Source organism: Ursus arctos, unplaced genomic scaffold (assembly GCF_023065955.2).
Source record: "Ursus arctos isolate Adak ecotype North America unplaced genomic scaffold, UrsArc2.0 scaffold_4, whole genome shotgun sequence".
NCBI lineage: Eukaryota > Metazoa > Chordata > Mammalia > Carnivora > Ursidae > Ursus > Ursus arctos.
In genome coordinates, this window is record NW_026623056.1 from 91940488 (window position 1) to 92009838 (window position 69351).

Genomic DNA, 69351 nt, shown 5'->3' on the forward strand with positions numbered 1-69351 from the left:
GGCTTCAAGTGCTTTGTTCGTAAAAGGAAGAAATTGGTTTATAAGGTTTATTCTAGCTCAAAAATAGTATTTATAACTCATCAAATTCTACCCGTCTATCTAGAGAGAGAAGTAAGTAGTGATCTAGCAAATCCTGAAAATAAGAGCCCTATTGGATTAATGTTTTGCATTTTGTTATGTCATGCAGAGGTCAGAAGTAACGCATGTTACGTTTGGCCCCTGTGCCACGCTTAGAGGCACTCCGTGACGGAATTCGCAGCACACATGAGTTTTGCCCTTTTACAGTGAGAGACTCATGTCTTCACTAAGACCTAAGATCTCCGTACGGTTTTTAAACTAAGATTTGCAAAGCTGCAGGGCTGTAGCTTCTAAGCCCACGTGACGACGAGATGAAGGCTGGTCTCGGAAGCGGGCCTGCGGCTAGCTTGCCAGCAGCCCACTGTCCCGGCACCCGGGCCCGGGCCCAGGTCCAGGCTCCTCCCAGTAGCGGCTCTCCCAGCTCTCCCACGGTCAGTCTGTAAAGGGCTACTTTGTGTGGCTTAATTGAATAATTTAGTATTTGACATACAAATAGTATTTAGAAGGCATTATCTCACACAGATGTTTCCATTTCTTATGTCATTATTTAAATGAACCCAAGACTTCAGCCTGCAAAAGCCCGTGATGGCTTTAATATAGGAATTTTTTAATGGCAGTGTTTGAAAAGGAACATTTTTAAGGATGTTGATGGCTTCAGTTGCTTAGGCGTTTTTTTTAGAAAATGTCTTGTGGAAAAAAACCACGTATATTTTAAAATATGTTGCTTTCTGTTAACCCTGTTTTCATTAGTATTAACACAGCAGTCCTGTCAGAAAGAGTGAAGCCCATAAGCATCTACACTGCGTGTTAGTGGAGACTGGAGATCTGAAGCCCAGAGTTCAGTTAGAGCAGAACGGTGGAGTTGAGCCAGAGAAGCTGAGAAAGGCGTGTTTCTAGGAGAGGAAGTGGCATGTGTGGAGGACGTTGGGTTGGGCCCCCAGAGGTCATCGGTGGTTTCTAGCAGAGTCAGAGAAGTGGCGTGAGGCAGACGCCCGGGGTCATGGGGAGGTGACGGCGGATCAGGAGATGATGCTCTGGGGGGGTTTCTTTGTTACCTTGTGGAAGACCTTTTAAGACCCCGAACACATAAACGACAGGCTAAAACACGAGTGGATTTGGCCAGAGCCAAAGGAAGCTTTTCTGCTCAGTGCAGGACGCTGTGGACTGGACGGCGAGAAGCTGAGAGGAGTGTTTTTCTGTCGTAACGTCCACCTCCGATGAGGAGTTACTAGTTAGGGTTAAGGGAAGAGTCCTCCGGATCAAAAAGAAAAAAGACTGGAAATCCAGAGACAAATGGCAGAGGATATGAACGGGCAGTCACTGATGGGTGAATCGGAACGGCCAGCAAGCCCATGGAGGCGAGCTTGGCCGCACCATAATCCCCGCGCCGGGCGTTAAAACCGCTTTGTCTCTTGGGCCGAAGTGGGGAAGGTGGTTCTGAGCTTGCGTGGGATCGGGAGCCTGTGTCCTGGGGCGGGAGCACCACTGGGACCCCCGCCGCGGGGGCCTCCTCACGGTGCTCCGGGTACTCCCGGAGATGGAAGCGGGCCGTGCTCTGGCCCTGCTGTCCCGGCCAGGGAAGCGTGGCCGCTCCCCGCGTGGACCTGTGCAGAGATGCCCCTGGCCGCATCGCGGGAGCCCGTGCGGCAGGATGCACCTGGGGAGGCGGGCGCCCCTAACTAGGTGACTGCGGCAAGCTGGTGTTCTTGGGTCTGGTTCCAAGGACTGCTTTGCCTCTTGACAAGGTGGGGTGCTTTTAACTTTGCTCTGTGCCTCGTAACTCGCGATGGAGTGCCGGATTTATCTGCTAGAACAGCAGAGACCAAGATAGATAGTCCTCGCGCCCAGGATGGGGACACCCCTTCCGACAGGCCGCTAGCGCGGGGGAGGGAGGCTTTTGAACCGACGTGCTGGGTTTAGGTTTCGCTGTTGCTTTTTCACCCTCGGATTCCTCCAGCCAGACCGTTGTCCCGTGTTTCTGCCCTGCCTTCAGCATTCGGCCGGCCCCGTACACCTGAGCCCCCGAGGTGGTCTCCCTGCTCCCCCCCCGCCCCCAGCAGAAGACCCAGTGAGGCTGGGAGGTGGAGGCAGGGGCTCTCCTGATTCGGTCTCAGTGGCGGGCAGGTCCTGGGGCTCCAGGGTCAGCCTTCTCAGCAGTCCTGCCTGCTCGTGCCTCTGCCGGCAAACTCTGCCTTACAGAGTGAGAGGAGGTGGGCCTGGGGTCAGGGCTGCATCCTGGGTCCAAACGATTCTCTGGGCCTCCCCAGAAGTAGTGGTCTTTATGGGGCAGCGTGAGGTGGTTCCTTCCCTCGTGGATTAAGGCTCTTACTTCATGTGAGGAAATGGTCATGATGTTAGGGTTCGAAGCCGACGGCCAAGAAAGAATTCTCGAGATGTCTTTGGTGCAGAAAGGTGGTTTTATTAAAGCATGGGGTCGGGACCCATGGGCAGAAAGAGCTGCATCCGGGTCATGAGGAGTGGCCCATTGTATATTTGCAAGTCGGGAAGGGGTTAGGGAGAGCGTAAGTCTCTAAGGAATTTTGGAAGCAAGGTTTCCAGGACCTCGAGGGGGCTGGCTGTTGTTGGGAAAAGGTCATTTATTCCCGTCTAATAGAACCTGAGTCATGAGACCCTCAGATGTATATCGGTGGGCCATACACTTGGAGGGTTTAGAGATAAAGGAAATTTCTAAAGGAACTTTTATACGTTAAAGTAGGCTTACAGGATCCTGGGTGGGGGGCGGGGAAGGGGGGACAGGCTAGGATTGCCTTTTTGCCCTTAGCGAAGTATTAATATTGAAGCAGTTGAGTTCCTAGAGGAAGGTCACTCTGCCTGTTTCAAGGACTTGTCAATGGGCTGTAGGTAGTGAGGAAATTTAATAATTTTTCTCCTGCCTTTGTTTCCCACATCAGGCAGGATGGTGGGTAGGGGTCATGCCTGCATATCCCTGAGGGGGTCTCTCCAGTCCCCTAGCTTGCTCCCCTCGCCTCCTCACCAGCCCCCGTGCAAGTGCACGCTGTCTCCCCGATGGCCGGCTGTCTTCTTTCCCCTTCCTGTGCTCTACTGAAGGGGAGCCGGTCTGCGTCTCCTCCTGCCTGGAAGGGTTTGTCCTGCTTTGGAGGTCAGTCATCTGGCGGCCTGGCCACTGCGGCTCCGAGCTGGAGAAGAGCTGGGGTGTGTCGGTCCTCCACTGTCCTTATCGTCGGGTCATGCTCTCGTGGCTTCTCCATCGGAAAGTGAAGCAGAGCTGCGAAATGATGAACAAGATTTCAGGACAGGTTGAAAGAGAGCACCATGTCTGCCCCCCTTCTGTTAGGTAAGAAGAGATACACACGAAGCACCTATCCGACTCGTATCTGGCCCAAAGCACGCGTCCCGGTGTGGGGGCCTGGGAGGGAAGGAGGGTGCTCGCAGAGGGTCGGGCGGTCGTCATGAGCTCTCTGCACCGGAGGTCCAGAAGTTAAAAATGGGAATCAGGAAGGAGAACTGGGACTTGGAAAGCTCTTTTACTTAGAATTTGAGAGGTGGTTTCATAGTCTTCGCTTCCCATTGAGCATTCTCAAGCCGCTGCGGTCCTGATTCTCTGTGTGGGAATGTTTGTGTTCTGGGCGTGGTGGGCTCTTGGGGTCACAGCAGCATTGCCAGCCCCGCCTGCTCTTCTAGGACTTTGTCCATCAAGTGAATCCCGTCTCTGGACCCTGGGTGAGGTTTCAGTACCGCCTGTCCGGCCGTCCTGGCACCTGCCAGAGAGGCCCTGACCCGGCCCACAGCGCTTCCTCTGTGCTCTCCCGCCCCCTCCCATCTGCTGTGTCCCCTGGTCCCCTCCTGTTTCCTCCATGGCCTTTGACAGTTTCTCAGGGTCCACGCACGGGTTTCATTGGTCCTCGCCTTTCTTTGATTTTGTGAACTTTTAGTGAAGCAAATACCTGCTCAAAACCACCGCAGCTTTTGATGGGAGTCGGTACGTTACAAGCAGTCGGCATGAGCGTGTTATTGTACGTTCCAGAGCTTCTGGGCAGCCGGCCTGCAGACGCCCTGCCCGCTGCACCCCGCCGGGGCTGCTCTTCATCAGGCCGCTGGCGAGCGTTCCCCTGGCAGAGCGCACGCGGTTCCCCTGCCCACCGAGCAGCCAGAGCCAGCCTCCCGTTAGCAGCCCGGCGTTCAGGGCCCCGCCGTGGGAACCAGGCCGGACAGAGCCACCCCTGCACAGAGCCTGCCCCGGGCCCGCGCACCGCCTCCCCTGCAGCCCGGCTGCCAGTCTGTGGGCCTCACCCCTGCCCAGGCCACGGGCCCTGCCTCCCACGCTCTCCGTGCTCCGCTCCTGGTTGCTCTGGGAAAGGATTAAGAGAAATGGGCAGTGCCACTCTGACGTCTCCTGCCGACCTGGGAAGCTCCTCCGTTCTCAGGACTTTGTGGCCTCTGCTGTAAGAGCAGCATCCCGAGAGGGTCGCCAAGCCCTTGGGAAGCTGTGGACTCACGCCGTCCAGAGCATTCGCACACACGTGTCCACGGGTGGGAATTGCTCCGCGTGGCTTCCAAGCTGACGAGCTGGCCCGAATGACCAGGGCCAGCCTCTGGGAGGACGCTGCTCCGGCTGGGCGGTCTGGAGCCAGGCAGGGTGCTCGTCTAGCGGGCGAGTGCCACGCAGGATTGCAGGGGCCTCGCAGAGGGGCAGCCCGCGCCAGCTCTGAGTGCTCCCCTGCTCCTTCCGGTCCCTCGGGCCTGCCGCGACGTCGCAGGCACACTCCTGCCCCGGGGCCTGGGCGCTGGCTGTGCTCTCAGCTTGGAGGACTCTTAGCTGCCGTCTGCCAGGCAGCCCCACACAACTCTCCAGCCTCAGATGTCACCTTTCGGTGGGCACCAGCCCTCCCAGGCTTGGGGAATGTGGCCGCTTTGCCTCCCCACTCTCCAACTCTCTCCCTGTTTTTCCTTTTTTTTTCATTGTAGTAAAATACACAGAATATAAAATACACCGTCTTTTTTTTTTTTTAAAGATTTTATTTATTTATTCGACAGAGATAGAGACAGCCAGCGAGAGAGGGAACACAAGCAGGGGGAGTGGGAGAGGAAGAAGCAGGCTCATAGCAGAAGAGCCTGATGTGGGGCTCGATCCCGTAACGCCGGGATCACGCCCTGAGCCGAAGGCAGACGCTTAACTGCTGTGCCACCCAGGCGCCCCTAAATACACCGTCTTAACTACATTTTAAGCGTGCAGTTCTGTGGCATTAAGTACCTTCGCACTGTTGTGCAGCCCATCCCCACCGTCCGCCTCCAGAACTTTCCGCCTTCTCAAACTGAAGTTCTGTCCTCATCAAACACAGTCCCCACACCCCTCCTTCGGCCCCTCCCCTGACCCCTCCCCGTTCTACATTTCGTGTGTTCGTGGGTCTGGCCCTTTGAGATGCCTCTGCAAGTGGAATCAGACGGAGTTTGTCCTTCTGTGGCTGGTTTATTTCATGGCACGTGATGTCCTTAAGGTCCATCCTTGTCGCGTGTGTCAGGCTGTCCTTCCTCTTCAAGGCTGCCGGGTGTACAGACCACACTTGTTTATTTCTTGTTGGGCTCCTCCCACTGGAAGGGAAGGCCTGCGGTCGGGGCATTTGTCATTCAGGGCCTGGACCGGTGTCTGATGTATAGGGACGCTGAGTCCATGTCTGCGCGATGCAAGAGCGGGTGGTTTGCGTCTCTGTGCCATCAGGCTGCACTCCCCAGAGGCTGTACGGATTTCCCCTCAGGAGCCGGCAGAGGCCCGTGCCCGGGTCGAGTGGGGGGGATGCCTGCCCGCCGGCACTCCCCACTGTGGGGATTTCTGCTCCTGACCCTCACTAATCTGGCCAATAAAGAAGAATCTTGCTTTTGGCCTGTGTCTTTGGGTACAGGAGGAGGCAGGTTGGCCAGCCAGCCTCCTGAGGGGTGAAGAGTGACTGATAGTACCTTAAGCCAAGGTGACAAAGCCCAGGAAGAGCTCTTTGGGGGCAGGAGTCTTTCCAGCACTTGTCAGACCCTCATGGAGGACAGCTGGTTCCTCGTCCCGCAGCTTGGGCTCCAGGAAGAGCGCGTTCCCTCTGGAACCCAGTGTGCACTCCGCTGTGACGGAGGATGGGGGAGGGACTGAGGATACAGCCGTCCTCGGTGGCCATGGAGGACACGGCCCCGCTCAGCGCTTCTTGCTGCAAGAGACACAGTCTGTGGCTCCTTCAGCAAAAAGGAAACTGCCAGGAAGGCCGGACTCGAGTGGTCCTGAAGCCGGAGGACTGGGCTCAGGCCAGCTGCCAAGCCACGGCTGGTCCCACCAGGAATGGGGCAGAAGCCTGCTGCGGCCCCCACCCATGCAGGTGGCAGGGTGTCCTTCACGCCATGGCCCAGATCCTGCAGGGGGCTCCACATCCTGCTTCCTGGTGGCGTGGGGTGGCGCGTCTGATCCGCCAAGCTTGTCTGGTGCCCACATCCTAGCTGCAAAGGATGTTGGGAGAGTGATCGGTGCTTCCCGGTCTGCAACTTGGAAGGTGGGCTTTGTCTCCCACCAGGACAACCCAGGAAGAGCGCTCACCTTCTGGGCATGGCCAGGAGTGATCCACGGTCCTCGGCCCGACTCGGTGGGAGGAGGGGGTCCGCCAGCCATGTGGGATGGTCACACGGACCCAAGGAGCTCCATCGGCTGGCCCTCTGGGACACTAGTGTCCTGAGCCAGCTCTGTCACTTGTGGGGTTCCCTTAAAAAGGGCACCCTCAGGAAAGGGCAGGGTGTGTCCCCAACCAGCTTTGATTTTTCTTTTTCCTTAGGACTGGCACCCCCACCATTGCCATTTTAAGCTGAGCCTATGGCCAACTGACTAAAGACCCCATACCCAGCTTCCCTTGCAGCCAGGTGTGGCCATGCCCCGGAGTTCAGGCCCGTGGACAGAGCAGCCCCCCGTGCTAGCCACTGCCGGCCGCGTCCAGAGCAAGCAAGGGGCTTCCTGCCACAGCCCAGGCCCGGGACACCAGGTAGGAGCCTCCCTCTTAGAGTCAAGGTGCTAATGACCAAGGAACTGCTGTTCACGAAGGCCGCGTCCGGCGGCACGGGGCTGCTCTGCGCAGAGCACACAGACATGGGAGGGAAGTGTGCCAGCCACAGGCGGCTTGTCGTGGAAGGCCTGCTGCTCCGGAGAAGCGGTGTCTGAGGGGGGCAGTGGGGGACAGCCAGTGACACGCTACAGGCCGCTCCCGAGCCCCATGCAGCCCTGCCCAGCCGGGAAGCTCAGAAGTTCCCCCAAGACAAACCCCACATAGCCACAGGCGCTGCCCACCAGGTCTCTGGCCCTCGCAGGGGCTGGGCTGGCTCAGAGCAATGAGGAGCAGGCCGCGGGGGGCTGCCGGCTCCTGACGAGGTTGAGGGCCCACCAGCCTTGTGGTGCAGACCCCCGAGGTCAGGCCCAGGCTGGGGTGCCCAGGGGAGGGGAGGCTCTGAGCTCCACACGGAGCATCACTGTCCTATGGTCTACTCTGTGGTACCCGGGGAGCAGGCTATGAAAGTGTTCAAGACGGTTCGGTACGAGCATTGTTGTGGGAAGGTAACCTGCTGACCCACTGGGAACCTTGTAATGACAGCATCAGATGGGGGCCATCAGACAGGACTGTCTTCTCCACCCGGTCGCTGGTACACAAAAGCCTAATACAGGGACTACTGAGTTTCGGATGTGTGCCCGAGATACTTTTTTTGTCCAGAAACTAGCTTTTACTGGCTTTGTGTAAAAAGATTTTTTTTTAACCACTGCTGTACACAGATCCAGGGCAGAGTTCTAAGCGGCTTACGATGAACACGGGTAGGTCCCAGGCCCACCCCGTGCACTCGAGAGACAGCGGCTTCAAGCCCCCCAGCTGCAGGCTGCGCCCCTTGCACGCGTGGTTCCAAACACCCACTCACCCTACTGTTACCTAGTAACGTCCTTCTGTAGGTCGGCGGGGACCCTCCTGTCCACGTGCCCCTTCCCGCCAGTGCAGACACTCCCTGTGGTTTACTAACGTTGGCTTAGATGAGCACTCAGTGTCTGCAGGGTCTAATGAAGCAGCCCTTCCTCCTGGCTTAGCTGTGTTAGGCACGGTGACTGCATTCCTCACAGAGCAGACCCTCGAACCCAGGTTTGGACGGCGTGGATCCACTCAGCTGTGCTTTTTTCTCCATAGTCTAGTCTGTACATGGACTTTCTCTTCCTGATGTTTTCTTATCTTTTCTCTAGCCTACTGTAAGAACACCGTACAAATGTAACATGCGAAGTATGTGTTAACTGTTATCAGCAAGGCTTCTGGTCAGCGCTAGGCTATTAGCAGTTTAGTTTCTTTTTAAAGATTGTATATGAGAGAGAGTAAGAGGGAGGAGGCTGAGGGAGAGAGGGAAGCAGACTCCCCACTGAGCAGGGAGCCCGATGCAGGGTTCGATCCCAGGACCCCACCTGAGCCGAAGGCAGACGCTTCACTGACTGAGCCACCCAGGCGCCCCAGCAGTTAAGTTTCTGAGGAACAAAGTTATAGATTTTTTTTACTGCAGGGGGAGAGGGGTTAGCACCCCTAACCCCTGCACTGTTCAAGGGTCAACAGTCTAGCCTTTATTCAGGTTGCCGTTTTGTGGTGTTTCCTAGGTACTGAAGCAACCCCTACTTTCTAGCAGGATTGGGACTCCGATGTTCGTAGGCCTCTGATGTTCCCTCCGCCTCAGAGCATGCCCTGGAGCCCTCTGTCCTGCTGCAGTCCGTGGCTGACCAGGCCTCCGGCAGGACACTTGCCTTCCCCAGCACTCTGGGCGCCCTTGAGGATCCTGTTGGGCCGAGCAGCTCTCCAGTGCTTTATGGGCCCAGGAGGCCGATCTGCCTGGGTGGAAACGTTGTATCCCCATCTTGCTGTTGAGGGCGGACCTGGCCTAGATTCCTTCCAATTCCAGATGTTGTTAGGCTCTGCTCCCTTGTCTCCTAGCTTCCACAAGCTAGAGATCAAGTTAGACACTTTTCTCATTCCCAAGACTTTCTAGGTGAACTGGGTTTCTCCACCCACCTCTGGAAGCTGCTTTTGGATCCTGTCTGTAGTGATCTAACATTTCACAATGATGTTCCCTGTGTGAGTCTTTCCCCATTCATTATGCAGGGTATTGGCTGGACCTTCTCAACCTGTAAAATCATGTCTTTTGGTCTAGGGAGGTTCCTGAATTACTTCACTGGTGATTTGTTTCCCGGCTTTTTCTTTTTTTTCTGGAAGTAGTTCAAGTCAAATATTGAAATCCAAGAAGCTCAAAGAATTCTGAGCACAAGAAACATGAAGAAAAATACATCAAGATACATCATGATTTCCAAAATACTACCAAAAATGGAGGGCTACTACTAAAAAAGCTGGAGGGCTCACAGTTCCTGATTTCAACACTTACTACAAAGCTATAATCATCAAAACAGTGTGGTACTGGCCTAAGAACAGATCTGTTGACCAAGGAGAATTCAGAGTCCAGAAATAAATACTTCCATGTATGGACAGTTGATTTCCACCAAGCGCGCCAAGACCATTCGATGGGGGACGAGCTCCCTTTAACAAATAGACATCCACATGCAAAAAAATGAGGCTGGATCCCTACCTCACACCATGTATCAAAATTAACTCAAAATGGGTTAATGAACCAAATATAACAGCTAAAACTATAGAAGTCTTAGAAGAAAGCAGGTGTAAAATTTCATGACCTTGGATTTGGTAATGGGTTCGTATATATAATACCAAATGTACAGCAAAAGAAAGAAATAACTTGAACCTCATCAAAGCTTAAAATGTGCACTAAAATCATTATCAAGAAAGGGAAAAGTTACCCCACAGAAGGGGAGAAAATATTTGCAAATCACATAACTGATAAGGGTCTGGTATCTAGAATATATAAAGAACTCCTACAACTGGACAGAAGACAACCCAATTTAAGAATGGACAAAGAACGTGGATAGGCATTTCTGCAAAGAAGATACACAGATGACCAAAAAGCACATGGAAAGATGCTCAGCATCACTAGTCATAAGGGAAACGCAAATCCAGACCACAGTGACACCACCTCACACCTTCGTGGTTATAAAGCAAACACACGGAAACCCCCAAAACTAGAGAATAACAAATGTGGACAAGGACGGGGAGAAACTGGAATCTGTGTGCGTGGCTGGTGGGGATGTCAGCCGGTGCGGCCGCTGTGGAGCAGTTTGGCAGTTCCTCAAAAAAAAAAAAAAATCACACGTGGAAGTACCACATGACCTAGTTTCAGCCCCGGGTATAGAACCAAAAGAATTCTCGGGGCGCCTGGGTGGCTCAGTTGTTAAGCGTCTGCCTTCGGCTCAGGACGTGATCCTGGGGTCCTGGGATCGAGCCCCACATCAGGCTCCTCTGCTGGGACCTGCTTCTTCCTCTCCCACTCCCCCTGCCTGTGTTCCCTCTCGCTGGCTGTCAAATAAATAAATAAATAAAATCTTTAAAAAAAAAAAGAACCAAAAGAATTCAAAACAGATCTTCAAACAAATACCTGTACATAAATAAAGGTTCAGGGTAGCACAGTTCCTCATGTCCGTCCGTCGTGGATGAAGAGGATTAACACAACGTCCATCTGCAGAATGGAACGTTCTTCAGCCATAAAGGAGCACCGACCCTTGCTACAGTGTGGATGAACTCCGGAACATCATGCCGAGTGAAATAAGCCAGACTCAGAAGGCCGGACTGTACGATTCCGTTTATACAATGGCTCTCAAACAGATCGTTCCCCCGAGACACAGAGCAGACTGGCGGCTGCCAGGAGGAAGGGGAGGGGACGACGTGCGCTGGGACCTGGCTACAGGATACCGAGAACATCACAGTTTGAAACTGTTGATTTCAGGTTATGGGAATTTCACCTCCATCAAAAAGCCCCGAACACCCCAGTCTCTCTGACCGACCCAGGCCCAAGCAGACGCAGCCACCGGGCGAGGGCATCACACGGACCCGCACTTCCCCTGCCGTCATTCTGCTGCTCCCCGCTCTGGACTCTTCCCCAGAAAAGGCACCTGCTGCTGCTTTTACCCCTGCTCCTGTCATCGCGTGGGTTCCTCCACCTGGCTGAGTTCTATTTAATAAGATCTTCGTGCTGAAACATTTTAGAAGAAAGTTAAAGAAAAACACATCTACTCTAGTAAACCATAAATAGACTCATTTAGGTAGCCAGGTGTTAATAAGGGTGAAATGAGCACTTCTGCCGGCCCCTGTCCTTGCTGCCCCTCATGTCAGAGCAGTGCCCGGCGTCGGGCAGCTGAAAATCACGTCTGTGCGCTCAGTGTTGACAAAAGCAAGAGGACGGACGCCAGCAGGTAGCGCGGGGGCCGTCAGAGCTGTACGGTGGCCGCGGCAGGTGCTGACTTTGTCTTCTGCTCCCGCTCGCGAGCAGCCACGAAGTTCAGCAAGTCGATGGCAGTGACGACCCCGAACACCATCTGCCTCTTACTGGACTTCCCGTTGCTGTGGTCTGCGGGGGAACAAGGCAGCGGGTTCAAGGGAGCTCCGCGCGGACTCGATCAGAGGAGCCCTGCCCGCACCCAGGCCCTGCCGGCGCTGAGCTCCCGGGCCCGCCGTGCGGCCGCCCAGAGTACCCAGCAGCACCCACGCCGACCCGCAACGAAGGCCGCCTCCTGACGAGCCGTCCGGGCGAGCAGCAGGGAGGCGGGTCCTGGCTTCTCCACGCCAGCCTGCTGGGCCGCGTGCCTCAGCCTCACTACTTCATCTGTGGGTCCCCCTCGGTGCCCAGCGCTCGAGTTTCGGCGTGAAGCTCCGACACCGCCCACACCCAGCAGCGACACCAGCTCCCAGCTCTGGCCGGTCCTCACGCCCGTGCCTCTCACGGCGGCCGCGCGGTGCCGCCCATGGGCAGGCAGGCTTTGGGGGTGGTTGATTTTACGTGTCTGCTTCACTAAGCCACGGGGTGCTCAGATATCTGGTCAAACACTCTGGCTGTCTGGGTGAGACCAGGTATTTGGCCGGGTCCACTGAGGAAAGCAGACGGCCCTCCCTGGCCGGGCGAGCCGCGCGTCATCAGCCAAAGGCCTGAGGAGAACAAAAAGGCTGACGCTCCCCGATAAGAGAACATCGTTCCTGCCCTTGGCCTCAATCTGAAACACCGGCTCCTCTTGGGGCTTGAGCCTGCCCGCTCACCCTGTGGCTCTTGGGACCTGCCGACCTAGTCACGCGAGCCAGTTCCTGAGACTGAGTCTCCTTCCCTACGTCCACACACGCCGTGGTTTCCCTGGAGAGCCGGGGCTGACGCACGGAGCGCCAGCAGAGCCGAGGAGCGGGTGGGGAAGGCCCAGGTCCCATCTCCTGCCCCAGCACCACTCCCGCGGCCGTGTCCCTCGTGCCTTTGAGGGCAGAGGTCACAGAGGGAGGGGACAGGGGTGGGGAAGGCACAGGGGGGCCGGGCACCCAGCCGGCCTCCTCGGAGCACCTCAGGAAAAAACAAGGGGGACCCAAAGAGATGAGCCACGCGCACTGCACGACGTGCAGGCAAAGGGGCAACTTCGGAGAAGCCTGTCCGGGCTGCCTCTGTGCACACCCCTGCGGGAGAGGGCGGCCTGCAGCAGCCTCTGTACCCTGCCCCGCAGACCCTGCGAGAGAAACTCGGCCAGAGCCGAGGCGTGCCAACTGTCTGTAAGGGCCACACGGTCCGTTATGACCACTCGGCTCTGCCACCAGGAAGTACTGTCACGTGTGACTAAGGAAACTTCACCTGTGGACCCTGAACTTGGAACTCCTACGCTTGTTTTCTCGTAGATGCGCAAATATGCGTAAATGTGAGACTAGGAGGAAGAACCCTCCCACTCAAGCTTGGGGGTCCAGGACCCTGGACCCCCTCCTGTGCCCTCGGAGGCTGCGATTCTGACCGCAGAGCCGTCCCCGGGGGGGGGGGGGGCAGGGCGTACATACCTGCAGGCCCCCCCACCACGCCCGACAAGGCCAGGTCCCGCGCTGTGGAGCCAAGGACGGTAGAGGGGTTAGACTCGGGGCAGCCCAGGCCCCGAGACCAGCCCTCTGTCAGGAGGGTGGGCAGACTCCAGGCCCCTCCCTCACTTCCCCAGCCCTCACCCTCACCGGAACTGGACCGGCATCCCCTGGCCTGAAAGTGGCTGCGTACGTGGCAGTTCGACAGCCCCGTGGCCTCCCCGGCGGTGGGCACCCAGGTAGGGCACACAGAGGGGTCCCTCGGATCCACAGTCCAAAGCTGGTGGGGGCTGCAGGTCAGCACCACTGACTCCCCAGATACCCTTCGAGGGACGAGGGCCTCCCTGCCCCACACAGCTCGCAGCAGGAAGGCGCACGGAACCTGGGGCTGGGCCTTGGCAGCCAGCGCCCTCCAGGGCTCCCGCTCCCCGGCCCAACCCCGGTCTGCCCCGGCCGGCAGCAGGCCCTACTCACACTGGATCTGCTCGTGGACCACCAGGGCGAAGTGGTCCATCTCCAGGATGTGCGAGAGCTTGCCCAGTGGGTCTGTCAGGCGGATCTGGAAGAGAAGCGGTAGTCAGCGCCCACGGGGGCAGTAAAGCCAGGCGTCAACCTGGCCCGAGCCTGCTCTCGCGACCGCTGCCTGCCGGGCCCTCCAGTGAAGGGAGCAAAGCCTAGGAAAGGCTGGGCACCGCTCCAGAAGGATCCCTGCAGCCTGTTGCTGAATCAGAAATGGAACACAGGATGCAGAGGGCAACACGATGTACTTAAGACAACACTATGATGAGCCATCGATTCCTGAAGAGAGAGGACGTTCTGTATCGCTACGTGAAAGAGCCTCTTAAAAGAGCTTCCCACGGTCTGATCCCAACTTGGTCTGGACATTCTGGAAAAGGCAAAACTAATAAAAAGATCAGGGACAAATAGGTGGAGTGGGGGGGTTTACACACAGTATTATTCTGTGGGATACTGGAATGGACGCATTTGTCACAACCCGTAGAGCCGTAGAAGACAAAGACGGACCCCCCACCTCAACTAGCCCTCAACTCACTAACAATGGCATACCGGTCATCCGTCACAACAAACTGACACCAGTGCAAGACTTAATAACAGGAAACCATGCGGAGAAGGGGGGGATGTGGGGGACTCACGCTGCACCGTCTGCTCGACAGACAACGAGAACTTGAAGAAAGAAAAAAGACATCTGGGTCCACCCGTCAAAGGTAAATACGAGTGACCTGCCTACACGCAACTTCATGGGAAGCATGTTTCTGACAAGATGGGAAAGAGAATTTAGGGAATACAGAACGGACAGAAGATCCAGGAAGGAAAATCAGGATGGGGGGATTGGAAGAACAGCCGTGACATGGAGACCCTGTTCCTCACTGGGAGGGAACAAGGCCGGCCCACAGTGGCCCCCGTCTCCAGGCCCTCACCCCACTCGCTCCATAGTTCACCACCAGTCGACCCAGTGCCCTGGTCTAGGTGGGCCCACCTGCTCGGGAAGAGCTGCCCGGACCCTCTTCTCCTCCCCCCATGGCCAACACCCAGCTCACACCTCAGGAAAGACCTGAAATGGGGTTCCTCAGCCCAACCGCCTAGGAACCCGAAGTCCAGTGACCACAGGTCCAGAGGAAAGATGTTTGCTATCAACGAAAGGCCTAAATGGTCTCAGTCTTTGTCTCTACGTCCCTCTAGAAATCAGTCTGAGGAGGCTGTTCCATGGATTGGGCCTCCCTGGCCATCGGGGGCCTCGTCAGACTCGTTCCTAGCACTCCACGAACAGACACCTTCCCCTCCCCAGGAGATGATGTTCGCGGAGATGGAAGGTGACCTCTCTACAAGTCGAACTCATCTGAGGCCACAATTCCCTTTGAAAGATCTTTCCGGTTTTAAATGGCCAGAGGGAGAGTGAGGTGACACTGTGAGGTGGACAATCTGGACAGCGGAGGGAGCCCTCCCCTGCGCTGCTGGAGACGCCAAGGCTCACAGCCTGGGGCTCTGCAGTGGGATCTTCCTACCACCTGGTCACGCTGCAAGGTTCTCAGAAGGGGCATCCCAGACGGGGCGCCAGCAGCCCAACCCAAGGGTCACTTGGTGTTAGCCACGGCACTCGGGTCATCTGTTTACTGTCCCAGGAATGCCCTTTATGGACCTGGAGAGTCCTGTTCCCATGGCCTCCACGGCCGTCAGTCCCTTGGGAGGGGCGCAGCAAGGGGGCTCCTCCTCAGACGCAAGCTGGACAAACCCCAGGGTGATTTCCAAATCACCAGGCGCCCTTCCTAGTGGAGTCTGGTAACGGGGGCGATCTCCCCGTGAGAAGACACGTGCTCACGGGGCTGGGCGGAAAGGGTCGGCCCACACCGCTGAACCGCGCACAGTGGCGCTGGTCTACGGAAGCCAGTTGCCCCCGAACGCGCTCAGTGGGTCAGACGCTGGATGTGGCCAAAAAGACCACAGGGGTCAGGAGGAGCCAGGTGGTAAGGCCGCCATGGCTCACTGCTGGTGCCCAGGCCCCAGTGGGGCAGCGGGAAGGGCCGGCACTGGGCTGAGTGGTGTGCCCAGGAGATGGGTCCCACCCAGGTTTGACCCTGTGGTCCCTGCCTTCTCAAGACCAGATGTGCTCAATGGAAGCCTCGACCCCTGGAGAAGGAAGACATCCTGCCTCCCTCACCCCAGCCCCTTGGCACACAGAGCGGAGCAGGCCCACGGCGGGCACTTCGTGTTTTGCTCCTGCTGGCCCTGTCCAGCATCTCGATGGCAGGACACTGAAGTCCCCACATGGAGACCCTGAGGGTCCTGAAAGCAGCAGAGCTCATGGGGGCCCGGGCCCTGGCTACGCTCTGAAGGTCAAGGCGTGCCGGAACGTCTGACCTGGCCTCTGAGGGACGGAACAAAACAGACTTGGGCGTCAGGTGGCGGCCACCAACTCTGCCAGCCTGACAACACGCACAGAAAACCGAAGCCGCCATCAGAGCAGACCCCCAGTAGTGACAGGCAGAGGAAGCACGCCGGCTCACGGAAGGCCACGGCGCGGGTATAGCCACTCCCCGAGGAAGGGGCCAGGCGCCCACAGATCAACCCCAAAAGGCCCAAGATGCAATGGAGCGGGAAGGGGACAGATGGTGTGCTGCCCACCGCGGACGGATAACCAAACACTACGCTGTGGGAAAGCAGCCGGACACATGGCACGTGCGGTGTTGGCACGAGCGAGGCTGCGGCACACACGCCACCTGCGGGGCAGGAAGTGCACGGCTCCCACGGTGCTGGGGGTCAGGGAGGAGTGCGGGAAGCCCTCGGGGTGACTGGTGATGGTGTCATGTCGAACCGTGACATGAGACGTGTGGAACGTGCCCACCGCGTGGCGGTTACACGTCCAGAGACAGAAGGGAAGAAACTCAACAGCGGGTGGCAGCGGGACTGTGGACGGGTCGCCAGTGCTCAGCCGGGCTGGCCAGCCACTCGCATGTGACGCCGGGCTAAGGGCTCACACAGGAAGCACACTCGTGTGCTAGGTGCTCTGGGGTGTGCCGGGGGCAGTGGCTTGGGGGGCCATGAGGGCTGTTTGAGCAGAGGCCAGCAGGAAGGGTGAGCCGGGAAGGCCCCGGGAGCACTGGCAGCGGGAGTGCTCACGGCTGGAGGAGGCAGGACAGGCGGACTCGGAGGAGTGGGGGCGGCGGGGGGGGGGAGTTCCGGCAGGGGTGGTCCAAGCTGGGGCCCTCTCCCGGGGCGGCTTGGCAGGAGAGGGGCTCTGCAGGGCCTGAGAGGTGGTGGAAATGGGAGAAATACTCAGATTCTGGAGAGCCTGCAGCGGGGGGTGGGGCAGCACATTCAGCCCCAGGTTTAGGCTCGACCCCTGGCCTCTCCGGAGCAGCACAGCCAACAGCCCACCTTCCCTTTGCCGCCAGCTGGAGGCCGACACGCTCCTGAAACGGTGCGGGGCCCAGGGAGAGGGGACGCCCGAGTCTGCCACCTCAGGGCCTCGGAGAGCAGCGTGCTCTGCCCTGCCTGTTGAGGGGCCCATCACAGTCTCAGGACACCCCCGGGGTCCCCCCAGCCCCGTCGCGTCTCCTGGAATGTTCCAGTTCTTACTAGAAAATTGGGCCTGCCAGGTATTCCTCATGAGCGCGCCCAGGAGGGGCACAGGCCCCGTGTTACGGGCACGGTCATGCTGACAGAGCCCGGCTTGCTCCTGACCGCGGGGGTGGCAGCACCGTCCCAACGAGCGGGCTGCACAGCGCCCTGCCTTCCAGGCGGAGCCTACGGTTCTAGCCATGTGGCGCTCGTACCTCTTTGAACTGCTTATAGATGACTTTCCGAACTTGGTCTGACGGGTGGACCTTCCCGGCGAGCAGGGATGACAGCATGTTCCCCAGGGTCACCATCCCCAGGATCACCCTGGGAAGCAGGGGACAGGGTCAGGGGTCAAGGCGGGCACCCCTTCCCTCCCCAGGCAGAATATGCCCACACTCGGCATCGGAGGGTGCCCTTCTGCCATGCGTGCAAATGGTCTTAGCATTCACCCAGTACGTGCTGGGCCTACGTGTGGCAGAGACTGCAAACCAGTGGGTCCCCTGGGTGCTTCTGTTCTGACCAGTGTCTAGGCCAAAGAACTCGCTGTCGCCCGGGCCAGGGACTTTGGGGGCTAGCACCGGGATAGTCTCGGAGCCTGGGCACGCACATCATCTGTGCGCACCTGCGTGGCCTGCAGGGCTGGACGTGTCCTCCACCACCCGCCCCTGTGCGCATAGCGACAGCGCGGTGGGGCGAGAGCGGCCCCGCACCGCAGCAGTTAACGTGGCCGGCTCCCCGCCCCGGTGGGTGCTCAGGGGGCCCTCGTCCATCGGGCCACCCGCTGCTCGGCGCAGCTGTACGCACAGTGGCCACCGCCACCTGTCCACGTGGGTCCCCGCGGCCGCCCCGTCCCGGAGTGCGGAGCGCAGCCCTGGAGGGGGGTGGCAGACACCGACCCTGACTCATCGACAACGGGCGCCTGGTCGAAGCCCTTCTCGCGCAGGATCTCAATGGTGTGCTCGCAGGTGACCGTGGGCAGCACGGTCAGCGGCGCCGACAGGCTCAGCTCCTGAACTCTGAGGTGCCACCACCTGCGGGAGAGCAGGGCAGGCTGTGAACTGGGAGGCGGGAGGCGGGCACAGATGGGGCCACCGCGAGGGTCGTCACACCGGGAGGCCGCGGAGATGGCCAGGCAGCTGTGGGCCACGGCAAGGTGCCCTGGGTGCCAGGAGCACGTGTCCTGCGGCCACATGGGGGACTTCAGAGGGCAGTCCTCACCACGGCTTGGTCACCATGAAGTCCTCCTCCTTCAGGAAGCCTTTCTGCAGCATCCACTTGTCACTCAGGAACTTGGACCTGCGGGCATCAGGAAGTCACCAGGGTCCAGACGGAGGGTCTCACCACCCCTCCCTCTGCCCACATGGAGGGGGACACGGTGGACTCTCAGAAAGCCATGGTCCAGCAGAGACCCCACATGGCTGAGGCTGCAGACCTGGGAGACCCCAACAGGGACCTGACGGGGGCATCTGGTCAAGCAGCGACCTACGTCTCTGTCTGAAGGAGCGCAGGGCACAGGATGTTCTGTCCCCAGACCTGAGCCAGCAGGCCCCTCGTGGCTCCCGGGGCCATCTTCCCCAGCCCCCATCCTGACACTCGGGGAGAGGCACAAAGCAAGGACGGCCCTCCTGAGGGTGAGGGACAGCGGCCCCGCCACGGGCTTCCCGCCACGGAACCTGCCCTAACCAGGCAGCCAGAGCGCCCAGAACGGGGAGCACATGACCCGCTGCTGGGTGGCCAGGACACTGAGCTAGACAACCTGCTCCAGCCCCCATCTGACCATCTCCATGACACACCTACACCATCGCCCAGACCCGCCCCTCCTCTCACACCTCTCACACCTGCCCCTCCTCCCGCACCTTCACCTCACACCCACCCCTCCTGTCACACCTTCACCTCACAGCTGACCTCACACCCGCCCCTCCTCACACCTGCCCCCTCACACCTTCACCTCTCACACCCATTCCACTCACACCTTCATCTCTTTCACCTCTCACCCGCCCCACCTCACACCTGCCCCAACACTCACACCTTCACCTCACACCTGCCCTCCTCACACCTTCACCACACCCGCCCTCCTCACACCTTCACCTCACACCCACCATCCTCACACCTTCACCTCACACCCGCCCCACCTCACACCTGCCCTCCTCACACCTTCACCTGACACCCGCCCTCCTCACACCTTCACCTCACACCCGCCATCCTCACACCTTCACCTCACACCCGCCCCACCTCACACCCGCTCTCCTCACACCTTCACCTCACACCCGCCCTCCTCACACCTTCACCTCACACCCGCCCTCCTCACACCTTCACCTCACACCCGCCCTCCTCACACCTTCACCTCACACCCGCCCTCCTCACACCTTCACCTCACACCCGCCATCCTCACACCTTCACCTCACACCCACCCCACCTCACACCCACCCTCCTCACACCTTCACCTCACACCCGCCCTCCTCACACCTTCACCTCACACCCGCCCTCCTCACACCTTCACCTCACACCCGCCCTCCTCACACCTTCACCGCACACCCACCATCCTCACACTGCTTCACCTCACACCCGCCCCACCTCACACCCGCCCTCCTCACACCTTCACCTCACACCTGCCCTCCTAATACCTTCACCTCACACCCGCCATCCTTACTTCACCTCACACCTTCACCTCACACCCGCCCTCCTCACACCTTCACCTCACACCTTCACCTCACACCCGCCCTCCTCACACCTTCACCTCACACCCGCCATCCTCACACCTTCACCTCACACCCGCCCCACCTCACACCCGCCCTCCTCACACCTTCACCTCACACCCGCCCTCCTATCTTCTCTCTCCTTCAGACTTTACCATCCACACACACGCACACACACACTCACACACAACAGGCCTGCCAAGCTCATGGGGGTCAGGCATTCTTACTGAGTGGGTAGTGGGCAGCCCAGCTCCAGGCAATGTGGCAACGGGAACCCAGACATGAATCACCCCACCTTGGGAAACCAACGTGGCGTCCCCACAAGGAGCAGCTGAATGCGCCAGAGACGCGTACCCCACAGCTCCTGGGCTGTGGGGGACATTGTGAGGGTTTGGTGGGTTGGGGGGGGGTCTCTAGATCCCTGCCCCCCCCCAGAATCCTGCTGTGGAGCAACTGGGCCCATAAGCAGAGCCATCAGCCCAGAAGCCACCAGCAGGACCTACGGGCTTCAGAGTCGGGACACAAAGTGCACAAATGCTCACACCATCGGGCCTGAAGGGTCCTCGGAGGCCACTGGTCAGACATTCCACAGCAGATGCTAAGGGGCCATCTGACCCCAGCCAGGGGTCTCCTCAACCAGAGGAAGGATGAAGCTACAGGGCGAGTGGGGGAGGGCAGCTTCATCCTCCCCCTCCCTCGCTGATCTGTTACGCCCAGACTTTAAATGCTTCTAGACGACCCAAAATAGGGATTAGACAGGCTGAAAAACTGTGAACTCCTGACACATGAAGGGGAACCCAAGGGCCAGGAGGGTGGAGGCAGAGCCTGCAGGGGTCCTGCGGACCCCCTCCCTCCCACTTTCTGCTGTCAGAGGTCAGGGGAGGCCCGGTGGCGGGCACCCGGGGAAGCGCTGGATTCAGAAGGACGGGGCGACGCGGGCAGGGCGAGGGGCGCGTCTCACATGTAGTTGCGGACGGAGTCGGGCAGGATCACCACGCAGCGCTGGCCCTCCTGCAGCTCCTGGGCAGCCTTCACGGCCACGGACACGGCGCTGCCCGCGCTGCCACCTGCGGAGCGGGTCAGTGAGTGTGCACGTACGTGCGTGCCCGGACCTGCTCTGGAGGGGTCCTGGGGAACCGTCAACAGTGGCTGCCTCAGCAGGGAGGGGACCCCACTTCTCACTGCACCCTGCCTTCCTCTCTCACCCACTGAGCTTCTCATCCGCCTGGGCTTTCATCACTCAACCCTCCCCCCAAGGAAACCCAGAGACCCCACAGCGGGGTTTTACAGAGCAAGTGCACTGCATGTCCCCTCTGTCCCTAAGTCCCCGGGGATCGAAATCAAGGTGCTTCCCCTGGGGACCCTGGGGGCTGCGAGAGCGGACAGCTGGCGAGGAGTGTTTTTCCACCGCCTTCTGCCCCCGGAGGCCCATGTGACAGACACCCTCTAGCCTCTCCAGGGCGTTCCCAGCACCCTGTCCCGGCCGGGGACCCCAGTCGATGGTGAGCCCCCCGCCTCCAAGGTCAGTGCTGGGTCTGACTGAAAACACAAGTGTCCTGAGAGGTTTGGCCTCGCCCCCAAATACCCCTGCACGGCTGATGGCATTGCCAGGACACGTCTCACGGTGGGGCCAGGCGGGAGGCAGACGCCCATCTCGCACCCGGACCCCACTGCCCACTATGGCGGGAGCGCGACAGCAGTGGCTACTTCCTCCTCCTGTCAAGCTACTGGGGACTGCTATGTCCCCAGGCCCCTCACCTCTCACGCTCTGTCCCTTCTCCGTCTGCCACACCCCTGTTCTCAGACCATTCAACACAGAACACAAAGCATGTGGATCCTAGGGACCCAGAAACATCGACCCAAAGCTCTGGCCACGCTCTGGAAGGGCACCTGCCCTGCGGCCTCCTGTCCCCGCCCGTGAGCACGATGGCCCCCCGAAGGGCGGGCAGCACCAGAGCAGCACAGCCACCGCTGTCCCGCAGCCTCAGGACGAGGCGTCTCTTATGCGTTTGGACCAGAAGTGGGCAGATGGCAAGCGTGCACCCCGGTGCCTGCGCCCCACTCACCGCACAGCAGACCCTCCTGCGCAATCAGCATGCGGGCGAAGGCGAAGGACTCCTCGTCGTTGCTCTTGAACCACTTGTCCACCACCTGCAGACAGGACCCACGCCGAAGGCTCTGGAGGGCTCGCGCCCTGGTGAGGTGGGGGCGCGGCCCACCGCCGTGGGTCCCACCTCACAGATGCCCTTGGTCCAGGGGGCCGTGACCTCAACGGACGCGGCCTGGCCCCACGTGCGGGATGGGATTCTCACGTGTAAAAACCTGGCACTTTCTCCCTCGCCCCGGTCCAACACATTCTGCCTCTGGCACCTAGAACTGTTGTCCGGCCCCCACCGCACTGCCATATGTCCCCGCCAGGTCACTCTAGACCCCTCAGATGGAAGCACCCTCTAAGCTCCCTCGTCCGGGGCCCTTCTCATTCAGCGGGCTCACCTGCCCTCCGCACCTGGAGCTCCCTCCCTCTGCGGGGGCCTGGTGTGCGCACAAAGCTGGACCTGTGCCACCGGCCACGTCAGCGTCTCTGCCCAGCAGGCCACGGCGTACACTTGATACGGGGCCGCCTGCTACCCAGCCTTGACCGCCAAGACCGCGCTTCGCCCACCTGCCTGTGTGGCGCTCACTTTCTCGTTCCCCCTCCATAGGAAAGCCGGTTCGAGGGCGCACGTCCGCGAGGGCCGGAACCCCCGCAGGGGACACGGCCTGGCTCTACCTACCGTCCGGTCCAGCACCGTGGGGATGAAGTCGTAGCCGATCCCCTCCACCTCGTACAGGGTCTGCTCCGTCTGGTTCAGCTGCTCGGGCTCTGCGAGGATGGAGCCCTCGGGATCCACCCCGATGATCTGCAGAGGGGGTGGCAGCAGGGCCAGAGGTGGGCGGAGGTCTTGTCTGGCCATGCCTAGCTTTCACTGGGGTGGCCGATCCGGCCCCCAGCAGCCCCCAGCAAGCGCCTGATAAAGATCGGCCCCTGGGGCGTGGGCCTCATTCCCGGGCCTCAGGACAAACTGGAAACCCGAGTATTGGGGAGATTCCAAGGTAAACATTCACCCCAGGGCACTCAGAGGGGATGGCACGGGGGGTGGGGGAGCCTCCCAGGGGAGCACCTGAGGAGCAGGGCGCCCCAGGAGAGCCCTGACTGCCCCATGGGGACACCTGGTGCCTGTGGGGACAGTGGGCAGAGAAATGAACCCCCCACCTGGATGTTCCGACGAGCCCCTTCCCAGGTCCACGCTTAACTCCAAGCCCAGACACCTCCCCAGGGGCGGCACACGCGGGACCCGAGCCTGAGAGCTTACAGCTTCTGCAACAATCCTCAGAGGCCACCCAAGACAACTGTCCCCCCACCAGAGCATTTGGGCGCATAGGTCGTGGGCCACTCCCAGACAGGTACAGACATACACACTGTCCTGGACACAAGCCGTAAGCAGGAGTGTCAGGACGGGGAACTTTCAGCTCTAAAGCAGAGGCCACTCTGGGGGCCCGATGCCCAGAGCTTGGAGATTCCGCATCCAACTGCAGTTGAGGCCACAGGGCAGAGACGCACACACGTCGGGGCCTGCGTCTCCGGGCAGGGCAGGTGCCCGCGTGCCCCCACCGCCCGTCGGCAGCCCCTGGGTCACTCACTTTGCACCCTGGACATTTCTCCTTCAGCTTCCTGGCGATGCCCGTGATGGTGCCACCCGTGCCCGCCGAGGCCACCAGCATGTCCAGCTTCCCTGATGGGAGAAGCTGCGTCAGGGAGAACACCCGCAGGCCATAACCCAGCGAGCCCAGCACGCTTCTTTAAGATTGTATGTATCTATCTGAGAGAGAGAGTGCACCCTGGCGGGGGGGGGGAGGAAGGGAGGCAGAAGAAGCAGAATCCCCGCTGGGCAGGGAGCCTGACGTGGGACTCGATCCCAGGACCCTGAGATCATGACCTGAGCTGAAGGCAGACGCTTCACTGACTGAGCCCCCCAGGCGCCCCCCCATGCTTACTAATGAGCGAAAACATAACCAAAATGAAGGCTGGTTATGGAAAATTTCCAGAAAAACTATTCTCCTCCTTCAACAGCCTTTCATTATGATGCTAGATCTTTAAAAAACATTCACAGCAAGCGACCCAGGGGGCATTTCAGGCCTGGCTGGCGGACACACGGCCACGGAAACCCCGGGCGGGCGTGCGGAGGCGCGGGCAGGACTCGCTGCGGCGGCTGCCTGGGGGACGGGGCCCAGGCGGCTGAGGCGCGGCCTACGGGTCAGGTTTGGGGCGTGACTGCGGGAGCTGAACTATAAAGGAGACAGGAGGAACCCCTCAGGCTCGGCTCAAAGCTCACCGGCTCTCACGGCGTCGGGGCCCGGGCCCGCTCTGACACCCGCAGACAAGTCCGCGCGGGCACGCGTGCCGAGGCACGGGCTCGCTTTTGCAGACGAGAGCATTCTCACGCGGAAAAGCTGGCCGAGCAAACGCCCGGGGCCCACCGCCCGGCTCCTGCGCCCAAGCCCACGCCAGCCTGATTCCACGCAGGAAGCCAGTGGGGCCCATCGCCCCAGCGTCTCCCTCATGGCTCTTCGGGAAACAGCCCCCGGAAGTACCGCCACGGCCCCTCCGGACCTTGGCTCTGAACGTGTGGAAAGGCTCCAAGAAGCTCGTGTCCATACACAAAGTACACCAAGCAGAGGGGCCGCCACCCGGTTCAGATCGGGGCTCGATGCCGAGTGCCCTTCCATGGCGTGAAGCCCAGGGACACGTCCAGCACTGGGCTGGGACGCGCGTGTTCCCCGCACTCAGGAGCCCCTGCAGGTCTGGAGGACACACTGCTGGGCACAGGAACAGGACTACATGATCCGCGTGGTGTCAGAGGAGAGGCAAAGGCAACGCCCGAGAAAGCACAATGAGGGAAAAAACCTCTCTAGGAAGATGCTCTGGAGAGCACGTCACAGAGAGGGGACATTTGAGTTGGGTTTTGACGGAGGAATAGGAGTTTACCAAGGAGAAGGTAAGTGACTTGTACACTCCCAGGCGAGCAGGGGGAGGTGCCGTCAAGACGGACAGAGGGGCAGGACAGAAGTACACACCCTCACACTGCTGCAGGATCTCCTCGGCGGTGCTGTCGTAGTGAGCAAGGGGGTTGCTGGCATTGCGGTACTGCGTGGAAAGACGACGCCGTCAGACACATGGAAGGGACGACGGCCGCAGGGCAGGAGGCACACAGCTCGGAGCCCGAGAGGAGCCCGGCAGTTCGGCTAAGAGTGGCCAGGGGCACGGGCAGTTTTAGGGCCTCACCAGGCACAAAACATTAAATCCAGCTCTCCTGAAATACCTGTGCTTTCTGAATGAACCCACAGGGAAGCGAGGGAGGCAGGGAGCTTCCGGTGGAAAGGTTTTTATGGTTTTACCCGTACAGAGCACCTCCGGGGTCCACTGCACAGGCCGTTGCGGCCCGGGGCTGAGCCCTCGAAGCCGGCACAGAAGGCAGAGAGCCAAAGGCTTGACTGACGCAGCCAGCCATCCACCGCAGGGCCTGACCAGGCCAGGAGACGCCGCCGCTAGCGTGCCGGGCACCTCTGCAGCCCCTCCTGCCGCCAGTGTGGCGCCCCCAACCCGACAGAGGCCCCCACCTCCGAGGGCACGCCCGCCCCTAGACCCCAGCTCACCTGGTCCAGGATGTGAGAGTTGGGGATCTCGTTCCGCAGCCTCCACGCCACCCCCACGTGAGACTCGGGGGAGTCAAATCTGGCGGTGGTGGGCGTCCTCACGATCTCCGCCCCCAGGGCCCGCAGCACGTCCACCTGCAGAGGACACCGAGGCTGTGTCTCCCCTAGGCCTGGCGCACAGGCGCGGCCCCGGGACAGGACCCCTGCCCCCACCTTCTCCGTGCTCATCTTCTCCGGCATCACGATGACGCAGCGGTAGCCCTTCACGGCGGCAGCCAGGGCCAGCCCGATCCCTGGGGACAGGGCACAGGGTGAGACGCGGCCGCGGCGCCCGCCAGGCCCCTCCCCAGATGTCTGTGACCGGTGCTGCAGCCAGGAAGGCCCAGAAGACGGCACTCTGGAGTCCAAAAGGGCCTGACGTCACCCCCTTCTGCCTCGGAACGAGGGCGTCAGGGCAGGGAATGCCAGAGGTAGAAATGCAAAGGCCAGCGTGCCCACAGAGCAGCACATGACGCCTGGCGCCTCCAGCTTGTCCTGGGCCCCCACCCTCACCCCGGACACGTACATCAGGTCCTGAGCAAATGGTTAAGGGAAGAGGCCGGCCAGATAGGCCAGCACGCAGCAGCAGGTCGCCCCAGGCCAGGGGACCCTCCTGGCCTGTCCCAACACCCACCTGTGTTCCCAGACGTCGGCTCAATGATGGTGTCCCCGGGCTTCAGTGTCCCGGCCCGCTCGGCGTCCTCAATCATCCGCAGGCTGATGCGGTCCTTCACGCTCCCGCCCGCGTTGAAGAACTCACACTTGGCCACTGGGAGCCAAGGATGAATCATGGGAGGAGGAGACCCCCGCCCCCAACCCATCCCTGATGCCCCCTGCAACCCCGTACTCTGACACAGCCAGGAATGGGGGCAGACACAGTCTTTGCTGGTTCTGCACACCAGCCCCTCTCCATTCCTGCCTCCCGCCTGCGCCTGGAGGAGGGGCCGGCCCACTGGGAAACGCCCACCTGCCCATCCACCTGCTGCCGGCCCCGAGACCACTCCGAGTGGAGGAGAACAAGGCCCCCGAGGAGCCCCTGCTGGGTGGATGGGCCAGGAAAAGCCTCTGCTGGGGGAGCACAGTCCCAACAGACTTGAGGGACACACGGCAGACGGCTGACGTGAGCCCCCCACTCCCCTTAAAGCAGGACAGATGGCCCCTGGGTCACAGCCCTGCCCCGTCCCGCCTGCCAATGCTCCATGCCTGCCTCCCATGACCCTCCTCACTGGGAGAAGCCCCTCACCCAGGGACACAGGGCTCTCCCATGTTCTCCCCGCCCATCTCCACTCTCCTTTCCTGCGGAAGGGCTCCCTCCCATCTCTTAAAAACACGCAGTGTTTGTAAAAGGAGGGGTGGATGGGCCGGCCTACGGTAACATGGGCACACTGCCTCCTGCCCGGTTTGTCCTGATTTCTGAAATCCAATCACCGGACGGACTTACCCCCTAGAGCCAGGCAGCGCCCCTGGCGGGACAGTGTGCGCCTGTGTGACGGGCGGGAGCTCCCAAACGCCTGCGCCCTGGGAACCTTCCAGGTCCCACACTTGAATCACTCACTGGCGTCATTCTAACTAGCCCGTGGGAAGGCCGGCGCTGACTGAAGCAGGGATCCGAGCTGACCAGCGTTCAGGCCCTGCCCAGGCCGGCCCCGTCACGCCGGCACGTCCCCCTGCTGGGCCGGATACAGCCTTGGACATCCACTAGCCAGCTCGTTTCCTGGCCCTTTGCCCCTCACGGGGGTCCCAGGGGTCCACCCCCCCATTCCTGGGCCCACTGAGCCACCGCCGGGCCGCGCACCGGACAGAGGACGCCAGGTACTCACAGAGCTCACACTTCAAGCCAAACTTCTTCCCAATCTTGTTGATTCTCACCATGGGGGTATCCCCAATTTTCTTCAGGATATCTGGCAAGATTTGGGGGGATTTTGTCCTGAAACAGAGGAGTCCGTGGTGACTCGGGCGTGGCAGTCCAGCGCGTTCAGTACATCAAGAAGCAATCAAAGAACCTGCTTTACTGGGACGTGAGCCACAACGCAATCTACGCGCAGGGTGAGAGATCACAGGCACATTCACACACGTGCGGACGCACGAGAGCCGACGGGAGGGAACCGCCTGTAGCTCAGCTCGCGGTTAGCTGTGCCAAGGTCGTGTCCTGGGCAGAGCCGGGGTCACAGGGCGGCGGGACGGGGGACCCGTGTGGCTTCTGCTACTCGGTTATGTTATTCCAAATCAGAAGCTGAAGTAACAGCACTGACTTCCCCAGGTCCTGGGCGATCTGTTCAGAAGAGCTTTTCTGGGGACCCTCACTTCCCTCCCTCTCTCAACCCGACCCCTAGGATTCCTCCTTTCCTCTTCTTTTCCTTGATAAACAAACTGGTGACGACCGTAGAGCCCCCGGACCCCCAGGCTGCTGGTCTGCCCACCAGGCCAGGGACAGTGGCTACAAAGGGTGTGTATCGGACACCTGGCATCGTGCAGAGAATGTCAGGCCCAGGCGGTGTAAAGTACCAGGCGAGACAAAACCACACAGACCATGGGGAAGTCCCTGGTGCCCTTGGGGTCAAGGTCAGGATGAACTCCCAGGCGGACCTCCGGCTCAATGTGGGTTTCCGTATCATGGACCAGCTGTTCCCCTTCACATCTAGTCACTGGCACCCTCTGCCCCTTCTTCCACCTGGGGACAGGTGACAGGCAGGTGTGGACAGCCCAGTTGGCGTGTGTGCGAACCACGATACGCACATTTCCTGACGGGCCCCCGAGAAGATTCCTCCATCCTCACCCACGGGGACTGATGCCAATTCCACACCCTCTTCCCGTCTGCACCACGGATGTGGGCACGAATATTCGCCTGGGAATATGCACCACTGACCTGAGCTTTGAGAAATCGACAGCTTCCTACGCCCTTGGCTTTCTAACATACATTCCAGGGTTCTCAGACTTCAGCGCCCACTGCTCCAGGAACCTGTGAGCACCAGACTCCAGCCCCATGCCAGCCCCAGCGGGCCCAGCTTCCCAGGGGGTCCGGAGGCACTAGGGCGGCAGCATTCCACCCCGGCGCCCCAAACAGGCCTCCACCCACACGGACAAGCTGGAACTCAGCCTCCACCACAGCCTTCCAGGAGGCTCAGAGGGAGAGGGACACCCCGGGGCGGGCTGGAGGCAAGCTCAGCAAAGAGGCACCTCCCAGATGCTAGGCTGAAGGGAAAGCCTGGCTGGGGGCAAAGGGCTCCCAGCCTTGGCCTTGGAGGGAGGCCAGGCCCTCTGGGTGAGGCTGGGGGTTGATTCGTTAGTCAAAGGGACAGAGGTAAACAGCTGCCCCCAAATCATCCTGTCTCCAGCAGGGGCTGAGGCAGGCAAGGAGGATGAGTCCCCCGCTAATCTGGGCAGGTGAACTTGGGGTTCCTGATTCAGCACCAGGCCTTGGGCGCACACCCCCTCTCCCGCAGAAGCTTGCATGAAGTGATCAGCACGGGAGCCGGGGATAGAACTGAGCAGGGACCGGCCCGGAAGCCGTCAGGAGGGCAACCCCACCAACTTCTGATAAAGCGCACTCCTTACCAGGGCTTGTCTGCCCCTCCCCTCACCGCTGCGCCCACCCTGGCCATCCTCCCAAGCCCATTCCACCTGGGAACCATCTAGAATCCCCTCCCCCAGATGTCCGTGCAACTGGCACCTTCTGCCCATCCAGAGAGGGCCCGAGGCACCTCGTGCCCCCTCCCCCACCTAGCCCCAGCACACCTGTGCCCTCACCATGAAGCTCCCCGAGAGCCCTGGGGCACCCTGGTCTTACATTCTCCCAGCAGGTCGGCCCCAACACCCTCGGAGCTGCGGGCCTGAGCTGGAACGAGTGTCCCACGGGACAGCGACCCCTTATGGGTTCTTAAGGAGGTTAATCAGGCCAGTGTGGGAGGTGTGGGTGTAACACCATTTTACAACCCAAGTAAGAGAGCATCCTTTCCACCCCAGGCTTTCCGAGTTAGAGCTCCAGAGCCCTCAGGAACCTGGGTCTGTCTCTGCTGCCCCGCTGCCCGCTCCCCCACCCCGAAACCACGCCCCAGCCTCACACGGCCCTTCTGCCGCCGGCTCCGCTTTGCTTGGGAAGCAAGGGTTCATCCCGTCCGGCCATCGGCCAACGTGCCTCCTCAGCTCTTGGGACTGAGACACGTTTAAAGTTTGCAACTTCTGGATTTGTACATTCTTCACATCCCTAACTATCAGCACCTCCCCCCACCCCTCGCATCTGCTGTTCAAACCAGGAATCCCGAGCGCTGAGACAGCAGCATATACGGGATAAAAATCAACACCTGAGAGCTTGTTCTCTGCCTTATCTGTTCTACATCCAGAGAGGACACCAAGGACAGAAAGCTTAGCGCGCTCCAGTTTTATCACGGGACGGGGACTTTCGTCTGTTGTTTCCTTTCACAGACAGACCTGCACCTGCACCAGGTTCTCGTTCAAGATGCCGTTTTCTACTGATAGTTTCACAAGAGATCGTTGCAAACATCTAAATACTGAACAGAGAGCTTAACAAGTCTTCATGCAACAGTCTCGGCCCGACCACGGAGAGAGCCCGCTGCAGGAAGTATTTCACGATCAGAAGTGCTCATCACCTACAGTTAAGTAGAAAAGCGCGGGCGTGTTTCTCGTGACTGGAAACCTGCAGGCTCGCCTCCCACACGGGGGAGCAGCCAGGGGAGCGGGGCTAGAAACCTCCCCTCCACGTCACTCCACGTCTGTGACGGGCACATCCCGTTACCCACTCAGCATCGGCTCCTGCTGGGCACTGATCTAGGGGCTGGGCTACAGTGCAAACGAGCCTTGGCCTCTCTGAGCCTCGGGCCACTCGTCCCCACGGCGCCCCCCGCCCCAGCTCACCACCCCTCCAGAGTGAGTACGGGGGGGGGGCACACCTCAGGTCTACACGGCTCCATGGCTTCCAGGGAACAAGCTCCTCCCTTCAGGGTAACGGACAAACCGGCTGGAATCGGGAACCGGCACTTACAAGGCGGTGTGGTGATGCGGAGAGTCACTGACCGGCCTGCCCAGCTGCCAGGAGCACCTGCTCGGGGCGTCAGGACGGATCCACTGGAGCTCCTTGGCTTCCTTGTCCCCCGCGGGCCCCTTCTCCAGGCTCCCTTTCCCCAGGTGTGCCCCTGAGAGGTGGGGGCACGCTGCAGACCCCGCTTCTGCTTGGGGTGTCTCGGAAGGCATGCTGCGATCTGGCAAAGGCAGGGGAGAGACTCAGTTGGTTCAGGCCGATTCTCACCACCTGCTGGAGAGTCTGCCTTGCTGTTCCTGGACCTGGGGAACCGGGCTCACCTGGCCCCCGGGCGTGGGGCTCCACCCACTCAAACCGCCCAACAGAAACGAGCGCGAAGTGCCACACCAGCTGCTGTGCACGGTCTGCGGGTCCTCGACAGGTGACACACAGAACCACGCCGTGAGCCAGCATCCCGCTCCCAGGCGTGTATCGGACAACCGGGAAGAGGTGTGTGTGCACCACGGCCGTGGCAGCACGGCTCACAACGGGCAACACGTGGAAACAACCCAGTGCCCACCGCAGACGAAGGGATGAACCAGACGCCAGATCCACCCAACGGAAATATTTGGACATAAAAAAGTGAGAAGGTTTCACACTTTTTCTCAATATGTGGGGGGGGAAGGTTCCTATGTGGAGGTGACGGGTATCCTACTTGACTGTGATTGTTTCACAGTGTAGACATCAAACCCAAACACCAAGTTGTAGAAAGGGCTTCTGTCTTGAACGGCATCCAGAGGGCAGGTCCCATTAAAAACAAAACAAAACAAAAAAAACCATCAGGGGCACCTGGGTGATGCGGTCAGTTGAGTGTCGGACTCTTGATTTCAGTTCAGGTCGTGATCTCAGGGTCATGAGATGAAGCCTCACGTCAGGATCCACGCTAGAGGGGGAGTTGGCTTGGGATTCTCCTCCTCCCTCCGTCCCCCCCTCGCGTGCGCATCTCTCTCCAACACAAGCAGGCCACCTGAGTGGCGCAGTCACTTCTTCTCCCTCTGCCCCTCCCCCCGCTCGCGTGTGCGCTCGCTGGAGCTCGCTCTCTCAAGAAAAAAAAAACCAAGTTGTACACCTTAAACACAGTTGACCCTTGAACAATACGGACGCAGACAGAAGGGAGGGAGAGGAGGGGGCGGGCTCGCTGGGCTGCAGCCCTGCCTTGCTCCATTAGGGTGACAACCAGTAGGCACCCCCTCTTCTTCGGAGACACTGGGACTAGCTCAGCCCCTCTTCTGCCGCCGGCTGCCATTTCTCACACTGACCAGAGGACGCAGCCCAGCTAAGTGCGCACCGATCACCGAGAACTTCCCACAGCGCAAACGCTGAAAGGAGACGGGACAGCTGCACACGCGAGGCAGCTCCTGCGTGCAATCCCCGAAGACAAACAGGGTATCAGCGGAAACGAAGGGAATGTGAGTAAGCACGGACTTCAGTGGAGTCCTGTCCGCCGTCACACAGGTACCTACGAATGCAACAGACTAACCAGGCAAACTGTGTTAGGAGGCAGGCATGTACGTGGGAACTCTCCATCCTGCCTTCTCAATTTTTCCTAAAATTAAACTGCTTAAAAAAAAAAAAGGCCAGGGGCACCTGGGTGGCTCAGTCAGCTAAGCATCTGTCTTTGGCTCAGCTCATGATCCCAGGGTCCTGGAATCGAGCCCCATGTTGGGCTCCCTGCTCAGGGGGAGCCTGCTTCTCCCTCTCCCTGCCGCTCCCCCTGCTTGTGCTCTCTGCCAAATAAATAAATAAAATCTTAAAAAAAAAAAAGTCTCTGGAATCCCGTGAGTTTGGAAAAGTTCCTGTTCATGGTAGGGGATGTGGCTCGGGGTGGTCTCTGAGCACAGCTGCACAGCTCCTCTGAGCAGCAGGAGGGACCCCCAGACCCCAGCCTTGCACCTCCCCTGCTCCCCAAGAACTTTGTAGGGCAGTTTTGCTGTGAAAAGGTCAGGGGCCCTGGGGGACTGGGCTGAAGGCACACAGGGCTCCTCCCGAGGAGATGAAATCCAGGTTCTCGGGCACTCGCTCCCTTTCTCTGGAGCTCATGGGCCAGGTGGGTTATCAGCAAGGGCAGAGGCAGCCCCAGCGGGTCGTACCCCCAGCGCAGTGGTCTGATGCAGTCCGGCCCAGCAGCTCCCCACAGACGCCCAGACCAGAGCCCGCCAACAGGGAGCGAGGAACCTCCCGACCCTTTACAAGTCACAGCCCGGAAATTCTGCAGGCCCCCCGAGGCTGGGTGGGTTCTGGGAGAAACCAGCCTCCCAGCTGTCCTGACCCGCGACCTTAGAGTGGTGGTTCTTTCAAGCCTCGGGGTCACCGACTTCTTTTACGAGGTTCAGCTCTTCCCTGAAGCCACTCAGATGTCCTCCCTCCTTTTGAAGACTCAAGCAGAACAGCGCCTGTTTTCCGTCGGGCGCCGGAGTGGCCTGTGGGCAGGTGATCTTCCATCTTGCAGAGGCCCCCGAGTCACAGGCGTCGCTCCCCATCAGAGGCCGACAGTGGGGCAGCGCCCCGGCCCGGCAGGCGCCCGCTCTGCCGCCGGACTGGCCACCTCGCTCGGAGACGCAGGCCGCCCCGAGCCTCCTTTCTGGAGACTCGCCTCGCCTGGCGCAACCTCCGGACAGGTAAGGAGCTGCCGCGTGCAGATGGAAGCCGATCGAGTCTCCGCGGCCGCCAGAGGCACCGGGCCGCACGCTCGCTCCGTGATCGGTTCCGAACTCGCCGGCTCTGAGCCGCCCGACCCCGGGCCCAGCGCCCCGCGGGCCGACGCACTTGCGTCCTGGGGAGGCGGGCTCACCTGGCGCCGCGCGGCTGGCTCCCGCCCCACCTTAAACCGCAAGACCCGCCTGGGGTTACGACGCCCCAAGTGCACGCCGTACTCCGCAGATACGCACCGGTCGGCCCGATGTTGGGGGGGGGGGGTCAGGGCCAAGGGTGCAGAGGGTAGAAAACTCCTCTCTTAAAGTGTGAGTTTTCAGGTGGGAGATCGAGACCCTACGGAGGATTTGGAGACCGCCCGGAAGGGGCACTTTGGGATAAACACGCCCAGACAATCCTTGAGAAGCTAAAAGTTTTGCGTTCCCGCCCTTCCCCCAACCCCCCCCCCCCCATTCCGCAGTTGGGCCATCCGCCTCGCCTAGGGTTCGGGGAAGTGGGGGTCTTAGGGCATCCTCCCCCCACCCCCGAGTATGTGCCCGGGGCACGGCCCCGCGTCCCCTCCCCCCGTGGGCGCCCACCTCACGTGCCGCCCACGCAACTACATCAATATTTATTCCCACCTCATACAACTGGCGGAAAGGAGCGATTTGCGAAACAGCCCTTTCCCATCCAAAATGCAGAGAAAAATCAATGATCGCACCCCGGCTCCCGGCCCCCAAACCCGTCCGCTCCACAGCCGCGGGAGCCGGGGGGCAGGCCCAGGGGCCACGTGGGCACTGAACCTACGGCTTCAAAGCCGCCCGGACGCGCGGGAGCGGGGAGGGCCCGGGGGCGCGGGACGCCGGCCCTGCTCCGCCGCGTTCAGGTGAAGATGATGCAACTCCGGCGGAGGGGTGGGGGCGACCCAGGCCCCGCCGGGACCCCAGCCCGAGCCCCCGGCCCAGGGGCGGGGCGGATCTCGGCCTGGCGGGCGCTCACCTGGACGGAGACGCGGGAAAGCGTGGCGGGCCGGGGACGTCCGGGCGCGGGGGAGCTGCGGGCCCGACAGCTTAAGGCGAGCCGCCACCCTGGAGCTGCGAGGCCTGCCGGACCCGGAGGCGGACAGCGCGCGCAGGCGATTGGCCGACAGGCGGGGGCGGAGGGCCGGCGCCCGGCCAATCCCGAGTGCGGAGCGCCCCGCCCGCCGCCGCGCTTGTCCCCGCCCCCACCCACCCATCGCACCCCACCCCCATCCCCACCCCTCCTCCGCCCGCATCCCCCCGCCCCCAACTCCCCGCACCCACTGCCCAGCCGCGGGTTCTGGACCCGGTTTCCACTCCCCTTTGGTGCATCCGCGGGCCAGGAGTCCCTCTGCCCTCCTCTCCCCCTTGTTCCCTGGACCCTGCCCCGCCCCTGCCCCCCACGACCCCCCACCAGAAGCGCAGACTCCGTACTCGATGTCCCGATTCTGTTTTACTTGGTTAAGTGCTCGCTCTACGGGAGTACAATGAATATTTGTTGATGAGTTTCACAAGTGCCCTGGAGCGGGGAAGGTGGTGATCCTACGCGAGTTCCCGCTTGCTAGCCCCCCCCCCCCACGCCTGCCCTGGTCCCCGCAGCCTCCGGTCAGGGGGGCACCCAGCGGGGACCCGGCACCCGGGCTCTGGGTTCCCCGCAGCGGGGTTTCCCGGGATTGATTTCTGTTCCCCATCAGACCCGGTGCTTGCCTTCCGAGCCCCGTCTGCCCAGACCGGAGACCGCTCCCACAGAACTGGGAAGGAACCGGAGCTCGCCAGAGACTTGCCCGAAGTCACAAAAGCTGCTCAGAAGCACGTGTTACACAGGCCCTCCCCATCAACGCTCGCCAGGGGCTGCGGGCCAGGAGGGCGCCCTGCGGCCACGGCGAAGGTCACAGAGGGCGCCCTGCGGAAGACAAGATTTCAAACCTGTGAGCTCTTGACATTTAAAGAGCCTGCCTGTTATGGTTCTGGGGCGGACCCTCGAGTTTCTCCCGGCACCTGTAGGACTGGCAGGGACAGTGCCACCAGGTGTGACAGAGGTAGAAGCATCGGCCACTCTGCCCAGCACCTCTTTGCTGGCCCTCATCCAGCATTACTTGGTGGGCTTTTGTCCCAGGCCCTGGAACTACAGCGAGGCTCACACAGGGCCTCTGGCCCTGCAACGCTCCTGTTCTGGGGGAGGGGCGCAACGAGATCTCATTTTATAACAAAACTTCCACTAATGAGAATTAATGTGAAGACGTGAATAGGAGCTGGTATGAAGCAGGTGGTCAGGAAGGCTCTGCACAGGTGACAGGTGACCCAAGGGGCCACATCTTATTCTCAAAGAGGAATGTTCCCGGCTGAAAACAGCCCCTGCGCAAATGCCTGGGGCAGGAACAGGTGCAGGGGCTGGAAGAACCCAGGAAAGGTCAGTGTGGCCAGTGTGGCTGGAGCAAGGGACAGAAGTGGCGGGGGTGGGGGGGGGCCAGGGTGGAGCCTTCAACCTCCACACTCCAGGGCCCTTGAGGGTTTCAAACCAGAGAGTTTCATTCTCATTCATTCATTCATTCATTCGAGAGTGCAGGCAGGAGCTGGGGAAGAGGGAGAAGCAGGCTCCCTGCTGAGGAAGGAGCCCAATGCAGGACTCGATTCCAGGACCCTGGGATCATGACCTGCCTGAGACGAAGGCAGACGCTTCACGGAGCAGCTACCCAGGTGCCCCAAACCGGGGAGTTCTAAATTACGCTTTTAATTCGTTTGTTTTGGCATAGTTTCTGACTGTCACTAAAGTGGCAAGAACAGAATAAGAATTCCCAATACTCACCCAGATCTCCAAACATAAACCCTTGGAATCTGTAAATATGACCTTATTTGGAAATAGGGTCTTTGAGTATCATCTAATCAACACAGGAGGAGGTCATACGGAACAAGGGGAAGGGTAGCTAAATCCAGTGTGACCAGTGTCCTTGTAAGAAGAGAGAAGTTGGGACGACCGAGGCAGAGACGGAGGTCATTGCTGGCACAGGATGAGGGACTCGGGTCACCTCCGGAGCCGTGCGGGGCAGGAGGGACCCTTCCCCGGAGCCCACGGACGAGCACGGCCCTGCCCCCGCACTTTGCAGACCTCTGTTTCTAGAAGCGAGACAAGAAATTTGTGTTGTTTTAAGCTGTCCAAGTTTGCAGCGATTTGCTATGACACCCGAGTACTAAAAACAACTTTCTAAAATTTTGACATAATTTCAGACTGTCAGAAAAGTGGCAAGAAAAGAATTCCCAGATGCCTTTTATCCAGATTTTCCAAATGTTAAGTTTTTTTAAGATTTTATTTTTAGGGGCACCTGGGTGGCACAGCGTTTAAGCGCCTGCCTTCGGCTCAGGGCGTGATCCTGGCGTTATGGGATCGAGCCCCATATCAGGCTCTTCCGCTATGAGCCTGCTTCTTCCTCTCCCACTCCCCCTGCTTGTGTTCCCTCTCTCGCTGGCTGTCTCTCTCTCTGTCAAATAAATAAATAAAATCTTTAAAAAAAAAATTTTTTTATTTTTAAGTCATCTCTACACCCAACATGGGGCTCGAACTCATGACCCCAAGATCAAGAGTCTCCTGCTGCACCGACCGAGACGTCCAGGTGCCTCCAAATGTTACATTTTTGTTGCCTCTTCTTCCCACTTGCGTCTCTGCCTGTGTCTGTATAAGAATGTAAGTGCCGCGGTCTCGTTCCCCGTCATCTAACCGGCTGGCTTTTCTGAATGGTTGAGGTTAAGCCGCAGACACGGTTTCACTACTCCAGTGTCTGTTTCTGTAAAACAGTGAGCTGTTTTCCATAAACACAAGATAGCGGACAAAATCAAGAGTTAAGCTAAAACTGCCTTAAAGAAATGAAACCTATAAAAGACAACAGAGCCAAAAATAAAAAGTTACCACGGTATAAAGCCACGATCTAATCAACAGTCCGTGTGCCGACCGTCCCCACGGCGCCGGGCACCGCGAGCGAGTCAGGGTGGGTGACGTGTACAGGACAGACGTCTGGGAGAATGTCCCTGATCCGTCCTGTGTCTCCTTGTGACTGGTGAGGGGATGGCCTCCTGGGGGGAAGACACAGGGGTGACGGAGGGGTGTCTGCGTGGCCCTGCTCTGGCCGCTGGGATTCTCCGCTGCGAAGGTGTGGGTTTTATGCTTTGTAACTAGTGAGAATCTTCGGAGAGATGCTTCGGGAATACCCGGCACCCTCTGGGTTAAGCCTCGGGGAGAGTCTGCCTGAATCCATTTCCATGACTGGTTGCCACGGGTGACTGTCCGGTCCGGGCCGGCTACCTTTGGTCCCTGGCACTACTGCACGGCGGCTGGGCCTAGCCCTGTTCCAGCACCTACTCACAGATTTCCACCAGTTCGTGCAGAGGCTTTATTTGTTTTTTTTTAAGATTTCATTTATTTATTTGACAGAGAGAGAGAAAGGGCATGAGCGAGTGGCGGGGTGGGGGGGTGGGGTGGGAAGGACAGAGGCAGAGGGAGAAGCAGACTCCCCGCTGAGCAGAGAGCCATGCAGGACTCCATCCCAGGACCCTGGGATCATGACCTGAGCCACAGGCAGACGCTTCACAACTGAGCCCCCCAGGTGCCCCAATGCCCCCTGTTTTCTGTCACACGTGGTGTTTCAGGCCCATCTGGATGCCCTGCCCCAGTCCTGGGACGGAACATTTCTCCAAAGGGCCAGAATTCCTGTGTGGAGGGCCCAACCCCCACACCTAAGAATGTAACTGTGTTTGTAGGTAGGGGTTAATGAGATGACAAAGCGAAAATGAGGCCATTAGGGTGACTGACCTTTGGCCAGGCTCCTCTGACCTCTTCTCCACTAACACCCCCCTCGTCTCACCCGCTGCCCCCCATGGCTTGGGCCTGCCTGACCAGGTTTAGCAAGAATCCTGCTGACTCTAGAGAGACCCCCCCCCATTCAATTACTGTCACACCTGATCAAGTGTCTCACGCCCCCTGACCCCCACCACATGCAGAAGCCCTTGGCCCGCCTCCCTGCCTTTAGCAAGAATCTGCCCAGCCCTGTGCCCCCTGCCCCCCGGCTGTCCTCATATATGGGGCTGAGCCCAAACTCTCTCCCCGAGGCCACAGGCCCACTGCAAGTCTTGAAGAGTCTCCCTAACCGGGACCCCTGGCCGGCTCAGGCCGCGGAGCGCGTGTGACTCTTGATCTCAGGGTGAGTTCCAGCCCCACACTGGGCGTCAAGATCACTTAGACACAAAGTCTTCCTTATCATTTTGTCCAGCGTCCAAATAATAGATTCCTTAACAAGGGGGGGCCCTGGCTTAAACGACACACATTTACTTCTTGTTCTGGAAGCTGGAGGTCCAAGATAAGGGGTTGGCCTGGGGAGGGCTCCCCCGCACACACAGTGGGGGGCAGGCAGGGAACCAGCTCCCCTGTCTCTTCTTACCAGGAGGCACCAGCCATTGCCAGGTCCCGAAGGCCCCGCCTCCTACTCCCCACACTGGGCTTAGGTCGTCAACATACACGGGGTTTGGGGGGGCAGGGGGACACCACCATTCAGCGTATCGCAGACCTGTACCCGGTCTGACTGGTGTCCTAAGACGTGGGAGAGACATGGGGACGCGCACACACAGGGAGAAGGCGCAGGCACCCGCCCAGGAGTGAGGCCTCCGGGGAACCAGCCCGCCCCTGCCTTGACCTCAGACTTCCGGAACTGGGAGAGAATGGGCGTCTGGGGGGGGGGGGGGGCGTTTGCTGCCGCTGCACCCAGTCCCTCAGGACCGCAGAAGGGTGTGCAGCTCATGGAGGGGGTGGGTGATCTGGCACCCAGGAAGGTGTGAGCCGTTTTGGGGAGGCACGACCGGGATATTCGGGGAGGGGGGTCCGTCTAGGTACGGGACCACGGGAGAGACCGTCCCCATGGGACGACAGAGCAGCCTCTCACCTCTGCCCACCCCCGGTTCCAGGTCTCGGAGCCGATCTCTTTGGCCAGTTCTTTTTATTCTTATGGTATTCATGTCCATAACGTAGATAAACACGCGGTATTTCTCTTCCTTGATTCATGAAGTTCAGATAATAGCTATTTTATTTTTTGACAATATCTATATTAAATAATAAAAATAAATGCTATTTATTGTCCCCATAACTTTTTATTTAAGTTTTATTGCTACAATTCAAATACCGTACAATCACCCATCACAATGTGCCGTTTGGTGACTTTGGTGTATTCACCGCGCTGTGCGACCGTCGCCACAGTCATTTAGAACATTCTCGTGCCCACAGAAAGCAGCCCTTACTGGCCATTTGTGCATCGTCTTTGGACAAATGTCTATTCAGATCCTTTGCCCACTTTTTTTTAAGATTTCATTTACTGGGGCGCCTGGGTGGCTTAGTCGTTGAGTGTCTGCCTTCGGCTCAGGGCGTGATCCCGGCGTTCCGGGATCGAGCCCCACATCAGGCTCCTCCGCTATGAGCCTGCTTCTTCCTTCCTCTCCCACTCCCCCTGCCTGTGGTCCCTCTCTCGCTGGCTGTCTCTCTCTCTCTCAAGTAAATAAATGAAATCTTTAAAAATAAATAAATAAATAAAGATTTCATTTATTTATTTGAGAGACAGCACAAGTGTGGGGAGGGGAGCAGCAGAGGCAGAGGGAGAAGCAGACTCCCCACTGAGCAGGGAGCCCGATGCGGGACTCAATCCCAGGAGCCTGAGACCATGACCTGAGCCAAAGGCAGACGCTTAACCGACTGAGCCACCCAGGTTCCCCTCATGATTTTAATTCTTATGTTAGGTTTCTGACCCATTTTGAATTAAATGTTTGTTTACGGTGTGAGGTTAAGAATCCACCTTCCTTCCTTCCACTGCAGGTAAGCAGCAGTCCCGACACCATGTGTTCCAGAGACTGTTCTCTCCCCGTCCACTGGTCTTGGCACCCTTGTCAGAGTCAGTGACCAGAGCAGTAACGTTCTTTCTGGACCCTCGGTTCTGTCCCGCTGGTCTCTGTGTCCGACCTTATGCCAGCCCCATACCATTTTTATTACTGTGACTTGTCATAAGTTTGGAAATCAGGAACTGCAAGTCTTCCCACTTATTGAGATTTTTTTGGCTATTTAGGGCCCTTTGAAATTCCCCATGAATTTTAGGATCAGCTTTTCTATTTCTGCAGAAAGGCCGTCAGGATGGTGACAGGGATTACGTCGGATCTGCAGACGGCTGTGGGGGAGTTCTGCCGTCTTAAAAATGGGAAATATCCCAATCTGTGAGCAGGCTGACTTCCCTTTACTCGGGTCTGCTTTCATTTCCTCAGCACCGTTTTGTAATTTTCAGTGTACAAGTCTTGCCCTTACCTCATTAAAGGATTCCCCACTATGTTATGCCTTTGATGTGAGGAGTCCATGAACATGGGATGTCTATTTCTTCAGGTCTCCCTTACTTTCAACAAGGTTTTGTCACACTCAGAGTGTGAGTTTTACACTCACAACTTTTTACACTACTTGTGAGTTCTTTGCTTTCTAAGACAGGCCTCGTGGGGTTCCTCATCATCCCCCTCCTTGTCCTTCTGGGCACTCACCCACGTTCTGCCTTCTCTTACCGACGGTCTTGCTCCTGATAACGACTAACCGTTACTGAGCACCTGCTCCATTCGTGCCAGGCCCCGTTCAGGAGCTTCACCTACGTCAACAAACGGAGTCCTCGTCACAACCGGAAGCACACACGGCTTCTTCTTCACCTGACGGAGGAGAAAACGAAGCTCGGAGAGGTCGAGTGACTTGCCCAAGGTCTACAGCTGGCGGTGAGCAGAGCCAGGACTTGGGCCCAGGATTCAGACTCCTGGACTCTGCTTCTTCCCCTTCCACTTCTTGCTCCTCCTGCAACAGCAAGCAGCCTAACCTTGGGATACGTCAGGCTGACGCACGTGAAACTGCTGATGTTTGATCTTATTTGCCTATAAACAGTGGCAATTTCATGTGATTCAACTTGTTTAAAAAAAAAAAAAAAGCTGGGACTTGAAACAGGTGCGGGTGGTGTTTGCGTCTAACATGTGTCTCAAGGAGCCTCCAGCTCCAAGTGAGCCAAGTCTGTGCCGGCGTCTTCTGAGGAAAGGAATGCAGTCTGTCGGGGCGCCTGGGGGCTCAGTCTGTGAAGCGTCTGCCTTGGGCTCAGGTCATGATCCTGGGGTCGTGGGATCGAGTCCCGCGTCGGGCTCCCTGCTCAGCGGGGAGCCTGCTTCTCCCTCTCCCTCTGCCCTCTGCCCTCCGCTCTACTTGTGTTCTCTCTCTCTCACTCACTCTCAAATGAATAAATAAAAAATCTCTAAAAAAAAAAAAAAAAAAGAATGCAGTGTGTCCTGAGCTGCGGGCCCCATTTTGGGGGTGAGAACTCTTGTGCTGGCTCTAACAGGAAGCCCCAAGGGGACAAAGGGCAGGTCCCCTCCCTCAGAGCCCCACTGTGCGTGCCTACGAGTCAGGTGGCCTGTCGGAAGCCACTGCCAGGGACGGGAGCTGGTCTGACGGATCCCGGGCCGGGCACCTCTCCTGACGGGCCGTGTGGACTTGCTGTGGCTCTATTTTCGGGCCTGTCCTGCGGCTTCTGGAACGCAGGAAGGCAGCCGCCTGGTGGGCCTCAGGACCAGTTGGAAAGTTTCCATCACGAGATGTGGTGGAGGGAGAGGCCTTGAACTTGGAGGGGGAAGGTGGTTCAGCCTCGGGCGCGTCCTGAGGCACGTGGTGTGCGGGGAGAGCCGTTAGACCACGGCTCTGTTCTCTGTGTCCCGCAGAGCGTGGCCGGGCGTCACGGGAGAGGGGCCGGAGCGGAGGGAAGTCCCCACTGCAGAAGCTGCGTGGTCTCGCCTCGCCAGCACCTCGTCGGGGCAGAAGCCTCTGTCGGCGGAGCTGGGAGGAGCCCCGAGGGGCAGCGGCTGAGGGAGGGCGGCGCACTCTAGGCCACCGCCAGCCTCTCCCCAGCGGGCTCAGGGGGCACTGAGAGACCCTGAGGGTGGCGATGACAGTAGTTCATTTCCACGGGGACACACCTGCCCCTGTGCTCACTGTCCCTCCCTCCACCGGGAGAAGAGTGGCGGCGTCTGATCAGTGGGCGAAGAGGCTGACCCTGATTGTCTGTCATCCCCCACGACACAGCACTGATCTGTCTCAAAGGTGCAGCCCCAGGCTGTCCTTCAGGTGAGCTGTCCCCGGTCACACCACGGATGCAGTGGTGCTTCGTACTGTGGGCCTTAAGACCCAAATTCGCGTTCCCCAGCTGGCTTTAGCAGATCGAGCTGACGAAGCCTCCCGCACGCTCCGGTCTGCTAAGGCGAATGCCCTCGGCGGCAAATCCGATGGGCTCTCATTCATTCCAAATACTGCGCTCGAGGACAGAACGCAGAGCACGGACAGAAGAGCATCCAGAAACGGACCCATCTACACGTGTGTGCCAGGCACCCCTCACCTTGGCAGGGAAGGTGGCTGTTTTTATGGTAAACAGGGCTGGAGCAACTGGCTATGCCCACGGAACCATAATCCATCTCACAGCAGACACGCAAAGTGACTGGCTAGGAACCACAGACCCGACGGCAAGAAGGTGAGACGATCCAGCTTATGGCAGACAGTGTCAGCGGGAACTTGGGGGGGCAAAGATCTCTCAAACAGGAGCCAGAAGACACTGTCTGCACATGAAAGGTGGATACGTTGGACCCGATTAAGTTTAAGGACACGTGTTTGTCCAAAGACACCAGAGTGAGGGCAAAGGCCAGCCGCAGACCCGGATGAGTATTTGCAGCGCACGCGGACAAGGACGCATCTGCAGACAATGTGTAAGCAACGCCTGAAACACAAGACAAAGACCAAGGACTCGGTTGTTACAAAAGGGCCAAGCCGGGAACAGGTGCCTCCCACAGAGGCCTGAGCGGCCGATGGCCTCCCTGGCTCGGCAGGGAGATGCGGACTGAACCCGGGGGGGGGGGGGGCACACACCCCGCAGAAGAGCCTCAAGGAGACAAAACTGGGGTCGTGGCCTCCCCCGGCCTCCACCGCCTCCCCCCCCCCACCTGTGCCGCCCCCACCGCTGCCCCGGCCCCCCACCCCAGCCTCTACGCCAGCCTCCCAGCCTCGCCTGGCCTTGGTCTATTGTCCACACCGTGGTGAGACGTGACCTCAACACATCAATCAGAACGTGTCATTCCCTCCCCGCCCCCCCCTCCCCCGCAAACCCTTCCCGCCGCTCCAGATAAACATCCCGGCCCTTTCCAAGCTCCCAAGGCCCTGGGAGATGCGCCCCACTCCCTTCGGGCATACTGTGCCTTGATCGCGCGGTGCGAGGTGCTGCCGCCCACCCGCCTCGTGCCCCAGGACCCCTCTGTGGGCGCCCCCACCCCCAGCACAGTCCCGAGCAGCCACATGCGGAAGGAAGTTCGGAGCAGGGCCTGCGGAGCCAGCAGGGGGCCCCTCGGTCTCCGAGCCTGCAAGCTGGCACCGCTCCATCCTGGTGGGGGCTGCCCCCTGCCGGCCGTCCCCAGCGAGGACCGTCGGGAAGGAACCGCCGCGGCCCTCCGTTGGACACGTGGGGGAGTGGGAAGTGAGCCACGGCGTCAGGGGTGCATTTACCCCCTGGGGATCCTGGCACCTCCAGGCTGCTCCTCGCCTCGGGGAGTTCGCAGCGGAGTTCCTCTCCCCGGAGGCGCCCTCCCCGCCTCCCTCCTTCCAGCCGGTAGGTGGGCGGCGCTGCGCGCTCTGCTCCTTCCTCGCGCCGCTAGACCTCAAGCTGCGAATTCAAGGCGGCTGTGCGCAGAACCTCCAGAAAGGTGAAGAAGCCCAGCGAGAGCAAGCCGAGTTATAAAGACTCCATTTCTAGAACATTTGGGAACCGGTAAAACTGTCGCGTTTCTGGAAGCTTACGGGGATCGGGACAACAAAGCAACCACAGCGACCGCAGATGCGGGGTCTCCTCCAGGAGAAGGTGGGAGGGCTTCCCGGGGCTAGCGCCCCGCTGCTCCTTCCCCGCAGCTCCTCGTCTTCCGTACTTTGCCGAAGGCACCGTGCGCTCCTCCGAAGCCGCCAGTGCGGCCTTTACCTCCAGGCCTGGGGTGGGCGTCGCGGGTCCTACCACCGCTCCAGCCAGGCGCCCTGCGGCCCAGCGATTTTAAACGGCTGCTAGATTCCGTCTGCCAATAGTTTAGTTAAGGGGTTCATATCCATATTCAGAACCTAGATTCCCTTGCAGTTGGCGTGTCTGTCCCGTTTTTGTGAGGTTTTGTCAGTTTTCATACTCATAGAAAGAGCCTGGAAGCTGTTCATTTTCTGACTGGAAAAATCAGTCGCACCGAATTGGGTCAATGGGGCGTGAGACTGGGTGTTTCAGGGGAAGAGGGGTCCTTCCCGGGTCCCGGCCACGCCACTCCACATAAGGCCTAGAGAAGCGGCCACCGTGCTCTTCCCCTGAGGGAGGCAAAGCCCACAGGGCGGAGGCCCGAGCGGCCCGAGAACGGCCGGCGGCCCGATTCGACAGCCCATCCGCCTCCCCTGCGGTTGCAGACACTCGCCGGCCGCACTGTCCGGCTGCTGGCCCTTGGACGGCGCGTCAACAACCAAAGCGGTTTTATCAAGTCTCAAAAGGTTGTGTGGATCAACGGGGACAGAGCCCAATCCAGCGAGGGCCCTTCCTTGCCTCCGTCTTCTGGCTGCTTCCGAAATCCCCGTGCCTGGCAAGGACCAGGACTGGACCTCGGGGACCCCGTCTGCTCCCTACTTCCATCCTGTACGGTCTCAGCCACACGGCCTGGACGGACTCGGCGCTCTTCCCAAGCGGCTGGTCGGGACTGAACCTCCTCTTCCGGGCAAGCGCCTGTTTCTCAGGGTCGAGCCCTTGTTTGTCTCGCCCCGAAATGCCCGCTGAATGTTCTAAGCGCCAACGAGGCATTTATTCCCGTGCGCTCACGCGGCATTAACATACAGACGGTGCTGGCTGAGCCTGTGGGTGCCAAACCTGGACCCAAGGAAATTCGAGAAATAAGGCCCTGTGGGAGTGGCGCAGAGCGGAGCCTCTCCAAGGGCTGTGCTCTCCTGAGACTGTCGTGTGGCAAAGTCTGCATGTTAGGGACGCAAGCTTAAAGCCTCTGAGGTCTCCTGACAGTCTCGATATCTCTGCAGGTTTAGAAATGTCCATAATGGACAATTAAGCTTTTTCTTTCATGAAACGATGGTGAAATTTGACGAGAGCAATTTAAACGGTCTCACCTGGCAAATCAGAAGTTCAGACTCTCACGTGGGCCAAGCTTGTTTCTTTGGGAAAACCCCTGCGTCTGGGAAGCGCTGGGCTAACCCCACTAAGGGCAGCCCGCTCGCCCCGTGTGACGGCCTGACTGTCCGTTACTAAGGCTCCAGAAGCAAACAGGTGATACCATTGTTTGTGCCGTAAGCCAATACTTCATTGTTTAGAAACCACTTGCCAGGGCCACCCCGTTTCGGTACACAAGCGATCCTGAAGCGAACGGGGAGAAAGCGGTAATTCACTCGGTTCAGACACTGCAATCACATCACCCGTCCTTCTCCAACATGAGCTCATTCAAAAGAAGTGAATTTTCACCCATGTGCACGCATAGGTGACCCCGTCCACCAACATCTGAAACATTTAAAATGATTTTATCTACGAGACACATGTGCACAGTCGGCTTCTGAGGCCTCCCGTGTCAGAACAGCCGGCCAAGCGCAGGCTACAAGCGAGACTGCCTCCTGCCGGGTTGGGGGGAGACTTCCGGGTGCGCGGGTCTCACCTGCTGTCCTTCTTCCCCGTTTGGCTTTGGTCTGAAGATTTGGCAGAGGATATTCAGGACAAGAAACCTTTTGGTGATATTCTCCTGGGCCCGAGCTCATGACAAATCACAATGATTTAAAGCGGCTTGCTTTCCTTTTCCACGGAGGTCTCCATGGGCCGGTGTGCGAGCACCAGCACGCTCCCCGTGGCAGACCGCCCCGCCTCTGTGCCAGGCTGCCCCTGACCCCCGCGGCCCCAGGGCGCCCAAACCGGCGGCCCAACCCCTCCGTCCTCCTATCTTCCTACCCCAGGCCCGTTGCAGGTGCGGAGAGAGGGGTGGCACAGGGTTCCTGGTTTACATCGTAAGCTCGTCTTTCCCGTCAATGTCAGTGGCAATGTTTAAAGGCACTTTGGGGGTCGCCTGGGGGGTGTGGTTGGTTAAGCGACCGACTGACTCTTGGTTTTGGCTCAAGTCACGATCTCAGGGTCATGAGATCGAGCCATCGGGCTCTGTGCTGGGCGGGAAGTCTGCCTGAGGTCCCCTCTCTCCCTGCTCTCTCTCAATAAATCTTCAAAAAAAAATAAAGGCCCTTCTGGTGGGATTTTCATGTATGTTTTAATAAAGGAGCTTTCACAGGAAAAGGGGATTCTAATCTTGGTTAAGAAATACAAAATAAAACGTTTGCCACATTCCCTCCCTTCAGATACCGTGGAGATTACCCAACAATTTCAACTTTTGACCAAACTCAGGCGGAAAAGCTTAAGTACTGCTACTGACAAACGGGAGGGTGGCGACACGGGAACGTAAACAAAGCGTCCTGGATCGCCAGCTCAGAACTGCCACCAATTCACGCCACACCACCTCCTCGTCGCCACACAAGCACGAACTGTTTCAACAGAGACCCGCAGAACTCATGTCCCACTGTTAGCGTCACTTTTTTCACGTAGGGGCGCCCGGGGGGCTGTTGGTGAAGCGTCTGCCTTCGGCTCGGCTCATGATCCCGGGGTCCTGGGATCGAGTCCTGTGTGGGGCTCCCTGCTCAGCAGAGACCCTGTTTCTCCCTCTCCTGCTCCCCTTGCTTATGCTCTTTCGACAAATAAAAATGTTAAAAAAATTTCATTCCATAAAAATGGACGTTCGTGAAAAAACAAAAGGAACCCAGCCCCGGTCAAGCAAGCAGGACTTCCTCCCACAGAGCCGCCCTGCTCGCGGTCGCTGGGGCCAGGGGCGGCTCCTCGCACGCCAAGCGCAGGACCCGGACTGCCACCCGGCTCGCTGAGCAGACGGCTCTCAGCCCCCGATCGCCGAGCAGCAGGCCGGCGTGTGGGGGGCGCCCAGGGCCGTCGCAGTCGCAGTACCATGAGAGGCGGCCTCCTCTGACGAGGAAGTGCCCCCGGCCGAGGCGTGCGCGGGCCTGGACCAGGTGGACAGCAGTCACCGTGACACCGCAGCACACGGACCGCGTCGTCACGACGAAGCTGGTTCAGGGACGGTGACAGGGCGTCCATGCGGACGTCCCTGCAGCTGTCCAGGGCCGAGCCAGCAGCTATGACGACACAAGGACGCGGGACCGGTGGCTCTCGTGCAGCTGCAGGCACAGCCCGGTTTTAGGCACCGCCCCTGCTTCATGGCTGCACGGAGGCTCTGCGTGCAGACTAGGAAACTCCCGGTTTGAGAGGTGGGACACGGACAGGGCCGCCAACGGCATGTGACCACAACACGGCTCCTGTAAGCGCCCGCACGGCCCCCGGGGCACATCCAAGCACCCGAGCCGGCAGTCAGCGCAGGGACTGCGGGTCCCCGGGCCCCCCCCAAGCCTCGGAGGAGAAATGCTGGATTGCTCGTTAACGTGCAGGTAACTGGTAACAGGTCTGACCGTTCCGCAGGCGAATTTTCCCTTAGCGGGCGGGCGGGTTTTATGTTTGAAACCGTGGCTTCGTTTACACCCGAGTCACGGATGGATATGAACCTTCGCCTCCGGGACTGACGCCGTGCAGAGCTGCAAAGGGAGAGACTGTCCACAAGAAAGAAGTTACACCAAAAGTACTGTATCACTACAAATTTTATTCAGAAACCCATCTTTGTTTTTTTTTATTGTTTTTTAAAAAAAATTCCCGTTATGAACTGGTTTGGTCAATCAACTACAACACTGTCTAGCAGACATACGGTAAAAACGGCATGGCTCAGAATCGCCCAGATCTTTCACGGTCTCTCGACCGCCTCCTGTCACGCTCCCGTCCCCCACCGCCGCCGCCGCCACCGCCGCCGCCACCACGACCACGGTCTCTAGACCGAGAGCGACGCTCCCGAGACCGGGACCTCGATCTATGCCTGCAACCAAGGAAAAGAAACAGAACTGTGGCATCCGAAACAAAGCACGCCTCAAAGCCCCACGATGACGGACCCTCCTGAATATGGTATCCCGTCGAGCGGACGGCGTAGGGAACTGCACACCGCACTGTAGACGCGCCCCCGTGTCAGGGGAACAGGGGCTCCGCAGGATCGCAAGGCAGGTCACCCTCCATGGCCTGCGCACCCGGGTGCCAGCTCCAAGGGTCAGGGAACGCTGAACCGCCACAGGATCCCGGACACGCACAGCCTCTCCCCCCAGCGCCCTCTCTCACACACACACACCCTCCTGCCAGGGGCGTGGAGGGCAGGGCTCCTCTCCTCCTGTGCTTTGTTGACAAGGGAACAATCACCCACACTGTGTGCACCTCTCGGTCCACGTTTGAGAGGACGGGGGCGAGAACCCCGGGGTCAGAATGCAAGCCAGGCAGAAGGGACCCTCTCCCGACATCCAGGCTCGGGCTCTGCTCTGTGGTCCCACAAGCTGCACTTCAACGCCAGGCCCAGACACACGGCACTGTGCCCGACTCTGCCCGTGCTCCCTCCCCCACAGCAAACCAACACCACCAGGCGCCCCCAAAGGAAACCCGCAGCACGTGAAGGGAATAAAAGCCCGCGCTACGAACCCACTCTTCCCGCTCACCTGTCCCCTCGCTCACGTACGAAGGGTTCACAGGACGACGTGTGTGGGGGATACTCTTTAAAGAGTACATTTCGTGCCCTGAAATACATACTACATCCCAAACAGTGACTGCCATGCCTGGGCCACGCTCCACCCAAGGAACTACTCTGCACACCGGAAAGCGTCGGTAAAGGGCGGCAAGTACTCACTTCTTGCGCCGGCGCCCGTACAGCTCCCGCCGCAGCTCTCTGGAAATGGGCTTCAGGTGCATGAAGTTGCAGAAGCCGCCCCGCGTGCACTCCCTGCAGGGAAGCAGAGCCCACATGCCGCACGCCGCTCCCCTCCAGCACCCCCCACCCCGCGGGCCGCACCTACCCCATCACCTACCCCATCTCGTACTGGCGGCAGCACGCCTCTCGGAAGTCGGTCACCGGGGAGAGCTCCGCGTGGATGGGCTGCCCGTTAAACCAGCGGTTGTTCAAGTCGATCACGGCCTTTTCCGCGTCTTCCTCACGGCGAAACTGCGAAGATGAAGCGGAGATGCCTGTGGCCCGCGCTTCCCCAGACAGGCCTCCTCTCACCGATCCAAACATACGGTGTGTGTTCGCGGGGTAAGACAGAGCGAAGTGATGTCGCACGGCAAATTAAAAAACAGACCATCCTAGATACACGCGGCCTTGGCTTTCCAACTCAGCTGGTTAAAAGAGCAGATGCAATCATCTGTGTAGGCCGCGGAGGTTTAAAAAAACGGGAAGAAGAAACCACACACGCAAACCAACTTCTCCTGCACCTAGACAGCCCATCAGCAACAGCTACGGAGACTCCGACACAGAAGAAAAGAGGCCGATGACCATGGTGTCCCGTCCGTCCCTCCCGCACCCACAGGCCACTGCCGTGCCCGGGCTCTGGCCAGCCAACGACTGAGCGCATTAAAATCCACGACTGGCAGTGAGTGCTCAGAACCTCCAAGTTCACAGCTAAAATCCAAAGGCAAGCGGTCTTCGCTCATCAGTTGGCATCAGTCAAGAGACACAACTCCCCCCACCTACCACGCTCTTCTCACCTTGACGTACACGTTCCCCACTAGGTGGTCTCCAAGGTTATCGCAGACGTTCATCTCCTCCACTTCCCCGTACTTCTCCTCCATCTCTGTAAAAACCTCCTGCGGGGAGGACATGGGTTTGAGGCTCACGATATGTTAAACATGCAGGAGTAACTGAACAGAACTCCTGTTTATCTATTAATGAGAAAAAAAACTTAATTCCTCCCAAACAGACAGAGAAGGCGAACAGTCTACCACTTTCAAATAGCATCTCACCTCAAAAAATTCATCATAGTGTTCCTGCATCTCGACGTCACTCACAGCGCCTACAAACAACAGAGATCTTGCTGGTTAGAGCGGGACCCTTAACCGAGAGAACGCTGCGTTTAACTCACACTGCTACAGTGACACACATGAGATTATCTAGAGAGGAGACACCAGAGCCGCGTACTACTGGAGCACTGAAAATACTGCGTGACAGCCAACTGTTACAGTTTTAAAGGGTGGTGAGGTTTTTAAATGCCCCTTAGGACAGTCTCGATTCTGGCTATTGAAATCACAACGAGTTTTAATCAGCATCAAAGGGCCATGTTTTCAGAAAAAGTGTAAGGAAAAAGTTTTACCCTCAAGAAATTTTTTAAATGAAAATTTTCTTCCTTTTACAATTTAAAATAGAGGCCAAGGAATCACACTGATTTTTTCCTCTTTATTAGGCTAAAATAAAAGTTGAAATCAGGGTAAGTAAGAGCTAACGATCCTGACTAATTTCTTTTACAGATTAGCAGCCATACATGCTATTATAAAATTCTTTCTGATGCGATTAAAACCCAAATGACCGTAAATAAAGTCTCAGTAGGATAATTACCAAGTTCAATTACAGTACTTCGAATGCCTCTGAATAAAGGGAAAGTTACAATGCTTTGCTGAAGGAAGCATTCTTATTTTATATTCCGGAACTATTTCCATCAAGTTTATTCTTCATAATTCACATGCACTAAGTGAAATCACGTCCGCTGTGTGGATACTTTTTCAAATTTACATTCTATCCTCATTATCATTCTACCAAATGTTACCGTTCAAATTCTAGAATTCTCTTAACCTAAATCTGAGACATCACCAAGCTGGCAGGTCAATAAACCAGTGTTCCACACAGCTAGATCAGGGAGCCTACAAAGCCTGAGTGGCTTCAAGGCTGGGCCAGCTTAATGTTCACTCGTCCCCTTCCACGACCACACTCCTGGCCTCATCTGGCGTCCCCCACTGAGGGCGCTGGAGCCGAGGCGCTCAGCTCTATCCGCTGGGCTACCCCAGAGTGGTTTCCTACCTCTCTGGAAAACCTCTTTAAGGACAAGAACTTTAATAATCTTTTGATTCTGAGACTGGTTTTATTTTCTAACGCATGGAAGGGGGAAGTGGGGGGGGGGATTCCTGCATTTTTGCTATTTTTGAATTTCCAGGAATCCAGCTTGCTTTAGAACTCAAACCCTCTTGAATGCATTAGGCAACAACTACTCCTCTTGATGGCCCAGTTCAGTTTAAAAGCTAGTGTGAACATAACCCCCTTCCCTGTAGAAATCAAGCTCTAAACAGCAGAAAAGCTAGTCGGGAGAAGAGAAGCCTATTCCAAAGGGCAGATCTTAATGTTTACATTCCCTTCTCACATCAGAAAAAAATGAGGAGAAAAGACATTTGCACGCTCAAAGTGCTGGCAGTGCTGAGAATCGGGCTCTGGTGGTGGTTCAAACACTGTCGTACTCACGGTATTTCTATTCTCTCACTGGAGAATAGTACTGTTACTGTATCTTAGTAACTTCTTCAAAGTTCAATTTGAAAATGCTCCATAGTGGGCCTATTTTATCTTCTATAATCGGCTTAAAAATGTTCAGTCAACCAAATGACTTGAGCAGGACAGAGATGAGTGATTAAGAAACTGGTCAACTGCAAAGTCATCTACTGACTCAATAGTATAGACCACCACCTGAAAACACCCAGTGTTCTCACAGAAACATTCTTAAACTGAGATTCATGCTTCTACAGACGAAAGGGTGTGTTAGGAAGTTGTAAATTTAGGGAACTGATGAAGCCGGCTGGAATTTACTCGAAGGGTCTGTTGCAGGTTCATCAGCTTAAACGGATTTTCTTCCTAAATTGAAGAATCAGGATTTCATTTAATCTGTAGACTCTGGACCCCATAATCAGAATATCTGGCACAGCTAAACTCTGTTCTGTAGCATGCGCACAACAAGAGCACTGTGAATCGCAGGTAGACACGAAGAAAACTAATCCAACACTGTTTGGTCAACGAAGCATCCGCAGTCCCCAGGTAAACGATCAGGGCAAAGAATGATTAATCGCTGTTACTCAAATCATCAACTTCTCGCTCGTCTCCCCCCAGGGCAGGGTTGTTACGAAAGTTACTTAATAACTCCGCATATAAGCATTTCCCTTCACCTACCGATCTTGTTTCTTTAAAAAAACAAAGCAAAACCAAGAATTTTAAAACAAGGGCTACCAAGTAAGTCCTGTTATCGTCAGACTCAGGGAAACAAATGATCTGCTACCAGGTCAGTATCAGCGTGGAGAAACAGTGTCTTGGCAGGAAAACCTCACAAGCCCGCCCCCCACCCCCAGACCCGCGCACTCACAGATGCACAACTGGGAGGCACCCCCGTCTGGGGCGGCCCGAGTGGGCAGTGCTGCTGGGACCATTCCACTCAGTGTAGATCGCCCTAAAAGCTGAGGGGTAGCAGGCCAAGGGTGTGTGGGACTCAGGTCTGTGGCTATCCAAGGGCAGCTGTGGACAGCACCTTCTATGAATTTTTGCAGCTTCGAAACAAACTGGTGAATGAGCAGCCGTTTGGTCTGGCCCCTTGATTTTAACAGGAGTCCAGGATGTTTGTTCAATTTACCCAGATGACTACACTGATTCCACGGCTCAAGAGCCATAAAATTTAAATGTTAGTTTTCTGAAATTTCCAGTGATACTAATATGGATCCTGTTCTCAAAAACCTACCCCTCAGGAAACACAACGTTCATAACTTAGATTTACTGTTTCCCGACACAGGAAGAAATGGGCCGTGTCTACTAAATGCCCACTTTAGCCCTGTTTCCCCGCCAAGCACACCTTCTCTTCCCCACACGCAGTAAGCCAGCTCCTGCAGCTGCAGAGAGCCACAGGAAGGACTCTGATCAACGACTGAGTTGGCATCGGGCTGGTGTTGAGGAAAACTCAGGGGAGTCTGTGCAACTCGGAGGACCCTCATTTGGGAAACACTCTCAGAACAATGCTCTCACAATTAAAGCATGAGCTCCAGAGGGGTGTTTAAGAAAAGGTCTAATTAGAAATAAAACCTCAAAAATAATTTCAGAACAATCTGTTTCTTAACGGGAGAGAAACTTTCAAATACTGTTGCTCTTAAAAGGGGGAGAACGTAACTGCGTATTTAATTCCAAGCACATTCTCCCCCAGGATGACGGTCAAGGTAATGGCAGAGCAGCAGCACTGAGCTGCGGGGCAGGGAGGGCACCCTTTCCGGTCATTTTTCAGTTCTTAAGGAAGTGGGCAGGAGTTCCAATCTTGGAGGCTTCATGGAGGCAGCGGGACAAAGCTCTCGGCACCTCTAGTGAAAGGCCGTCCTTGACACTACAGCGGCAGACCAGGTGGAGCGGACACTGAGCTCTGACGCGCAAGCCCAGGGAACCAGGGAAGGAACTTGTATGAACTTACAGCGCAAACCGTCAGCAGACTGGGAAGAGTTTTGAGGGTTACGGTAAATGTTCAAGAGGGCAATGGTCTGAAATACAAAACGCAACAACTTTATATTATGGAAAATTAAATTTAAACACTTAACCGGTTTCCTGTGGCGATCACTTCAGTCAAGACTCAGTGCTGAAAAAAGAGCAAGTTATTTTCTTTCGAAGCAGAGATGTTTTCTCTTAGCTGGTGGCTGTCCTGGACACCCTAACACTGCAACGTCACAGAGATCCCATGATATGCGGATATTGTATTTCTGTTCACGGGACGCAGAGATTCCCCACTGCCAAGTTCTAATCCAGGTAAGAATGCAAGCAACTTGGCAGGTTACTACCAAAATGGTCTTCGGTATTACAGAAAACTTCACGGGCTGAGAAAATGCCCGCATCAGCTGATGACAAAAACCACGGGAGCAGAGAAATACAATAATTACATATCATGAAATCTCCACTTCCTAGAGGAAAAATTGTAATGGTGAAATAAAACCCACACTTATTGGGCAACTTACCTTATTGATTCCTAAATATTCCTAAGAGTCGTAACTTTACAGAAAGAACTTAACAAAGGCCAGGGGTTCAGGCACTGGAAAAACCAGTGATTGGCTGGTAGCTGTCAAGTGTCACATGGAGAGACCCCCTCCCTCTCGTTAACAAACGTCAACTCAGGGAAGAGGCCTCCCCAGTGCCCTTGCCGAGGACCGCCTCCCGAACGTGGCCAAGTATCAGGTTCTTGCTGTAGGTACCAAGGCCTTCCAGCACCTTGTCCTGTTTGCAACAGCTCTATGTCAGCAGCTCAGAAGCCAACATTCTTTGTCTCAATTAAGAGTGGGCTCTTTAACACCATTGTTTTAAAAAAATTTCTCCAACTGTGGGACTTACAGTGTGAGCCGTCAGCCGTCTGTGCACTGTTTTGGGGATTACGATAGATGTTTTGAATCAAGATGGTCTGCGGGGAAAAAAAAATAAAAAGGGGAATTCTACTGGCTGCTGTGCATGTATCAGACAATTGCAAAGAGACAACTTGTTTGCAAATGGCTCAACGCTTGCTTGTTTGTTTCCCACAAGTCAGACACTTGTCCTCTGAAGAGCACACCCAAACCATCATATTATGAAAACAGAGTGTGAGCAGTGACTTAGGTCAAGTCAGCCAGCAACCAAGAAGAAACTGTAGCCGTTATTCTTAGTCCCACGTTTTTCAAGTGTTTTAGTGCGAAATAAGTAATAGCACGCTAACGTTTTCTTATATTTCAAGCTAGCAGACACTAAGATGTCAAAAAATTCACATGATAATCATATTCCCCACACAAAATTATGTTTTTTAAAACCAAATGCGTCAGTCAACTGTATGCAGTCCATCAAGCTGTCTGGTCTCACAGGAAACAGGCGCACCAAATGGGTGTCCTGACTGTCACGGACACTTATACACATTCCTGTTTGCTTGGTGGGACCTCTGTTTACATAATACAATAGCTTAAACATCTGTTCTTTTCCGATCCTTCTTTTAAGGGAAAAAAAATCCTTTTAGCCCTTGTGCTTTAAACTGGATCAGGCAGACTTGAAACCTTACATTGTACCGTTCTTCTTAAAATCAAGTTGTCTGAAAAAACAAACCATGTTTAAGTTAGTAGGCTAATATATTACATGAATCTTAATGTCCACATCACTGCAAGAAGCTTAAAAAGAAACCCACACTGAGCTTATAAGCTGAACAAATAAACTGCATGATTTAGAAAAATAAATGTTCAGTCTCAACAACACAGGTCCAAAGCAGTTTTGTGAGTGGTTTTACAAAAGCAGCCATCCCACTTCGAGCTACACGTAAAGGAGGAAGTAGTGTGGGCACATCCCAGAGGTCTGCCTGGGGAAACCCACCGGGGAGGAACATCCAACAGCCAGACCACGCACACGCACGCACACACACGCAGACCCTTCTTGCAGGGCCGGCATCTTCCCTGAGCCATCAAGTCCCGCCCCAGGTCAACTGATCTCGGCCTCGGATAGTTCCCAAAGCTGACTTGAGTCAGTTTTCAACCGGAACCACCAGCATGTGTAACACTCTGACAGAGAGCTAGACTGAGCCCAATTATTCAACAAGAAATTCATTTTAGGTCTCACTCAGGTCATCTGGCGGTGGCTGTTTAGTGAAGGAAACTTCACTCAAAGGGGGCAATGCAGTTCCATTACCATCGGGGGAGGCCAGGATTGCCTGAAACCAACCAACCAACCAACCAAGCCAATCAAAACGAGAGGCTCAGGCAAACACACACCCTGACCCCACCAAACATTAATGGAATCACTACCTCTTGTGACCCAGGGCACCCAAAGTAACTTCACAGTAACATCTGACATAACCAGTGATTCAGAGAGAAAATAAACCAAGTGTCTCTGGATAGCTTAAAGAAAACTCTGCTTCCAGGATCACTTCCCTCTCAGCCCAACACCTGGCACATCTATAAGTAACCTCCCCAAATCAAGAAACTCGGTGGACCCTTCAGACGTTTGGTTACTGCCTAATCTATGATCACCGGCTTAGAAGGGAAGATTTAGTTCATAAATCAATGCGCTTAAAAAAAATTGGTTTGGTTACTGCCTAATCTATGATCACCGGCTTAGAAGGGAAGATTTAGTTCATAAATCAATGCGCTTAAAAAAAATTGCAGTAAACAAAGTTTAAAGCAAGATCTCTGATATTCTGAAATTCAAAGAGGCACACATTCGTAAGTTAAGACAGTTCTTGTTATACCAACCACACCATTATCAGAATAATGAGGGAAAGGAAGCCATCACCCCCCCCCTTCTAAAAACACATTACGTTGTGGGATTTTCTAGGGCCTTAAATTAGAAAATACAAATGTCTCTTTCTTACAGCAACTGGCTGCTTTTCCTAAATACTTATAGGAAAACGCAAATATCCATTCTGCCCGAATGGATTCTGTCTGAAGTTTATAACATGCGAACAGAACAATGTGAGCTCAAAGGCAGAGGCCGGCAGCTCTCAGAGGCTACATACAACAGTTAACCATAGTTCAGAGGACGCTCGCTCAGACTTCACTGTCAGTTGGAAGTAGCTCAAAAGCCCTCTATCTGGAAAGACTATAGTTTTTCAAATTCCAGATGTTCAGATAAACACGGGGAGAAGTTTTCTGTTCCTCTTACAGGTGCTTTCTCCCTTTAACTCTTCAGCGCTCACGTGCAGGGGGCAAACCCTTGCCTGTTCTTCAATTAACAAACAAAACCTACCAAAAATCACAATTTCTGATTGATCTGAACTCACAGCGGACCTAAGCCCAAGCTACAGGCAGCACCTCTCAACTAGCCGAACAGACTGGCTACAAATAACTGAAGGTAAATGCCCATCTTCTAATGTTAAGTTTCATTTTTAATGTTTCTATGACATGATGTCATTGCTGTCCCCTCGCCTGGGGGTCTGAAAGAGGGGGCGCACCCAGGGCTACTGGAGAAGCCCTGAGCACGTGGCAAGCTGGCTCTGCGGAGAATGGCACCAGGACCTCCTGTAGGGGGCTCTGTCCGGCTCCACGGCCTGGAGAAAGCAAAGCCCAGCTGGCCTCTACTGGTGCTTGGAAAACAAGCCGAGTCCATGCTGGTGCGGCGGCCCCGCTGGACCCACGGCTATGAGAGGGGCAGAAGGGGTGGCAAGGCGGCAGAGACCAGTCACAGCCAACACGCAAACACTAATCACTTCTTTGTAAAAAGCTTCTTTAATGGTGAGAGCAGGGACCTGTGTCACAGACCTTCCCCTGGGGTGGTTCACCTGCCTCACTGTCATTTAAACAGAAGAACAAACTCACGAACACAAATGGAGAATAAAACTACTTGAGAAAAAAATGTCCTACGTAATACATGGAAATTATTAACTGCCTCTGTAAAGTACATGAAGTTTTGATAATTCACATGAAAACAGAAAAAAGAAAGGAAAAACAAACAAACCTGGCTAAAGGTCGGTTTATTGTGCAACCGAGAGCATCTGTCTCCATGACGACATGCTCCAATTTTGAAATAAAATGAACAGTTGACTCTGTAAGGGAAAAATGAGAGCTGATTATTTTGCGAGGAAGACACCAGACACATGCAAATACATCAACACCACGATATATGCTACCAAACTACTTCTCTTTCGCTTCACGAAAACACAGGCGTGCGGGTTTCTGGGGTAGCAGGTACCTCCACATTCCCGGCAGCGTTTCAGGCGATTTCGCTTTAATCTGCCCCGACAAACACGCTACTGTCAATGAAGAGTGCTCTAATTCCACCCTGGGCCCTCGTCCGTGTCCACTCCACTCTCAGCTACCTGCTCTGCTCTATCGTTTTTTCTTAAATGAAATATGTAGTTTAAAACTAAATTTAATTTAAAAACATATCTGTCCTGTAGTGTTCAATGATGAAATTCTCTCTTGAGGACACCAATACAGCACAGTGAGGGTTAAGATCCCGACTCTGCCACTAGCTGCCTGGGCCTGGGCAAGGCACCCCACCTCTCCTGGTCCCACGAGCCATCTGTAAAACGAGGAAAATGCCAAGCTGGCTTTGTTCCAAGAATCAGAGATAGCGTGTGCACTTCATACTAGCACTCGTTAAATGCAATCATTATCTAACAAAGTCCATGTTCTCTCGTTCATGACGCCAGACCAACAGGAAATTTCCAAACACAGGTCTGAAGTAAGCAAGCCAGTCTCCTGGTTTCAATACACTGAGAACAAGCTACTGGGGAACTCATCCGCCTGTTCCTACATAAGGCCACCTCTGTCCGTATCGCAAAGCTCTCCCTTACTACTGTTCAAATGCTTGGATGATCCAGATCAAATCAAAACGAACAATCCAGCCATTGTGACAGCAATGTCAGGTGGCTCAGACCTGTGATGAATTATGAAATTTTATTGGATGGGCCCCATCCAAAGTCAGACTTGCAGAGGTGGGAGGGTTACTATAGATTCAATTTTTTAGCAAGTGCCCTATGTTCAGACAGCCAATCCAGAGTTAGAATCAAAGGGCCTCAACAAAATTTGATGGTTCACAAATATCAATTAGCCACTGATTTATTATTAGGTAGCAATAAATGTGGAAAAGTCTGAATTTATCAGGGGAGGAAAATGATTACTATATATATTTGCAAACTCATCTTATAAGTCTTACTTTACATAATTTAAGTTAAATATATAACTTACATCCTCAGAAAGTCACCTGAAAACGAAGAGCTTATTTTAAGAATACCTCAGAATGGGCAACACCCCCACCTGAACAATACCCAACTATTCCCTATAATTAAAACAATCTTTGTTCCTGTACTTCCAGAGATGCCTTTCCTTTCATAATGCTCAGAGTTTAGTACATAAGTCAAAACTTTCCTAGTAATAAACTTCTAGTGATCCACTTATTAAACTACTAAAATAAAAGAGAGAGAAAATAAAAAGTGTGATCCACTATCACAGAGAGGATATTAGAGAACTAACCTTTGCTTCAATTTAGATAATGTCCATAACTTCAAATGTAGGACTAGCTAAATCTTTTTAACTGGTACACACCTACATTTTACTTCTAGCTTGAAAAGAAAATAGCAGGAATCATCATCTTCATTTTTTAGGAGTTGATACTGTCTCCTGGAAATTAAAACCCCACAAGTCCCCCTGAAATGAGACTATGAGTAACTTAGATTAAAAAATCCTGTTTCCTGAATTAAAGCCATGCCTTTTACGATACGGCTCTAACAGGCTGAAATGTGGTTACTGACAACAGGAATACAAAAAGATGACTGGAATAAACTTCTAAGCTAAAAGTTTTGCAGAGCACAGCGAAGGCACCACCCAAACTAGCTTTTTACAAGAGTAAGGAAGAAAACTCCATCGAATAGAAGTCATGGCCCACACTACTACAAGCTCAAGAATGAAATTAATGATGCAACTTCTTAAGTCTGCACTTGGAGAAGGCTCTTTTTCCAGCAGAGCTGGCCCATTCATTTAGGATGATGTTTCCAGGTAAGTTTCCCCAATGCCTCAGAGAAGCCTCTTCCACAGCACTTAACAGCTTCCGAGCCTTTTACTTTAATTATCCTGTATGCAACAAGCACCCCCTCCCCTCCAGTTCCTTGAGATCACGATCCAAATTTTGTTCAAGTCAGCAGAGTCTGACTTAGGGTTGACAACAATGTTTCTGGAGTGACTATGACTGATGATTGTGTCTTGTGGTTTTGCTACTAAAAAACATAACCCCCTCTTCCAAACAAAAGAAGAGGTTTTACAAGATAGACTGCATCCTGGAAAATAGAAACAATGTAAAGTGTCTAAGGGGTGCCTGGCTGGCTCTGTCTGTAGAGCAGTGCCCAACTCCTGATTTCAGGGTTGAGTTCCAGCCCCACGTTGGATGTAGAGATTACTTAAAAATAAAATCTTTAAGAAATAATAATAATAAAAAAACCCACAGTGTTTGAAAAGTGGTATTAAAACATTACCTATGACAAACCCAGGGCTTTATCATTAAGAACACATATTAACATAAGCCTTGCATAGCCCGGAAGAACCCCAACATGGTAACTACTTATCCAAAAAGTAGATTTAGCCAGAACTTAGTCTTCAGGTTTTCAACGTAAGAATTATGCTCCTAAATGAAGACATTCTCTTTAGCCTGAACTTCCGCCAACGCACTGGGAATTAAAACGTCCCAAAGCGGCAATCAAAATCAGAATTTTTCGCTTTTAATTTAACAACTGGGTATGGAAGGCATGCAACCTTAAAAGGGGGGGGGGAGAATCACGATTCTTTCTTTACTGGAATTACATCTCCGAGTCCGTTAAAAGCAGGTTATGTCTTTTATGTGAACCGAGTTCATCACAACACTTCTTCACATCAAACGTCCTCACGACCCGCCCGATGGTCGCTTCAACCCGCCGAGAGGCTCGGTAAGTGGATACAACCCCAAACATCGGCGCCCCAAGTTACCGAACGCTTTCACACGGGCGAGCTTCAGACCACTTGCCCGACACCTTTAAGGCTGAAGCAGAGGAAAGGGGTTAACGTTGACAACTTCAGCACAACTCGAGACGGCTCGGAGCCGGGGGCGCGGGGCACGGGTCGCCAATAGACGGGACAGCCCGCGGGCCTCCGAGCAGCCTCCGGCGAGAGGCTGCGCCGCCCGAGCGGAAGCCCGCCGCCCGCCCGCCTGCCCGCCCGAGCGAGCGCCCACGAGGCGGCGGCGCGCGGCTCCCGAGGCCGGAAGGGCCGCCGCGCCCCTCCCCCCGCCTGCCCGGGCCTCCCGCCGCCGCGCCCGCGCGCGCCCCACCCGTCTACCCGGCCCGGAGCCCCAGCGGGCAGCTCTCACTCACTTGTCTTTCTCGGTGCCGAAAATGGAGGCCAAGTACTCCGCCATTTCCCACCCGCCGCCGCCGCCGCCACCACTGCCGACGCCGCCGACCCTGCCCGACGCCCGCGGGAGACGTCACCCGGACGCGACGACGCTCGCCCCTCCCCGACGGCGTATCGGCGCTGCCCAATCGGACGAGGCGTTGTCTGCGTGTGGGCGGGGCTTGCCGCGCGCGCGGGAGGCACCGCCCCCTCGGCCCGGGAGCCCGCGCACCGCCCGCTGGCGCCCCCTGCCGGCGCCCGCGCTTTCTGCGCAGCCGCCCCGCTCCCCCTCCGCCCGGGAGCCCGCGCTCTCCGCTGCCGCCGCCCCGCCCCCCGCCGGGTCGAGGCCCGCGGTCCGGACCCCTCTCTCTTCCGCTCCCGGGCCCGGGAAGCCGAGCACGCAGACGGCGGTCGGGGAGAAGGCGGCCGCGGGCAGTGTCCCGGCGCGCCTGTCCGCGTGGGCGGGTTCCGCGGAGCCGGGAAGTGCAGGCACCCTCCCTGGCCGCACCTTCCCCTCGGGGGAGACCCCCTCCTTTCCTACCCCCTAGGCAGGAATGGAGCCGGGCGGCCCCGGCCGCCGCAGGCCGGGAGGAGCGCCGCGCTGGGGTTCGGCCCCGGGAGAGCCGTACTGGTGCGCAGGGGCCCCGGTGCCCAGGAGGCTCCAGCACCCGGCTGCGCTGGGCCCGGGGCGGCGGGCGGTGGGAGTGCGGGCACGTGGGGTGAGAGCTCACAGAAGTCCTGTCAGACCTAAGGGGACGCTGGGTCCTTTCCCCGGAGCCAGACATTTCCACTGTTTTTAGTTTATTCTTTTGTAATGTAAGAAGATACATATATACATTAGCGGTCCCTCCTTCCTTATCCACTGTTTTCTCCACCTTGCCTTTTTTCCTGTAACCATCCATCCCGGAGACCGGTCCGTGGGAATACGTGGGGATCGGCCTCGCTGCTTTTGCAGCTGCTGGGAGCTCCGCTGTGTGGATGGTGAATGGCTTCATCCACCTGTTGACGGACTTGTGCCTTGTTTCCAGTCTCCGTTTTGCTAGCGCAGTGCTGCAACAAAGAGGACGCAAAGTCCTCTTGCGTGCATCTTTTTGTATTTGGGACAAATGCATTGCACCCCTGCTTTGCGATCTCAGGGCCTTCATAATTAAACAGATGAAGTAATACTAGTTTTATCTGGGATGAAGACTGCACAAAAATGAGTTATCCTGGTGAAATGTTTAATGTTTTGGGGGTCTCCAGTGTGTTAAAATTTGGTATAGAACACATTTGAGAGCGGGTCACCTGTGAAAAAATGATAATCGGATGCTTCAGCCCCAAATGCAGTTGCAAGGAGCCCTGGGTTTCCTTGCAGGCAGTCTGAGAACCACTGTTTAGGTGGGCCCTTGAGGATTTTACACAGGTGGGCTATGAACACATTCATACTTTAGAAAGGCCACTGCTATAGAGATGGTGGTGGTGTATTAGTTTCGCCTCGTTGCTCCAACTATTGCAAATCAGTGGCTTAAAACATGTTTATTATCTCACAGTTGTGTAGGTGCAAATCTGCTGGCCTGGGCAAGGCTGGAATCAAGGGGTCAGTCAGGTGGGCTTTTTGGGGACTCCAGGGAAGAGTGGTTTTCAGGCTTACTCAGGGTGTTGGTAGCATTTAGGTCCATGGGGTCTTAGGATGAATTTCCTGTTTCCCGGCTGGCTGTCCGTCAGATTCTAGACCCTATACCTGCATTCCCGGCCTCACGGTGCCCTTCGGGGACAGTGAGTTGAGTCTCTCTCATGCTTTGGTCTCTCTGCCTCTGCCTCTAGCCAGAGACATCTCTGCATTTAAGGGCTCCGGTTAGTGGGCTGGGCCCAGCGGATGATCCAGGATCCTCTCCCTATTTTAAGGTCTGCAACCTTAACGACACTGGCAGTCTCTTCACGACAGTGCTTTACTTAGTCCTTAGGGGATGAGACTCTTGGGGAGACATTAGAGTCCTGGCTGGATTTGAGGGTACTAAGACCAGAGATGGCAACTGGCTAGAGGGCCAGCTAGGTTAGTGAGAAATGAGGAGCCTGAATTGGGGCTGGGTGGCAGGTGTAGTGGTCACAGTCCTGGGCTGCAAGCCACGGCCTGAATATGGCTGCTGTGACAGGCTGAGCCGTGTCCCTCTGAAACTCATGTTGAAGTCTTGACATATGAATTTCCCTCAAAATATGACTGTGTTTGGTGATGGGGCCTTTACAGAGGTGATTAAGGTAAAATGAGGCCATCAGCATGGGCCCTGATCCAATCTGACTGGTGTCCTCATAAGAAGTTGGGACACAGAGACACCCAGAGGGATGACCACATGAAGACATGGGAGAAGGCCGTGTCTACCATCCCAGGAGAGAGGCCTCTGGAGGAACCAGCCCCATCCCCACCTTGACCTTGGACTTCCAGCCTCCGGAATTGTGATGTAATAAATGTCTGTTGTTTAAGCCATACATTCCTGTTGTTTCAAAGGGGTTTTAAAAGGAAATTGGGTAATTCCTCACGTTACCGGGCGATCTGGGAGTCACGCTCTGAGATCTCACCGTGGTGCTGGCCTGGGGAGGAGCCCACCGCCCTGCTCTGGCTGTGCTGTGTTCCCCCTCCGCCCCTCCTCCCCTCCCCCCAGCGACACCATGACCCCAGGAGCTCCATTTTGCTGTACACATTTGCTGCCCACGCGGGGGCTCACACCTGCGCCTCTGTGTGCTCCTGGCCGGGTGGTTTGTGGGTCGGCAAGCTCACGGCTGGCTCCCCGAGCGGCCAAAGGCAGAGTCGGCGCCTATTGAGGCTGTGCCTATCGAATGGCGGAGGAGAGACAGGTCTGGGGGGAGTGCTGGCCTCTTGGACGTTGGGTTATTGTTTCGCAGCTCTTCCTTCCTTTCCTGCCTGCCCATGGTGCCCACGGGCAATCCGCACTGTGACTCACCCCCGCTGCCAGTGCTGGACCCGCACCTCGCTTTGGCCGGTAGAACGTGAGCAGAGGTAAGGACGCCACCCCGGAGGAGTAAGTAGTGTAGTCTGGGGCCTACGGGAAAAGCACATAGAGCAGGGCTGACCAGACCTGCAGCCGGATCAGCTGCCCCAGCTGCCCTGCAGGCAAGGCAGCTGGGAAGACACTTGTTTCTGTAAGCCACTGAGATTTTAGGGTGGTGACGTGGCATTCTGGTTACACAGAGTACTGCCCACTAGGCCAGCAGGAGGGGCCATGGCCTAGTGGACGTTCAAACAGAAATGATCAGCAACCACTTGTACACATCGATAGACTCTTCTGTTAGATAGAACGTTCTGTGATGAAGGAAATGCTCCACGTCGGTGCTGTCCCGTGATGGGACTGCCGTTGGCCACATGTGGCTATGAGCACGTGACATGTACCTGGCAGGATTAAGGTGCTGAATTTTAAATTTTATTTAATTTTAAATAATTTAAGTTCAAACTTAAGCAGCGGTGTGTGGCCATTGGGTGCTGTATTGAGCAGCACCAGGATATCTACATCTGAAGTTCAGGACACGGGCGCCTGCGTGGCTCAGTCGGTAAAGCACTCAACTCTTGATTGCAGCTCCGTCCGTGATCTCAGGGTTGTGAGTTTAAGCCCTGCATTGGACACCACACTGGGTGTGGAAACTACTTTAAAAATAAGTAAATAAAAATAAGACTGTGCCTGGGTAGCGCAGTCGTTAAGCGCCTGCCTTTGGCTCAGGGCGTGATCCCGGCGTTCTGGGATCGAGCCCCACATCAGGCTCCTCGGCTGGGAGCCTGCTTCTTCCTCTCCCACTCCCCCTGTCTGTGTTCCCTTCTCGCTAGCTGTATTTCTGTCAAGTAAATAAATAAAATCTTTTAAAAAATAAATAAATAAATAAAAATTTTAAAAAATAAAAATAAGTAAATAAATAAATAAACTTCTGGAGAGAGGCCCAGGTGGAGTAGCATACTCGGGATTCATTCATATGTACAGAATTAACATATATAAATAGATATGGAACCCTGGAACATATATACAGAATCTCAGTATGTGTGTATGTTCCTGGGCAAAATAGTCCATGTTTTTGTCAGATTCCTAAAGGGGTCTTCAGCCTCCAAAGTTAAGAGAAACTCTAGGCCCTGGGGGATGTTGCCTGGTGGTTAAGAACCCCAAGTATTGAGAGTAGATCAAGGGCCAGAGCCCCAAGGGATAGCAGTGCCTGGGTGGGGGTAACAGCAGGACACTTCAGAGGAGCCTGGGCAATGACATTTGAAGTGAGAGAGATAGAGTTGGGAAGCCAGGAGACCAGATGGTCTCAAAAGCAGCTGTCACAGCAGAGGGCAACCAGATGTGGTCAAGAAGTGGGCTATGCAGCAGGACCATGGGTGGTCTTGGCAGGAAGGGGGCTGCGTGCTAACCACCAGTGTTTGGATAAATTCACCTGTTCACTTGGCAACAGAGCAAACATCCCATACCTGGGGAAGATCTGGATCAGCCAACCAGAAACCTCTCTTAGGACAAACAGGGACTCAGACGTAAGGTCAGACAAGTGACAAGACAGATGCCAGTTCAGCAGGTGGATCTGATCCAGAGGGTGCAGCTGCAGGGCATGGTCCAGGATGATCCTGAAGAGTTGAAAGCTAGAAACAGGGTGTCAGCTGTAGAGCCCTGGGAGAAATGGTGGAAGGCAGGATAAAGTCTGTGTACGGGAACTGAACGGAAATACAAGTCTCCATTCCAAGGAATTAATATGGTTCCTGGAACCGGGGCCACCAACCTCATTCCTCCATCCATTCCTTTCTCCATCCGTCCATCCATCCATCCATCCATCCATCTGATGAGGTTGAGTCTGGAGCTGACGACCAAGAAAGAATTCTTGAGGTGTCTTTGGTGCAAAATGGTGGTTTCTTAAAGCACGGGGACAGGACCCATGGGCAGAAAGAGCTGCTGCGCCGGGGTTGTGAGGAATGGCCCTTTATATACCCTCAAGTTGGGAGGGGGTTAGGGAGAGCGGAAGTCTCTAAGGAATTTTGGAAGCAGGACCTTGAGGGGTTTCCAGGACCTTGAGGGGCTAGCCGTTGTTGGGAAAAGGTCATTCATTACCGTCTAATAAAACCTGAGTCATGAGACCCTTCAGATGTATATCGGTGGGCCATATGCTTGGGGGATGATTGCCAGTCCGTATCTTGGGGGGGTGGTTAGAGATAAGGGAAGTTTCCAAAGGAATTTTTATATGTTAAAGTAGACTTACAGGATCTTGGTGGAGGGGAGGGGGTCAGGCTAGGACTGCCTTTTGCCCTTAGCGAAGTATTAACATCTATTAACATCGAGGCAGCTGAATTCCTAGAGGAATGTCACCTTGCCTGTTTCAAGGACTTGTCAATGGGCTGTAGGTAGTAAGGACTGTTTCTTTGTTCTTTAGGGCAGCCAGGAGTGCCTGAGGAATGTTGCATACATCCAATGTTGGGGGGGTTGGTTGCAGGGTGTCAGCTTCTGCTTTGTCCTCAGCTTGCCTTCCATTCCCTCATCACATCCATCCATCCATCCGTCCATCCATCCATCCAAACACCCATCCATCCATCCATCCAAACACCCGTCCATCCATCCATCAATCCATCCATCCATCCAAACACCCATCCTTCCTTCCATCCATTCATCCATCCATCCATTCATCCATTCATCCATCCATCCAATCATCTCCCATCCATCCATCCATCCATCCATCCAATCATCTCCCATCCATCCATCCATCCATCCATCCATCCAATCATCCACCCATCCATCCATCCACCCATCTGTCCTTCCATTATCTGATATTTGGCGGGGGGGCATAGCTGATATACCAGTTACTGAGGCAGGTCTACAAACACAGGTGAGAAGACAGATCTCCACTCAGGAGTCTGCCAAACACCTTGAGCTCAACATGTTTCCAGCTGATCTCATTTTCTCCTCCTTCCAACTGCAGACCTTCATCGATGAATGAATTAAAAAGAGTAAAAGATACTCCATTGCTTGCTGTGGGAGGGACACATCAAATGCTGTTCTTATCAGTAACAGGAACTGTAGAGGCCGCTCTTAGGCAACAGGCTTGAGCGATGGAAATCTAAGGAAGGTCGGAGGGCCTGATGTAGTTTTTGAATATAGGTGAGGTTTGCTGAGGTCTTAAGAAAGAATTCTTGAGACGTCTTCGGTGCAAAAAGGTGGTTTTATTAAAGCACCGGGACAGGACCCATGGGCAGAAAAAGCTGCTGCTTGGGGATTGTGAGGGGTGACTGATTATACACTTTGGGGTTGGGGGAAGTAAAGGGAAGGGAAATTCCAAAAGGACTTTCATATGCTAAAGAAGACACAAAAGATAGCGAAGCCTTGCCTTTGTTAAGGCTGTTTTTCCCTGTAGCCAGGTATTAACATGAAGACTGTTGGGAGTTTCCTGGAGGAAGGTTATGCTCTGATGTCTCAAGTATTTGTCAACGGGCTGCAAGTTATAAGGACATTTAACTTTATGTCCATTTCCTTCGGCCTTTGTTTCCCACATCAATATGACTTAGGAACTCAGAGAATGAGCAGTGAAGTTTCATGGTATCTGTGATGGCGGAGATCCACAGAAACAAGGAAAACACCGCATGGGGGGGGAGGGGAGATGCCGATCAGGTGAAACTGAATGGCATTGGCAATGAAGAAGCCGACACACGCCAAGGGCTGTTTGCTGGTCACACAGGCAGCTGGGATCTCGCAGGAAGACCTGATCTTTCCAGGGCAGCATGAATATTCCGAATTGAAGAAGTGTTGTGACGTAAAACACCCTGAATACCTGTGGTGGGAAAACTTCGATCAGGAAGCATCTGGAAATTGTACTGATGGGCTTGCTGTGATCCTAGGAGATGAAAACCTTGTCTGAATGAGTCTTCAGTGCTGACGAGGCAGCTGGGCCCTGTGCTGTTTCCAGAAAGGCATTAGAACGGTTGAGGGAGGGGCGGGCTAGGGTTTCAGGATGCGGAGGGCAGGCTGGCCCCGGATAAAGCTGGGCGTGATGGGGAAAAGCCACTGGTTCTCCACGGCACATGCTGTGTCCCTGTGTTCTGTTGTGCAAGCAAACACACGCTGGTAACCCAAGAAATGTTTTCTGGTTTGTTAATCCCTTTCTATCAGCAGCATGGATTCGCCAGACACAAGAGAAGCAACATTTTATTATTTCTCTGCAACCGTTCCAGACACCCCCTTCCTGAATGTCTTTTGAAAAGTAATGTTTCTGACATTTGCTTTTCCCCAGTTTGCAAAAGGAGTTTTATGTCCCGTGAGGAGTAAATGTAAATGCTTTTCTGGAGGAGGGGTAAAGGCATGCTTCCGCGGTTGTAAGAGCGGGGCCTCCTGAACACGGCCAACGATTGATCGATCGATTGATCCATCGGTAGCAGGATCAGGACGGCCACTTACACCATTGCTAGTGCTCAGATGGTCCGGGGAGCTCCTCTAACACGTGCTTGGCACAACTTTGATCTAAAATGATGCTGGACACCGAACCTGGAGAAGAAGTCTGCCCATCAGAGGACATGGTGAGAGCAAACCTCATTATTCACCCCAAAGTTTTACCAACCAACACTTAAGTCAAGGGAAAGTGACACGCTGAACACGGAAATGAAGCATGTTGTGCGCCTTCCTTGATGATGGCGAGATTGCTGCGTGGGCCAGGTATAGATAAGAACAAGGAGGAATGAGGGAGATGAGGACACTGTGCACTGGGGACGTCCCTGTAGACTATGTGGAAATTCGGTTCACTTAGGGTGGGACCTGCTAAGTGCTGACTGCAAGGACATTGATCAGCGAGCAGGCCATCGCCAAGCTTAAGCAATGGCTTCGCTTTGAGACCGGTGACTTGGGAAGATGTGCAGAGAAGTGCTGTCCTTGAGGGGCTGCCTGGTGACCTGAGACGCCCATCCTCCCATGTCCACCTCCAACCCGAGGAGCCCAGCCATGCAGCACGGCTGTGCCCTCTTCCCGAGCCCCAGCTTCCCGGGCAGCCAGATGCAAGGACGGCTCACTGCGCACGTGAGGATGAGCATTTAGCTTCTCTTGAATGGCTATGTGTTTGAAGCTCTACTGAGCATTTTCCTCGGGAAGAAGTACGAGGAAATTTATCGTCTGTGGTAGGCGCACTATTTCACGGACCCCTTCATGACTATATAAATCAGGGGGAAGCAAGTTGTAATAGTATCTGTGGGACGTTAAGTCCGCTTAGTGGATAAATCTGGCTGCGGCAGTTAGTGTGTCTGATTTGGGGCTCCTGCTCCAGACCCCTGATGGAGGTAATGCCGTATATGGTGTA

The 69351-nt window shown here is 56.2% G+C and overlaps 2 protein-coding genes across 10 annotated transcripts; both read right to left on the reverse strand.

The window, feature by feature from the left end:
- Positions 1–10779: 10779 nt before the first annotated feature.
- CBS (cystathionine beta-synthase) lies at positions 10780–35029 on the reverse strand. Of its 6 annotated transcripts, none has more exons than XM_044388059.3 (17): positions 34922–35003; positions 30528–30744; positions 27349–27455; positions 26163–26297; positions 25703–25782; positions 25490–25624; positions 24911–24980; positions 23477–23568; positions 22570–22695; positions 21862–21946; positions 20757–20862; positions 18318–18395; positions 17996–18130; positions 17315–17423; positions 13500–13584; positions 13011–13052; positions 10780–11559 (listed from the first exon to the last, which is right to left on the reverse strand). In XM_044388059.3, the coding sequence occupies exons 2-17, from the start codon at positions 30734–30736 to the stop codon at positions 11420–11422; spliced, it is 1734 nt and encodes a 577-aa protein (XP_044243994.1). In that variant the 5' UTR covers positions 30737–30744; positions 34922–35003; the 3' UTR covers positions 10780–11419. The 6 variants fall into 6 exon arrangements, with proteins under 6 accessions (XP_044243994.1, XP_026353216.1, XP_044243961.1 ...); XM_026497431.4 differs by lacking the exon at positions 34922–35003 and adding an exon at positions 34194–34326; XM_044388026.3 differs by lacking the exon at positions 34922–35003 and adding an exon at positions 33836–34017.
- A 12955-nt stretch (positions 35030–47984) lies between these two features.
- Positions 47985–61168, reverse strand: U2AF1 (U2 small nuclear RNA auxiliary factor 1). 4 transcript variants are annotated; one of them, XM_057306666.1, is made up of 9 exons: positions 60658–60850; positions 57656–57743; positions 54587–54653; positions 53682–53748; positions 50230–50279; positions 49975–50073; positions 49299–49432; positions 49121–49213; positions 47985–48271 (listed from the first exon to the last, which is right to left on the reverse strand). In XM_057306666.1, the coding sequence occupies exons 5-9, from the start codon at positions 50257–50259 to the stop codon at positions 48124–48126; spliced, it is 504 nt and encodes a 167-aa protein (XP_057162649.1). In that variant the 5' UTR covers positions 50260–50279; positions 53682–53748; positions 54587–54653; positions 57656–57743; positions 60658–60850; the 3' UTR covers positions 47985–48123. The 4 variants fall into 4 exon arrangements, with proteins under 4 accessions (XP_057162649.1, XP_048071050.1, XP_048071051.1 ...); XM_048215093.2 differs by lacking the exons at positions 54587–54653; positions 60658–60850 and adding an exon at positions 61041–61168; XM_048215094.2 differs by lacking the exons at positions 53682–53748; positions 60658–60850 and adding an exon at positions 61041–61168.
- Between the last annotated feature and the right edge of the window lie 8183 nt (positions 61169–69351).

Coding starts and splice junctions, on each gene's coding strand:
- CBS (XM_044388059.3), bottom strand. CDS start 30,736: ATGCCTTCCGAGACACCCCAAGCAGAAGCGGGGTCTGCAGCGTGCCCC. Junction 20,863..21,861: donor GCAGGAGGGTCTGCTGTGCG/GTGAGTGGGGCG, acceptor CCCGCTCCGCAG/GTGGCAGCGCGGGCAGCGCC. Junction 17,424..17,995: donor CCCGTTGTCGATGAGTCAGG/GTCGGTGTCTGC, acceptor CCTGCTTCCCAG/GGTGATCCTGGGGATGGTGA.
- U2AF1 (XM_048215093.2), bottom strand. CDS start 61,084: ATGGCGGAGTACTTGGCCTCCATTTTCGGCACCGAGAAAGACAA. Junction 50,074..50,229: donor ACTATGATGAATTTTTTGAG/GTGAGATGCTAT, acceptor TCCTCCCCGCAG/GAGGTTTTTACAGAGATGGA. Junction 49,214..49,298: donor TGCCGCCAGTACGAGATGGG/GTAGGTGATGGG, acceptor GCTTCCCTGCAG/GGAGTGCACGCGGGGCGGCT.